This window comes from Paralichthys olivaceus, chromosome 12 (genome assembly GCF_024713975.1).
Source record: "Paralichthys olivaceus isolate ysfri-2021 chromosome 12, ASM2471397v2, whole genome shotgun sequence".
NCBI classification, from domain to species: Eukaryota; Metazoa; Chordata; class Actinopteri; order Pleuronectiformes; family Paralichthyidae; genus Paralichthys; species Paralichthys olivaceus.
The window spans coordinates 12,950,283-13,016,060 of record NC_091104.1 but is presented as its reverse complement, the minus strand read 5'-3'; the positions used below and the strand labels follow the sequence as shown (position 1 = coordinate 13,016,060).

Below are 65,778 nucleotides of genomic sequence, written 5' to 3'. Positions count from 1 at the left end.
GCTTCATCTCAGCTTGTAGCTATTTGAGAACTACACTCAGATTTATCGATAAAGCTGGACTGTGAGGAGCTGAAGATTAATATACCAGGTGGCTAACTACAAAATAATTTGAAATGTCACTTTAACTGAATTATGACATTTAGGGCTGGAGCACAAACCAGGCAGTGTTTGAATTACACAGGGGGAAACAGAGAGTGTGTCTCTCTCTCACTGGCTGTCCCATCACTTCCCAGACAGCATTCGGATGTGGGCCAGTTTAGGCAATTGTAAAATAGCAAATGTTGCCCAAATATCCCACACCAAATGTACTGTAGGCCTTTTTCTGTAGAACACGCAGTGCTCTAGGCAAAGTGTAATCTGGATGTGAAAGTGGCCCATGTGGTAAATGGTGAATATGGTCCAAATAGCACAAAACAAACCGGAGCCACCTTTGGCACCTTTGGTTGGCATGCAGTATTGCTGTGGCTTACTTGTGTCTAGCAAACACTAAAACTAGACAAACTAAAAAAATTACTTATTTAGTGTAGTTCATATTAAGGCCATTTCATGTTTTAATATTTTCTTAACATATGAACAGCTCACATTTAATCAGATTTCCTTTTGTCTTGACCAACATTGAAATCCATCATGTAAACCCTAGTGTATCATCAATGTATGTACAGTGCTCAGAGCAAATTCTGGCTTCTGTGTTTTTGTTTTGTTTTTTCCTTCATCGACTGAATTATTTATAAATGACTGCCACACGGGATGTAATTACTGTGGGACCATCTGGGACTCACAAACCAGATCTTATCAATTTCTTATCAAAACGTGACGTGTGAGCTGAGGGGGGGAAAGAGAAGAATAGGATAACCATCGTTCCCCACTCCACCTCCACCTGTACTGCACATCCATCCTTTTAAACAGCCTCATACCTGGTTTCTTATTGCTTTCTTTCTCTATTACCTTTTTTTGAATTAACCTATAATAAATAAAGCTGATTCTTTTTGATATTTCTCTTCTGAGGTAGCTGATGAATGCCTCTGTCAGATATGAGGAGCTGGCGGGCTAAAACAAGGCCGTGATGACGACTTGCTCCATTTAATGTTGTAAAATGATGAATTTGAACAAACCACAGACATGAGGGTGCTGCTCTGTCCTGATACCGATCCCATCAGCCTCATCTGCCTCCTCATTACGCATATTCCCCTCCTCCTTTTTCCCATGTACCACTTTTCTCCTACATGTAGCCTACGTTACTTTAAATACAATCAAAAGTATTTTCCAAAATGTCCAACGATAGACATTGTTAGGGTTGAACAAGACTGAAGAGTTTATTTTGTGTCTGATGCTGTAGCTGTTTGATTGAAACATTCAAACCCAACACTGAAACTGCAGCAACAGGTTTAGCTCCTTGTTACAGAGCGACGTCACCGCACTGACTACGTTTTAATTTGCATCACAAAGCAAGAGGGCAAGCACACAAACAAAATAGAAACACTACAAAGACCTAAAAATAGAAACAACAGACGGACTTCAATGGCCTCGCAGCCGCTCATCAGGAGCGGCTCCTGTTGTGACTCATAAGTGTTAGCTTTGTGTCTTGATGACGCGGGCGGATGCGTGGGTGACACTAGAGGGAGGGTGGGTGGATGGATGGGTGGGAGTTAGCCGCAGATGCAACGCTTGTGTTCTCAAAGACCTTTGTCATCAACTGCCGGTCGTTGCTACGATACGACATGCGAGATGACACTGGAAGTGAACACGCAGAAGCTGTTACACATTTCACACATTCCGGGAAACCTATGTTTTATTTCACAACACAACTGAAATGTCTCACCCACATCGAGTTGGTCTGAGGTCAAACTAAGGTTGTGATCACTTGACATATTCCATATCTGCAAAGGCCAAATGAATGTCTAGTTCTTATAGAAATATCGAAGAAAAAAGGAAATGGCCTGATCACATAAATTATTCATTTGTCATAAAACACTGTCCTCAATAGTAGACATTTAATCCAATGTATGTGCTGTGCATGAAGCATCTGAACTTATTCATGTTGTATATTCAAAAATGTCTGTACCTATAAAATGTCATTGTCAAAAAAATGTTGATGGGTGTGATCTTTCACAATAGCCGATGACTACAAGACTGCTTGATATACAATATGTCTACTCACATATTCTAGCATTACTGACAATAACTCCTCAATGCATGTGTCATTGCTGCTCCCTTCATCTCTAACAGACATTTTCTTATGTATAAATACTTGTTATAAACTTTTTTTTCTAATCAATGTTGTAAATACTGTTGTTATTTATTCGATTTTTGATTTGATTTGATTTGTTCAGTTGATACTAATCAATTTCACCAATATTGTCTCGATGCTTGATGCCGACTTTGCTTACATTTCATTTCAGGTCTGAGTCAGAACCAAAATGAGCACTTTCACTAAATGATGACGACGCAGCCATGAAACTTAGTCACGTACTTTTGTTTTGAATCAGGAATGATCATTTTGAGATATGAATAATGAATGAAATCATTACCTGTCCCTCCCCGAAGGCTGCAACTGTGCCGGTAAATAAAACCTAATGCAACATGTTTTCTGCAACACCTGCTCGATGAGAGCGATCATATCCGTCTTCTCTTGATTTTGCTTCAGCTCATCAGCCTCTCCCCGCTGCGGCAGTACTTGAATTAATCAAAACCAGAAACCCTGACAATGTTTCTGACCATGAGTCAAGCTCCATCCATCCATCCAGTTGGCCCAAGACGATTCTCGCTCCACGACAAGAAACCGAAATTCTTTTAATCATGTTTTTCATGTAACAAATGGGCTTGAAACCCGACATGGGAAAACATCTGGGACATTAGGGGGAAGTTTCTGTTTCCGAAGACAAGCCTCCATATGAAGAGCTCTCAGCCACGTAAAGAGACAGTGATGAAAGGCTCTGAGGTTCAGGGAGATGGAGGAGTCACACCAACCGGTCAGGATGACAGATCACCTACTTCTTGGCGTGTTTGCTGCTTCGCTGACACTTATCACACTGAGGGAGTCTGACTGGGGCTTGGTGCCCAACATGGGGGGATTGGAGTCGGCTAAACGACGTAGGCATTGCTCAAGTGACACATCCAGATAGTCATAGTCTTAAACCAACATGTCCCCAGTCTAGTCCAAGTCCTAAACTAGTCACGTCACCAAACGTGATCTAATTTAATAGAATGTGTAATAGTGGAACTGGAGTACAGTAATTTTAAAATGCTGTAAATGAATGTCTGTTACATTTTAAGCTAAGTTATTGAACGTAGCGGAGCATAATAATGGCTCCTGTTCCTCAGTGGTCCGAGGGGGTGAAAGTCAGGGGCTAAAAAATTATGAAAATTCACAAACTGGCTCGAGACACAACAACATCTATAACTGCTGGATGTCTAGGAGAGCCACTCAAGTTCGACTTAAAATGTGATGTTAGCGGCCCCTGGTGGCCAAACATATCTGTTCTTATAGGTTCAGCATTTCACCAACACCATCATTACATTTAGATTTATAAAATCTTTAAACACTTTGACTTAATGACCAAATAACTTAAAAAACAGTGACATTCTCTTAAGTCTCAGCTGCTAACACCGTGAATACAGTAAACATTAAAAATCAGCATTTTACTGTTGGCATTCTCAGCATGCTAATGTTAGCATTTGATACTAAATTGCAAATGTTGCTTAAAATTTGTAACACTATTGTTTTTGTATATAGATCACCACAAAGGCACTTTCAATTTGATGCCTTTAGTAAGTTAAAGTTTTTGGGATTCTGTCATCACATCACTCCAGTCTGAATGCATACAACCTGATTTTAATTTAATGTTACTTATTTTACTGAGACACAGAATTTTATTTCGCAGTCAACAGCCCGGTTCTGAGAAACCTGTTAACTGCTGCATGGAACGTCCAGCAACTGTTGATTGAAACGTGTATTAACCTGCTTTGAGATTCTTTTTTTAGTCTCATAGTAATGAAAACGTGTCAATGTCACTTTGAACTAAGTAACTGTATTTATAGTTTTAACAGAGCCTCATTTGACACTGAGCCCTATTAACTGAGCTCTCCACAGACGTCTCCCTGTATCTAAAATAGGCAGGAAGTCCATCACGGGGGTGAAGAGGGACAAAGTAGGCCAAGGACTCTCACAGAAAATAGACAGTGACTCACTGAGGGGCCACGTCGTCTTGGGAAAGAAAAGGAAATGACAGAGTTTTAACAGTAATGTAGAAATTAGGATTGTGATGTGAGGAGGCCTGTTATTCCAGGCACATAATGGCTGGATGCTGGATGTTAGCTATAGTTGCAGCACGTGGCTGAGCAGTTACTCCAGTACTGTAAGTACAATGTTGAGCTGTCAATCAATGATCTGTATATTCTCCTTTTATTGCACTTTAATCTTAATTTCCCTTAAACAAATCCCTGTTATTAGTTACTTTAATGATATTAGATGTAGAGAATGTGATCATGTAGAAAGGTAATAAAGTAATAAAACGAGATAAAAGTAATCACATTATAGATAAACTGTGTTACAAGAAGGATTCAAAACTGTACGGATCTAGAGAACAAATGATTATCAATAACATGTCACGTAAACGAACTTGATATTTTATTATTTGATTAGTGATTTACTAGTGATTGCTGAAGCATGTGTTGAACTATATTAAGAGAATTTAATCTCCTCCGGATCATACAATTTTTTTATGCTAAATATTCTGAAAAACAACAAGTTACTGTAGTTGTTTGATGAATGTAGTAAAGTAAAAAGTACAATATATGTATCTGAAACTGCAATATTAAGTGGCATGAAATTGAAATATTAAATAAACACAAATCTTAATATGACAGTGTATTCCATGTGTGTGATAGATGTTGTAGTTGAGAGGAATTAAAGGTGCTCAGTATTTCTTATGGCAAAATTAAATAGTTTAAACAAAGCCCAAGGTTTGTTTGCCTGCACTGCCCCACACTGGATATAAGTCTTACTGCATGCTGATCAGGAAAGCAACAGTCATAGTTTCAAAACCTCAGCTGATCTTTATTTACAAGTCCATACATGATAATAAAAAAATGAACATACAGGTGGTGGGCTCAACCCTACAGAGGTAAGATGGTGACAAATGCTCAAAGCAGCACACAGAAACAGTCAAATTCTCTTTAACTCAATTTTCCCTTCAGTTTTCTTTCTGAAATACTGAACAGGTAGTGTTTGTTGGGCAACTCTCACTTTGATGAGGAAATGAACTATTGAGAAAGTTGTTGAGGGTCGATTCCAGCAAGTCAAACCTTCACGGCATACAATGACACACAGATGGGCACCTTCTTGTTCAATGCAAACACATACATAAGTAATAGCTTTTCACACTGCAAAACTGAACTATACGATTCTCAGTCTCGTAGGAATACACACGACAAACGAAACGTAGGAGTGACATGGGTTGAAGTAAATCTGACAAAACAGCAAGTCATTTTTTTTTGTGAGTGTTAATTTTTAACAATAAACAAACACTCGCAGCTGATTCTTAACAAAGTCGTTCATTGTTTGGATGAAGACGTGGAACTTGTTGAGGTTGGAGGACACATTCAGGAAAAAAGAAAAAGAGGGCAGGCGTTGAAGGGTGGGCTGATTAAAACAAACCCTTGGCACTTGGAGCTAATAAAGGAATAAAACCAGGCATTGGAACAGGCAATAGATCTGTGGTAAGGCGTCAACAACAATAGTCATTGTGACACACACACTCTCACACACACACAAACACACTGATGTGAAAGCTTTGTAAAGCTGCTTTCACACATGCACTGAAATCCGGACATTTTCCTGACACTTTTGCGAGGGGGCTGCAGGTGAGAACACGTCGTCAAAGACAGTTGTTCCGGACTTTTTCTGGAACTTTTTCCTGCCATCCCCCCAGTAAAATGTCCGAGTGAGAGTGACACAAAAGATTTAACAATAGAATTATCTTATGATGAAAATTAGGTGACATACAAGTTGGACAGACAATGAGATTTGAGAACATCTGACCCACACAATCTCCTGCTGCGTTCTTCATTTGTGAAAGGCAAAGTCTGAAAAGGTCCGGGCACAATTCCCCAGACATTTCACAGAGTTCATTCTGAAAACTGCTTGTGGGCACAGTCACATATACGCTAAAGCAGAGAGAATATCATGGGACACCAAATTTGAACCCCACACGAAGTCACACTGCTGATTTACTTCGCCGTAGGAAGCAAATGTCGGTGCAGACTGGGAGTGAACGGGAGGCGAAGGTTCGTCACTACTACATTCGTGTATGTGTGATTGCACCTTTACACATAGCTCAGTTGTCTCTGCTCAAACTAAAACCACCTCTCTGATGTCACGTGAGAAACATCATAAAAGTGGTCTCATCTACAAATTAGCTTGTTTTAAACACAAGAGGAAGTTACTATATAAAAGACCTGCTGATGCTTGTATTGTTGCCTTTACTGGAAATACAAAAAGATGCAAACACAGGAGGGTTCACCGTTAAATCACACACATCCATTGATTTATACACAACAGAGTTCACACCTCAAACTATATCTTCTATGTATTTTAGTTTGGGATTAAAATAAATAAAAAATCAGTGCCCCGTAGTTTGAGTGTCACTCTATATGCTATTCACACAAAAGCAGACAGGCATAAGAGGTGCAGTGGAACAAGCAACGCACATGATGCTGTGCACATTTGGAAACTCAGCAAAGATACATATATATATATAACTTATTTTTCCTCACACACGCGGTCAATAAGATACACTACATCTCTGCATGTGCATGAGACTGGTTTCATCTGGAAAAATATGTTCAAGTATGTAAGAGGACTTCTGTACACAACTGAAAAACAAAGATTTTTGCATCTTTCAGTGCATCCTTCAGCGCCTTCTTATGACACAACCCCCCATATTACTGGACAGCACTGGCATCGGTCTGTTGAGTCGTTGTTGAAAATTAGCTTTTTTTTTCCATGGGGAATTACAATGAATGCCGTATGCGATGCAGTACTGAAATAGATTATTGTTATAAAGAGCGGACTGTTCCCCCTTGTACTGTGAAGTTCACATTTGGCTGTGAATGTCTGGGACAAAGTGTTTTTGTCTTATCTCTGGTGGACAGCTATTGCCTTGGGTTTGAGGAGCAAGGTCGTGGATCCATGGGTACATACTCCACAGGCAAGGGCCTAAAATTAATGAGGGAGAGGAGAAAAAAAAAAAAAAAGTAGAACGACAACTAAGAACCCACAAGTGAGCTTCAACAGTTTGGCACTGAAAACAGCAACCGTCAGTTACAAAGGTTTTATTAGAAAAGATATTTAAAAACGACTCAAAAGAAATAAAAAAACTCAACAATCCTGTCCTGACTTACATTAAACAGCAGGATCGGGTGGCGATGACAAACACGCAATCGAGCTACTTCCGATTCACAGCAGCGGAATCTTCGTCCTTCAAGACAAACTTTTTCCTCAAAGCCTCTGAAATCAGACTTGCAGAGTCCTCCTCTCTCAGGGACGTGCAGCCTCTGTTGTACCTGTCATGTCAAGCGACAGAAAATACAAGCCCACTTAAGAACTGTTGAGCATCAACAAAATGCTTTCACGATGATGAATAATAAGACAGTTAGATGTGAAAGTGTAAAATATAATTTTAATGTGACATTTAGGGAAATATTCCAATTAGTTTTCTTGCAACTTTTGTATTTGTCTGTTAATATGAAGCTGCAGCAGTTTGGCTCAGTGGCAACACTTACCTGTCTTTGCTCATCTTCATGCGGTTCATGTCCTTCAGAATGTCCATCACGTCGGCAAAGCTGGTGGACTTTGACAGTGACACTGTGTCCTCTTCAGCCTCCCGGAAGTCCATGCTTGGCCTGTCCAGGTCAAAGGTTGCTGATGCCGTCATGGAAACAGGTGGCAGAGGGTCAGGGACCAGCTCTGACACCACAGAGACCACATCTTTTTCATCTTCCTCCTCCTCCTCTTCTTCCTCCTCCTCCGTGACGTCACTGATGACAAAGGAGGCAGCAGCAGTGGCAGCCGGCTGGTAGGATGCCGCCTCGAAAGGCGCCATGGAGAAGCTCATACTCGTGTCGTCGGGGGAGAGCAGATCGGGAGTCAGGGGGTTGGAGCCTGAAATAAATCAGCAAAGCAGAGGAGGGAAATAAGTGGATCTGTAATTATTACATTGAGTTGGGATGGGACAGCGTTACGAGAAACTTAACTATCTAAAATGATAATTTCTTATGTCAATTCAAAGCAAGAGTATAGGCATGCTACTGTTTGGAGTACCTCCTACTCAAATAACATGATACCTACTCATTGCATCCCTGTGAATAACAGCCTCCACAGAACGAAAGATTACCTTAAGTCACTGACCTACAAACAGATGCCAAGGCATCTTAGTACAAAAGAGCTTAAGGAGAATCAAGGCAGCTGACTTGGCAACAAAAGAATCACACCGCCATTAAGTCAATAACTCGGTAAAACACACTCACCTAACCAGACTAAAGCAATCTGAAATCTGCATTACTCAAAGCAGCTTTTGAAGTAGGGAGAGTGTTAAGTTAGATAACTTACCAGAATCACTTGACACAATCTTGGCAATCTGTGCTCGGAGTCTGCTGAGCTCGTCCTGCAGAGCTGTTGTTCGATTTAGCGCCGTGACCCCGGGCTTCTTCAGTCCCTCCATCCTTTTGCCCTCACGGCGGAAGTTGGGCACAGATGAGTTCCTGTGGAGCACCAGCAGGGGCGTGGGCCGCCATTCATGCTTTAGAGGACGTGAGTCGCTCCTGGAACAGAAGGTTGGTGTCATCGAGCTGAATCAAAATAAATAAGTTCAGCATTTATTTTGTGCTGCATCTCCTCTGATGCTTCTAATTCTTAACCTGCTGCCCAGAAAAAGCCCCAGCACTCACTTTATTTGGTCTGTTTGTAAAGTCTGATGCAATCAAACATAACAGGGCTACAATAACTCCTGCAAATACGCACCTGATAGTCAGAAAAGGCTGGGATATTGCAGGTAGGGAGAAGTGAATTGGCGCTACAACAAGGTGTAGTGATTAACTATTTACACACCGTACTCGAGCATATGTCTCCTCTTCATCTGCAACAATCCAGGCAATGTCTGCCAAGGTAGGAACCATAGGGCCATCCATAGGCCGAAGAGAGGGTAGGCCTGGTAGTTCCTATTGCACAAAGACACAAGTTAATATACATGTCAAGATGTTTTTGGCAGTTTTATTGCCAGATAGAAATGGGTCACATTGGATCTGATGTGTACCTGGAAACATGCTCTTTGTGGAGGTTTGAGTGGGAGAGTAGAACCTATTCTTCTCACAACACTACGGGTGGATCCATGGGGCTTATTCTGCCAGATAGGAATTACTTCCTGTGAAACAAAACACTGTTACTACATATGATGAAAGAGTATAATTCATATCAATACTTACTTTAAATTGAATAATCGTGTAGGGGGAAAGTTTTTAATTTAAACAGTAGGAAATAAACGTACTGTTTCTGTGTCCATGGTGATGGGGGGGGTCAGTCTGACTCGCTGGGAAGTTGCACACCAATGTTTGGTGCTACCTGTGGCTTAAGATCGACCAGTTCAGCAAACAGATGTCATGTCTGTCTCTGCCAACTATTGGGATGTAAATTAGTGATGAGTTAGAGCATCTGTTGAAAGAAATGAGCAGCAACAACTTAAAAACTGTTAAAGTAGTTGATTGAATGCCAGAAGATAAGTGAATCATTTAAAAAAACGGACTAGTTTAGCTTCTAGTGTGTGTCATTTCCTTGATTAAAATGCATATAGTCAGTACAGCCTCTGAATTTGTAAAATGCTGTGTCATTAGAGAACATATACATTTTCTTTGTATGATTGGATAGGACTGGACATTGGGCAATTAAACATCAAATATCGATAATTGACTTTGACTGGTCAATAATATCAAAGTTCAATACATAACATAATAGATATATATTGTTTATGTATGATATCGACTAACATGAACATTTTTATCTCAATACATTTTTGGGCCATATTGACCAGCCTTGTTATACTGTAGATAGATATTTGAGATATTGGCACAACTTACATAATCTAACAAATATAACACAACTTTATTAAAGGTAATCCAATCTAGATCAAGCTCTTTCATTAGCTAGAGACCATGCATACAATAAACCAGAGGTAGCAGAAGTATCCACCACTACAAAGAAATATAAAATTCAAATATTCAAGTTAAAGGGACAGTGTGTAAGATTTAGGTGACAGGGATCTATTGGCAGATATTTAATGTAGAATAATTCTCATGATGTTTTCACTAGTTCATTTCATCTAAATTGTATGAATTGTAGTTTTCTTTACCTCAGCAAAGGCCCTTTATATTTAAATACTTTATATTTACATCGAGGGGGTCCTCACTACGGAGGCCATTACATTAGTCCTGGACAAACTAAACACCTTTTGAGTTTTTATGACAATTAAAGTCTACCACAGGTTCTTGTTCATGTTTGGAAGGAGAGGGTGAGGTGAGGGGTGTCCAGCTGCAACATGACATTTCAACACTAGATATCACTAAACTCTACACACTGAACCTTTAAGTTCAAGCACCTGAACCTTACATTTAGTACTTGAGTAATGAGTATTCCCCATCCATAACAAAAATATCACCAGCAATAAGATACAAAATGTGATTATCTTAACATAACTGTTGATAAACTAAAGCCAACAGAGTAACTTTAACTTCATGATCACCCTCTCACTGTGAGTAGTTAAACATAAACGCAATCATCAAGGCTAACACAGCTAACACGCTACATTTAGTATAGGACACCCGCTATGCTAACTGCACAGCAGCCGACATTATCGTCTATACGAGAAGATAAGAGAAGCCAGAAATGAGGAAGAAAAGCTTTTAGAGATGTGGTTTGTGATCCGTTGTTCTCTCCTCCATCTTTAGCCGGTTGCTCCGGGCATCGAACAAACACAGTCAGTTAGCTTTAGCAGCGGCCCCCGGTGTGACCCTCAGCCGTAGAGCGACATGTTCCTCTCTTCTTCGCTTATATTCACGAAGTGCCATTTAAAAAACACACAGGGGTGCAACTTACGGTAACTAACAGATGGACGTGTGGAAGCTGCGGCGGTGAACAGTTGGTGAATCTCCGCTTCTCCTCTTCGTCTTTCAGTCTGCTGCTGCTGTTTTCCTTCATCAGGCCGGAAACTGTGCCTCGCTCTCCCTGCGATCTGATTGGCTGGAGCCCCATGACCTCACTTTATCAGAACCGACCATTGAGCGCCCCCTAGAGGTGGAGGTAAGCGGTCAAGTTTATTTATAAAGCGTTTGGTCTCATAACAGAAACATGTTTTTATATTTCACAAACACATCTACGAAAGAATTGTCACTTTATTTAGATTCGTTGACACTGACAAAAACCCAAACGACCCCATCTATTACTTATCAAGTGTTAATCGGCTGTAATTTATTAATTCATCTTTGGTAACGAGTTCACAGTGGATCAGTTATCATCCAATAACAGGAAATCTTCTGTCCCCCTACACATATTGAATATGTTTGTATTTGCACCCTGTTTACAATTGAGCAAATAGTTGCTGTTAACGTGAGAGCACTCAATCTTTTGCCCAAGACTTTTAATAACTGCCAGTAGAGAAACTCCTTTGTGTGTGTGTTTTTTTTAATTCTTTTAAATCAGATTAACTCAGGCACTTGATTGCACTGTATGATTATTGCACTTGTCTATAAAACTGCTGCTTTTTTGAATTGTCTTTTAACTGTTTGTTTGTGCAGGTCCTCAGAAACACAATCCTGTGCCTTTGTATGTTACAGATATGGCTGGAGTGAAATAAAGAAACTTGTGACTTGAAAACATGAAACTTTTAGAGTGTGGAACCTCAAGAATGATTTGCAAATGTTCATAACTATATTATTGTTAAATAGAAACACAGCCATGCTCTTACCAGACCATTATATGTTAACAGAACATACTGGTGTAAGAGAGTCTTACATTGAAACATATAACAAATAAAGGATGAAACAATTGATATAAAGAAAATTCACATCCACCTTCAAAAAACAATTCAAAACCCATTTCAGAACTTCTTTTAATGTCTGATTAGAATGTAAGTCTGTATCTCCATATATATTTATAGATATCACTTCAAGTATCTTTGTATATTGAATGAAATATAGCTTTATTATTATTATTATCATGTATGTATGTGAGCAAAACAGCTCCATATATTTCTTTATCATAAAAAATATAAAAATACATAAGTAACTCAGAAATAATAAATAAACAGTAGACAATTTGCCATGAAATACTGTTTTTATGAAATCTTGCATGATGGAGTTGTCATGTCATTCACCAGTCTGCACGAATACAGCACAAAGATGGTTGTGCAAGAGAACAAGATGGTTCCCTCCCATCTACTTCCGCCTTTACTAAACGTCTCTCGTCCAATCCCTCGCCCGGGCAGGACGCATCTTGACAGTCGGTGCGTCAGGTCCCTCGGGCTCAGGGCTGGTGTCTGCAGTGATATCATAACACTGCAACATGAAGACACGCTCCTCTGACCGACAGACATCTCCATCGCAGGTCAGTGAAGAGTCACAGCTCCGTGTGTCTGCTCCTCTCACCTCTTCATCTCTGCTCAGCTGCTGATCGCATGTGGGTTTTTTTTTTTCTCTTCCTGCCATAGCCGCTATCTCCATTATTATTCTGTAATGTCGTCTGAAATGCACACTTCGTCCACGCAGATGCACTGACCCGCTGCATTTACAGGAAGCCGAGTGTTGTCGTTTTATTGGAATGGAGCGATGCGTGACTGAGTGGTGTGAGGAGCTGTTGCAGGGTGCAGGGCAAAGCTAAGCTAGTCCCGTTGTTGCTGTTCATTCAAAGATGAGCTGAGGTGCAGCAGTGAGGCTCCATGAACCTGATACATTCCTGTGTCATGATGTGAGCAAAGGCTGAGGTCATTACATTCTAAAACTCATTCAAACCGTCTCATCCATCACATCATATATTACAAATTAGAAACTACTCAAATTTGCAGTTTGATCTACAATAAACTATTCACATGGGTAGTTTGCTCTGCTAATGTGAAACTTCTCAAATTTGTAGTTTGTTCCTCAAATTAGAAACTACCCAAATTTGTAGTTTACTCTGCAATTATGAAACTGCTCAAATTTGTAATGTGGTCTCTAGATAAGAAAATTCCCAAATTTATAGTTTGGTACTACAGTTATGAAAGTACTTAAGTCTGTAGTTTAGTCTACAAATATAAATCTGTTCAAATTTGCGGTTTGATCTACAATAATTTACTAAAATGTGCAGCTTGCAATTGAAAATTGTTATTATTGTTATTATTGTAAAAACGATAATGAGCACTGATTGACAGTTTTATTGAATTTTTGAAAGCCGGCTCCATTATCCTGCTAAGTGTCTCGATCACTTCCTCATGGGGTCATGTTGCTGCAGGTACCATAGAGCTTTTACCCCCCCTTCCTTCTCCTTCCCTCAATCCCTCCCTCCTCCTGCCCAGCTGATGTTTGTAAAAATCCGCCCTGTGTAGGTGCTGTAAACTGGGCCAGGAGGCAGGCATGGGGAATAAAAGGAGGAGGAAGGATGCCAGCTGAGCCCCCTCGTCCTCTCTGCATCTGCCACTAAGTCTGCCAGCTTCACACTAAAGAACGGAGAGGAAAATGGCTCAGTCTGTGAGGAGGCCTGAGATTTTAGGATCCACCGACAACGAGCCCAAGAGGGACAAGAGCAGGAGCAGCTACTTCGGCAACGTCAAGAGCAGGTCAGTGCCTCTATAAATACCAAACACGGATTACTGGAAAGAAAACAGAGAAAGCTCCAAGCAGACATGTGACAAGTCTGGCTTCTCAGATTTTAGTAAGCCATTATTCATTCTTTTATTAGAGGGGGACAAGGTTCTTTGCAATTGACTACAAAACAAATATGAAGGCTTTTTTTAGCACAAAATACATATTGGTCATCAGCTGGTTTCCTCCACTGTCGCTGAAAGACGCCAGGCTCCATCACAGAGCCTCATGTGGGTGAAAGGTGCCGCATCTCGTCAGGAACACACAGCCATCGCACAAACAACTCCCACTCCTCTATAAATAACTCTGATCAGACTGTGAACGTTGCTCTGTACAGTTGTTCATAGCCCAAACATTAAATCCTTGAATCAAAAGGAAAACAATTCATATTGGAGCATGGAAGATCTATCTTGATCTGAAGGAGGTATGTCTGTGCAGAAATACTCTATAAACAACTATGTTCCCTAACCTCCTTAGCGGAGGTTTCTTTATAGACACCGAATAAAGGCATAAATCCATTGACACAATTTCCAGGTGATTTGTGTAAATATGACGTTTTATGATTTACAGCTGAAAAGTCAAAGTCAAACAAATGTTCTTTGATTCAGTCAATAATCCAGCATTTGTGAAAAAGTCACTTTATGACATTATTACTGGGAGTAAGGCTTGCCCCTGACAACTGCTGTAATTTTCAGTATTTTCATTCTTTTAAAATGATCAAATCATCACATGAAATGTGTCACTCATAGGTATAAACCTCAAGAGAATCTTCAGCGAACTTTCCTTCGGCTCTGCAGAGAGTTTTAACATCTTTCAAAACTGTTATTCTCAGCTAGCTGGGCGACAGGAGATAGAGAGGGTGGTCCACTAACCAGAAGCTGGGTGGTTCGATCCCCTGCATCTGTAGTCTGCATTCTAAAGTGTCCTGGGGTGTTTAAGAAAGTTCTGCATACAGAAGTGCTGTATGGGTGAATGTGCTTTAAGTGGTCGATAAAGACTGTGTAAATTCAGTCCATGTACTGTATTGTCACTCACCAGGAGTGTGTACTTATGACATGCTATGAACCAGGCTTGTCTTCATCTTTCAGGCTGGGTTCCAAGCTTCCTCCTGGCGTCTCTCAGCCCCCGCAGTTCGCTAAGCGGCCCTGGGAGAACCAGCCACAGGCCCGAGTCATGCAGGAAGCCATAGCCAGCGGCCAGCGGCTGCACCAGCCCATCGTCGGCAGGCCTCTCAACCACATCCCCCATATCAGAAACCCCAAGCTGCGGCAGTATTACCTGCAAGGTATCCTGGAACTGTTGGATATACATCTCCAGGCAGGGCCCAGGCTGAATGCATCAAACAGAGGGAAAGTAGCTGTGGCCTCATCTTGAATTCACATCTGATGAGCCTGTTGGCAGTTATTTTCATGCAGCTGGCAGTCACATGAGCTGTGGAGGCTTCTATTAATCCTGTTAGCAAGTGACGGTATTATGTTTTTGAGTTGTTTATCCCTTCGTATTTACATACATCCGTCTGTCCCCTTCAAGAATTGGCAATTGAGCCTTGAGTAAGTTTCTTTAAATTTGGTACAGTTTTTATCTTGGACTCACAGATTAACTGAATAGATTTTGGTAGTCAAAGGCCACGGTCACTGTGACCTCACAAATCCCATTTTGGGTCTTGTGAACGCAGCATCTCAAGAACACCTGGAGGGAATTTCATGACATCTGGCGCAAACATTCACTTGGACTCAAGGATGACCTCACAAAACCATTTTTTGGCTCATGAATGACGGACTCACAGATTAACTGATTAGATTCGGGTGGCCAATGGTTAAGAGTCAAGGTCACAGGGCTTCACAAAACATGTCTTTGGCCTCTTAAACTTGAACATGATGAAATTTTGTTTTGTGAAATCCTGAACCACATATGAAGGACCGCCCACCCAGCTGACGTCCTCAGACATGCCACAGTTACATAATGAATGTACTTTTACTCTTCTCAGTGTCAATACGTTGAGTTTACGTTTGAGGCGAACATATCAATTGATCATAATGATTATTACTTTTTTTTAAATTGGTAGAATTCATCAAGATTCATTCAGCCCCTCCTGACTCCTCACTGAGCTGTAGAGGCTTCTTTTATTCCTGTTAGCAAGTGATGCCGAGCCTTTTCATAGGGTGATGCCCTGTGGATGTTTTGTCAAAAGGTACGACAGAAATAGTCTTATTTTAATTTACAGGGACCTCATGGGATCTGAACAATCCTGCAGGGAAGCAACAACATATGGCCGAACTGTCAGATGACAGCAGGAGCAGAAGGGTGAGTCACATGCGTTTTGTTTTTTTGACTGGATTTGACTTCAGCTGTGGGAACCTGCAGGGAGAGGATTGGAGAAGTGGTAGATAACAGCTTCATCGCTGCACGTATATATCTGTCAGCTGATTAGTTATAGCAGAGCAACGCTGGTTTGGTTTTACAGTTTATGGTCTGGATAGGGAGATTGATAAAGAGCGTCCAAGGTTCAGAGCTGCGAGTCAGAGCTGTTACAGCTGTTCTGTGGCACCATGGGGAAGCAGGGGCTATTGCAGAGCCTCTTCCACAAATACAGCCGCAGGAATCTGCATTCAGATGTTAACTCAAAGGTATTTGTCAGCTTTTTGATTTTGCCGTCGAGCTGTTAATTATACATTGATTATAAAATGAAGAAGCAAGTGTTGTTTAGTGTTGTATTATCATCAATCTGGAAAGTGCGATAGTGATTATTACCACGTGCTCTATTTGGATTTGTCATTGTTATTATTATTATTATACATATTATTATGCCTCTTCTGTTCTTTTTCTTTTCTTTATTTCTCTTCTTCCTTCACGTCATTTGTTTCTTTTGAAAAAGTGGCTTTAATCGGTTTGTACACTTCATCCAGATTTTGAAGACAGACGTTAAATCATGTTAAATCTTGCTTTTACCCAATAATCATATTCTACATAACTTCAGGTGTAAACCAAGTTATTTTAATCCAAACCACAGACTGTAGACACCCCTTTCTCCTAATTTCTAAATAAGTGGATCTCTTAAATTATTGTTTACAATAAGTGACCAGTTTATTAGATGCACAAGTTTTAATTTTAATTCAATGCTCATGCAGTTTGGGCTGTATATTGTTGCTGCTGTTGAATGATATTGTGTTATAATGAGAGGTGTTTATTAAAATCTAATGGTAGTTAAGTATCTCTCAGAAATAGGTTGAGATTCAAAGAAGATTTTCTTCTGCACATGAACCTTTTTTCATATTTTTTTCAATAGATGTTTATCCAAAAATACAGTTTATCTGTTAAAGCACACAATTGTGCCCACACAAACACACATAGATCCAAAGACACATCTACATGCTTACACCCACACTAAAAGCACACAATTTATTCAGTGGTCACACAATGTATCAGGCGCCTGGAGTCTAATTTAGGTCAATGGATCCATCTGTCAGCAAACAACAGTTGCGGAGCTGATCCTTCACTTCAGCTATTTCAAATATTCAGCTCGACGATGATGCTGCCAAACAATAGTATATCTTATTCACTGGTGAACATCCAGCCTGATGAAGCAAGTTTTGATTTAGGGTGGAATGAGATTGGAGTCTGTGATTACATCAAATCAGAAGCTACAGTTCCTCAGTTTTGAAAGAAACCCTCCTCCTCCTCCTCCATGAACATTATACACCATTAATCAAGAGATTTCCTCCATCGTTGATTCAGTGACTACATTTACATGAAAAGCAAATTTCCCTGCAGTCACGCCAGCCGCACTTTGAAAATGTATGCACGTCTTTTCGGGGACTTAGCCGGGTAAAGAAAAACGACTCATGACTGAGTCATAATGAAACATTTTCTCAAGAATTCAATAGTAAAATCTTCTGAAACATACAGACAGTGGGTGTCACCATGAACAAGGGTGAGGTGAAATATCTGTGTGGGGCTCTAATAGAAAAAGCTTGATCTGCCTTCGTCACAATACTCCACGTGTCTTAATGTTAATCTTGATTATTGCTTATTCAGTATGACCTTATTTGGATTAAGGTAATCAGACAATACTGTGTACATGGCAGTGTCTTATTCAGACTATTGTTTTAATCTGGTTAATATTAGAATATCGGTGTCCATGTGTCATTGAACTCCTTCCCTGATTCACACAGAAGTAAAACATTATCCTCTCTGGTCCTGGCGTAAGTTGAGATCTGATCATCTACTGAAAAACATCGTTCATTGATTTTTATATTTGTGTTTTAGGGTCTCCATGGCGATACAGTGTTCAGCCTCTCATCTCATTTCTGCAGCAACGGTTCATCCTCAGCAGATTCTAATGTATCCTCTGCATCTGCTGCCCTCATCGCTAGAGAGGTAAGAGTCAACTGTAGGCACATGATGGCAGCCGACATGTGACTCACAGTGTGCACATTAGGTCTTGTGTGTGTTTTTGCCTGTGTTTGTTTATTTTGTTTGAAATGCAAATTAGGAGCTTCCCCACTTTAACCGCTTCTATTTAGCTTGAGGCAGCAAATCTTTTGCTCCACCCTAATTTCATTGAAGCATTCACCCAAATATATATGAGCGAACTTGGACTGGTAATGCAGTACATGATATATGATTTTTGCTCACTATCATCTTAAGGTCATGAATTGTTATATTGTTGTGGTAAACGGATCGAAGCCTCCAGCTCATCAAGCACAGCCCTCATTTCAAGCTCTAATGTGACGACAAACAAAGAGGAGAGGGGAGGTGCAATCCTGTAGAAAGAGGAAGTGGTCAGTCCTGTCATCAGCTAGTATCTATTTCAATGTCAGAGCTATTCTTATCATGGCTTCCATTCTGAAGCAGCTGGTGGCAGTGAAGGGGAGAAACACCAACTCCACCAAGGACCGAGGATCGTCCACACCAGAGCTGGAATCAGGCTCCGGTCCTAAAGAGACGCCACAGGGAGAGACGGACGGAGACTGCTTGGATCCACTCCCTGCTCCACCACTCTCCCCCTCCCCAGAGGCAGAATATGACAAACTGCTGGTAAGAAAAAAAGTTTATATACATTCAATAAGTACTGTATTGAAGTACAGTTGTGTACTCTCTTTCCATTTCCATTTTTTATATTTCTATTCCATTACATTTCATTGGGAAATATTGTGCTTTTTAGTTTTAGCTACTAGTTGCTTTTCAGATTAAAACACAAAAACACCCAAAAAATAATTTTGTTTAATTTTAATCAACATTCAAACCGGTCAAGTAAATCCATTATTTCACAGTAAAATCAAAGATTAGAGAAATATTTGTTTGTGTAGCTTGTCTTCCCGTCAGATTGATGTTGTGGCTCTGTTGAGGGCCCTGGACCTGAGGTTAGGAACTGCTAAACTATATAAATGATATGGTCAAAACTAGCTCCACCAATAAAATCCTGCCTACACATTGAAGTATTGGTTTTAATAACCTAATGATGAAATATGTAATAATACATCAATCAGTGAGACCATTTTACAGCACAATAAAAACATTTGACTTAAGAGGGATTTTTCACTCAGGACTTTGTGATGGAGTATTTTGGAACTGTGGTATTGATACTTTTACTTAAGTTAAGGATCATCCAAACGTTCCTGCTTTACTGCTCCACCTGTTTCTGTAACAAACCAGAGAGAACTAACACATATAATCCACACTGCTGCTGCCAAAATGAAAGGTCTCAAACCCTCTGAGCTTCTAAGGCCATTACTCACATCACAACGTCAACAGCACGCTCAGGCAAAATCCTGGTACCTGCATCCACGTGATCCTGCTGTTAACCCAGCTCTTTACTAACAGTCAGTGTTTCATGATAATATCCTTGTTGTTACAGTTGTTTTTGTCTAATGATGAGTACTGTGATGCTGTTGTTTTTGCCATAGGATTTGGTGTTTAGGGTTGAATGTGACTATTCATTTCTGTGAAACTGAATTTCCCCCATCTGTGATGACTGACTACTCTCTTATTAAGGTTCAATAATATATTGACCTCTTACTGTAACAGATCCAATTATAACCAATGAGTGTTCTCCAAACTATGTAACTGGATAGAAAGCTAAGTAAGGCAGGAATACTAGCAGCTGTATTTACCTTAGTTACATAAAATGACATGAGAATAACAATTTGACGCTTCAGTTCAAAAACATTATTCTTTTTAAGTGAAAATAAAGGTGAAATTCTGTAAGTTCTCTTTAATAAAACAATTTTGAATATGAAACAATATGAATCAGGCACCACTAAAGAATAAAAGATTAATTAACCGTGTAATTAAACTGATTTGATCACAGTAGTGGCTGTTCATCTTCTTAGCATCACTGCATCATAGCATTCCAATTACTCTCTGCTGCGGTGAGAAAGAATCACAGGAGAAATTTTAATAATGGGTTAGATGAACAGAGCATTACCATAGAAACATGCAACAAAACAAGACTTAGTAATCCAAACATTGCAACACTAACCTCAGACGGAGCGTCGTCACTCTGAACATCATTCTGTGCTCTGTGGAGGTAGAAATTATTTCTGTGATGATGTAGAGGGTGAATAAGCAGAAAACACTAGAGGGGAAAAAAGGGATTGTTTTGTGTAGCAAGTTAATTTAATTGAGATATCCCTTAAATAAATGTCAAGCCAAATCATCGTGATCGCCCCCTGTTGGCTGGCTGCAGGAAAGGTCATAAACCCCTGATTGGGGCTGGAGGAGGTTGATTTTGATTTCATTTTTGCATGACGACAGGAGATAAAGAGAAGAGTCTATAGTTAACTATTGTCCAAAAAACGCTTCGCTTTAAAATCACTACAAATAAATAAATATGCACGTAATTGATTATCAGTGTTGCTCACTTATTGTTTTGTTGCTAATTTAAACATAATGTCTATTTATTTGTTGACACTGACAGGATGTGGAGGCGGTACCGCTGCCTGATGGACAGCTCTGCCTATTGGCTCTCCCGCCAGAGTGCTGTCAGGGGGAGGGACCAGGGGCCACGCCCTACCTAAAACTTTTCTGCCGCTACATCACTGACCGCAAGGTGGGTGGTAAAAACTTTTGTCGTAACAACAAATGAAAAGACGTTTGTCAGCGAACACATTTCCTGTCTCTGTCAGGGTGTCGTTTCTGGGATCCTGCTGGTGACTTCTAATAAGATCTTCTTTGACCCGTGTAAGACTCTCCCTCTGGTGAAGGAGCACGGCTGTGAGGAGTACCTCCTGTCGTGTTCTATCGACAATCTGGCATCAGTCTCCTTTTTCTCCGACATCTCACACGTTCACTTCAACACCTCCCAGCAGAGGTCAGCAACGGTCCACTGCTCATAAACAACACACACACACACACACACACACACACACACACACACACACACACACACACACACACACATACACACATACACATATTTGTACTTCTTAGTGAGGACACTCATAAGCATAATGCATGAGTGCCCCTTACCCTAACTTTAAAAAAACGAAATGCCTCGCTCTAACCAAACCTAATTCTAACCTTCATGCTAAAACCAATTCTTAACCCTCAAGCAGCCCATAGAAGAAGTGAGGACCAGCCAAAATGTCCTCACTTAACAAAAGTGTCCTGACTCTGTAGGGTCTATGCTTAAAATGGTCCTCACAAAGGTATAAGTACAGTAACAAACACACACACACTCAGGTTACATGAAAAGTCAATACCAATGTTTTTATTATTCTCTTTTTAAGGAGAAAAGGAAAGACATTTTTCCAGAAATTGAAATCAACCAATAGCCGAGCAGGCAGCGTCCCAAACCACAAGGGGGAGTCGGTTCCAGCACTGGTCTCTGCCGTCTCCTCAGACTTGTCCAGTCTGGCTCTGAGCCTGACCAAAGAGGTTTCTGGAGATGAGGAGTCAGAGAGCAGAGACATGGCAGAGGAGCTTGAGAGCTGCCCGCTGGAGCTGCTGTCTGAGGTGGCGGTCGGTGGCCTGGGAGAGGCTGTCCTGAGCAGCGCCACCTCCTTCTGCTGTGGAGGTCAAGAGGTGGCGAGTACAAACCTGCTGCAGGCCGATGACACGGAGAAGAGTCAGAACACAGGTACGAACAGGATTTATGATCTGCGTGTATTATTTCTATTAATTCCCAACAGCCTAAGTCCACCTTTGTTTTTATTTTCCAGGGCCTCATAGGTCATCAGCAGTTAGTGCTGGCAGTCTGATGTTTGTGCGCCTGCGGGTTCAGACGTCTGCGGGAAAGAAACGCGGTGTAGGAGATCTTCCCCTGGGGTCAGCAAAAACCTTACCCAGAAGAGACGCCTGGCTCGCCCTGTCACAAGAAAGGTACAGTAATGGAGTGGCTCTGCTGTCCAATCATCAGAGATTATAAACGTTCTGTGCAGCAGAAGCTGAGATTTGTATTTACTTTCAGTCATTTGTGTTGATCAAGCTCTAAAAACACTGGATCCTACGTACATTCCCTATAATACGAATCAGTAGCAGTGTACTTACCACAGGCTGTATATAAAAATGGATGTTGGAAAATGAAATCTGTGTTCTCTCAAACAACCAGCAGAGGGTAAGACCAATGGTTGCAAAAAGAAGTCAGTTTATATGGAGAATGACTCTTGAATACAACACGATGTTCATTTAGTAAATTAAGGTCCCATTGCGAGTGAAACAGACAATAAAGCATCATATGAATTGGGGGATGGAATGATTGCTATAGTGCCATCCAATGGGTGTAGGGGGGCGGGTTGTGTCCTTGAGCTTTCAGTCTGGCTTAAATCCCGGCTTCTCTGAATAAGGTTACTTCTGATCTCAATAAACTAAAATGTTAAACTAAAGGCTTTAAATCGTCTGTTCACAAACCAAAGGGTGATGTATCAGTGGGATGCTATTAGAGTGAGGATACTGGACCTGAGCCCGTTGGGACCCGTCCGGCCAGGTTCAGACATACATTTCGAAATGGTTTTTGGTTTGTCTCAGGTCCGATCATGTTGGCTGGATTACCTACTTCCTTTTTTACAATGCATGTGCCTTTAATCATTGAAAACGCTGGGCTCGGGTTTGGACATAAACATCCATTCATTACTTTATTCACCTGTGAGGCTTAAACTCGTCACTGTTGTATATTAACCCACTCCACCCATTCTTTTCTCAACTTTATAAAAACACTTACATTACTGTGAACAAACAAAGGTGGCTTATGGGAAATGAATGTGTCAACAGTTATTTAGGTAAGACCACAGTGAAAGGCCCCCACACAGTAACTATTTAACAGGGTTGGGAGAGGTAACTAGATGTATTTAGAGTATTGTACTACTTGTACGTTTTATCACAGGATCTAAGTTTTTCAATTTAAAGCAAAATTCTGTACTTATCTCTGCTTTATACATTTATTTTACAACTATTAGCTATAGTTACATTATCAATAATCTTACAAGATAAAAGACTCATTTACTCACTTATTGACAAAAAAACAGCACTTTCTCACCACGATGACTCACTGACCGTGCGTGTTTGTTTTTAAACTTCTCTGAGCAACTGCATTCCTCTCCCCCTCCTGCAGCTCAGACGAGCTGTATGCCTACCTGACACGCTGCCGGCCAGACTTGTGTGTACTTGAGGGAGAGGGGGTTGAGGAGGAGGGGGAAGCAGACCGTGACGAAGAGGAGTTTGTACTAATCGAGGACAAAGAGGAAGAGGAGGAGGTGTTCCAGAGGCACCACGGCTCGGGGGACGACTGGGAGGTAAGTGGGTTCACTTCGGTCTCACGAGAGAGGGGTGGTCTCACCGGAGTTAGATGGTCATGTGTGAATATTCTGGAGGATAACAAATATGTTTGTGTGTGAAAGATGAAAGTCACTAAAGTCTGAAAAACTTGACGTTCTCTTGATGTTCCAGAACAGACTAAATTAACAGGGTTTTTTTTAGATGGTGTTGATGGAGGAGAACGGGGACAAGCCGACCCTGGTCATTGACAGGGAACCTGAAGGACTCAGTAATATTGTGGAGAGCAGCCACATTTTGGAAGCATCACACGTTCGAGAGGTGAGTGACACTTCCCGTGCTGCTTCACAACTTCATCAAGCTATGTCTTTTTATTGTTTTGGTTGAAAGACTCCTCCTAGTGGCCAAAGTTACTTACTGTACATCTAATCTAGCACTAAGTAAATCTCTAATTCATAAACATTTACTCTGCAACGTCTGGTACAACTGGATCCAGAACCAGAGCAGAAGAGGAGGCAGATTGTTGTGTGGATCAAAATGATGTTAATTATTCTTTGGATCATGAAAACACACCTCTACATGTACACACATGTTATCCACTGTATCTGTTCAGCATTTTAATGTCAGGATGTGGCTCTACTTTTATTTTCAATCCATCCTTTACTTTTTCGTTTTTATTCTTGCAGTTATGTAAGGAACTTCCCCCTCGGACAGTGAGCCGCACCTGGCAGCTGGCGTACAGTACGTCCCGTCACGGTTCCAGCCTCAAGTCCCTCTACAGAAAACTCAGTGCCACAGACTCACCTGTGCTTGTTGTCATCAAGGACGCACTTGATGAGGTAAAAAAACCAACACACATTTCCAGTATCAGTGTCTTCAAAGATGTCTTCATTTTCCCTTCTATCTTCCTGTAAAGCACTTTATAACTCTGTGCTTAAATAAAGTTTCCTTCTCTGCTTTTTACTTATTATAACACCTCTTGTTACCTTTCCTCGTCAGATATTCGGGGCCTTCCTCTCTCATCCTTTGAGGCCCAGCGAGAAGTTCTACGGCACAGGAGAAACGTTTCTCTACATGCTGCACCCTCGCTTCAAGGTAAAACCGTCAACAACTACACTGAAGCATCTGTCTTTGGTTTGGTAAATGACGAGAGGGTGAGGATGTAGAGAGCAGCAGGTTTTGAACTTCACACACCTTCAGTATTTGTGAGACTCCTGGTACTGTGACTCTGCAGTGCTTCAGATGGACGGGAGAAAACTCTTTCTTCATCAAAGGAGACTTGGACTCATTTGCCATTGGTGGTGGAAGGTAATGTCTCTTCCTTTTACTCTCTCACTTGCAATCATCTTATATCTCAATGAGGAATTGAAAAATTAATACGAGAAGAAAGTGATATGATAGAAATAAGAGTCCGTCCCTCGGGATGTCATCAGGGTTGCAAGGGGGGGATTGGTGAGTGGTCAGGTGTTGGTTGAAGGGATCCAGAGAATACTTAAGACCTGAATGAGGTGAGGGGGACACTGGATATGGAGGCTGGAGGTGATCAGGGAGGAGGAGTGCTCGCAGCAAATCACTGAAATGACAGCTGACGGCGAGAGAGAGGAGAACAGATTCTAAATCTGGCTGCAACAACAGGATTGGCTGTTTGAGATCATGGCAAAATCTGATTGGATGAATACAGATAGTCTTCCTGATCGAATTTACGCTGTGTTTGATTTGTATGTTAAGCAGGAGCGTTTCAAGGGACTTTGAGGGCCTCAGGCATCAGGGACTGAAATTAAAAAGCTTTTAGCAGAAAGCTAATGGTATGAGACCTCAATGGGGAGTTTCTGACTATAGTGTCATAATAGTCTCCTGTAGGTAACCGATCATAGAATTAACTTAATCGGCCATTCTCTGGGGCTCCTCTCAGCTCGTGTCCCCAGTCAGTTAGCCTGCTTTGCCAAACTAGTTGCAACGCCTCTGATGTAATGTAAAGATTATTTCAATATTAAGTCCAATCAAGCTGTAAAAGAGAAGTCTCTTTTCTTTCACTACCGCCTCTGTCTCCTCCGCAGTGGTCACTTTGGTCTGTGGGTGGATGAGAACTTGTACCTGGGCCGCAGCAGCCCCTGCTACACCTTCAATAACTGCTGCCTCTCAGAGACGGACGACTTCCGCGTCATGGAGCTGGAGGTGTGGACGTTCAACTAAGCGAGACGCGCGAAGGCGAAGATTTCTCCTCGACTCACCACGTCGCTGCTGATCGGCTTCATCGACGCAGCATTTATCACCGAGCATAAAACACAAGCAGCCGCCCGCTCATTTCAAGGTGACGTCCATTTCAAACACAAAAAAAACGAACCACAGACTGCTGGATGTGTCCGTGTGATTGAGTGCTGTGGCTTCTCATGAAGTGGAACTGAACAAGGCTGAGTGGGATCTCATGCTTTCAGGACTGTTTTAATGGTTGACTCATTCCTTTGGGTTCGGAAACCAACCGGAGTTCTGCAGCCGTGAGTCGAGCTTGACTGTTAATGAAACTGGATTAGTTGAATCCTCAATTTTTGAATGGAGCGAGTCAGAAGCTGCACTTTGCTCTTAGTGAGAATCAGTAACTTCATTATCTCGTTGTGAAGGTACACCTGTCATATGCATGTCCCCACATTCATACAGCTGCATTTAGTTAATGCTGAACCTCCGAAACACTTGAGTCCTTTTCAATTTCTAAACTGCATGTGTACAGTTCAACAGCCACATTATAACAATCATTCTCTCAGTCACTGTTCATTTCTCTGGGTTTTCATCATTGACGTCATAAAAATAATTACTAGAACTGAGAAATATTTTCCGGTTTTATAAACATCTGTACTTACAATCTTATAATCCTCATTAACGACTATTCTGAACTCTTTTCATTTCGACTGATGACTCACACTCTGTTGTGGTGTATTATTACTGCAGATTAATGCAATTTTGTCATTCAGCTCTTTCTGTCACTTCCGTACCGCTACTTTGCTTACATTGTACAGTATTGTAGATTAGTTAATAAAAATCAGCACAATGTCAACAATGATAGAGAGAACACAATTCAATGTGTAAAAAACACTTTTATTTCACCTTGTGAAAAAATGCCACTGGTAGAATAACAGGTTTCAAACAGTCAGATATTTCACGCTGACAGGACCTTGTAGGTCTGTATTTTACTCTTACAACGTTATTCTCATTATCAAAATCCACTGGTACTAATCAGATGAGTTTTTTTAAATTACTGGGTTCTCCTGTTTCACACAAAATTAGACATGCTGTGATAAACAGCTCATTTTGTGTCCATGTTGCCATGTTTTTTTAGGCCTCTGTAGCTGCAACAGCCAGTGCTAGGAGGCATTCTGTTTTCAGGTTGTCTGCCCATCTGTCCCATTCTTGTGAACACCATATCTCAAGAACACATCAAGAACTTTCACTTGGAAACAAGGATGAACTGATAAGAATTTGGTGGCCAAAGGTTAAGGTGACTGTGACCTCACAAGACACATGATAAATCAGGGACATCTCGAGGGAATCTTTTAGGATTTGGCACAAACATTCACTTGGGCTTCGTCTAATGTCAAAGGAGACCTCACCATACACTTGTGAACGTGTAATCTTAAGAATGCCTTGAAAGAATCCTTTCAAGTTTAGCACAAATGTTCACTTAGACTCACTAATTAACAGATTTGAATGGTCACAGTGGAATCACAAAAAATGTTTGGCCACTTGATAATGATATCTGCCTTTAGGGAATTACTTCATATTTTGACCAGTTGTCACTTGGACTGAAAGATTAACAGATTTGATTTCTGTGGTGAAAGGTCACAATGAGTCCAGAAAAAAATTATGTTGACTGAATTTCACTTATTGGTGGATTATTAAACCACAGGGCAGTAATTTGTGTTTCCCCTTAAAATATTAAGTGTTTCCTCTTTGACAAAAGACACAAGCAAACATAGTAGTTTGACTGGAGTGTCATTGAGAGTAACGACAGAACTTTCAGTTAAGGGATCAAACAATTCTGCAAAACAAATGACCATTTGGTTCCACTGAGTTACATAAATATGAAGTAAGTGGACAAATGCCCAAGCAAAAAAGTTCTTTGGTGTGGTTACATCTTCCTCTGAACAGAAAACCTGCCAAATATCTCAACATTTGGTTTCAAACTCAAAGAAAACAACAATCATAATCATCATCAATAAATCACGTGGCGCTACCCTGTTTAATTTTTCCAGCTGTGTTTGTCCCCAGAGACAGCGACGGTTGTTTCCTCCAGCAGCCTCAGCAACAACATCAGGCGTCACCCGGCCCAGAGAGAGCTTTCAGGCAAAGTCTTCACAAACTGCTGAGACACAACTGGAGGCGGCACCGGTGCCATCTGTGGGTAGAATCATCAGCAGGAAAAACTCATTCAGTCGTTAAATATTGCACATGCAGCACCGGGATATAAAGAAGAATGATCAAAAAATACGTTGATGCACTTATGATTTGTCTTTAAGATGACATAAGCACTTGCACTGAAGAATGACTTGGCAGGCCTCTGCCTACATTTTGTATCCACATTCATCAGCTGCTTCAAGCAGAGAGAGCAGATCTAAATGTGTTTGGTTGTTACTGCTCAGTGCCAGGCCTTTATCTTTCATTAAAATGTATTACATTAACAGTATACACAGTAGCAGTATATGTACTTTTTCTCTCAATGTAAATACTGTATATAAAACCATTTTTAACCAGGAGAGACATTCAAATAAATGGTAACAAACAGGATTGAAGGCATAAAACGTTTCTCAGCTGCCAACACTGAGGAGACGGCTTCTCTCTTCTCTACACGACTGAGGGTTTTCCCAGAGGAATGTTTATCATATCCTCCCGTTTAAATTCTCAGCCTCTGTCACACACATTACTGTGCCAGGTACTCCTTGGCTTTCTCCAGCCCCTCTTTCAGGAAGCTGATATAAGTGGATGTGGACGGGTCCTCGAACCCCGAAGAGAAGCTGAATGTTGCTCCTTCCTCCTCTGGCTTCATGGCCGTCTGGTCCAGGAAGAAGTTGGCGTTGATGTGGTGGACCTAAAGCCAGACACAGAACATGGTGAAAGCTTTCATGAAACTTATTTCACAACATTAGTTGTTTGGCTTATTATTATGAACAAATAAATATATAGAGACGTCCACAGTTACAGTGGGTGTAAGCCAAAGTTAGTAGGCAATTTTAAACTTGTGATGCATCTCAAACAGCCATTAATGTATTTACAGAATCTGATTTTATATCTATAGAATAGTTTTTGTTAGAGATAAGATAAACTATTCCTGCACCAGTTTATAACTTCAGATCTATACACTTGGCGTTCATAGGAAACGATGCATGCATGTACTCCACTGTTACTTCATTGATATCAACCTAACTCTTCATTATCCATGGAGTGTTATCTTCCAACTAATGCAAACCCAACATTTAATATTTATATTTCTTGAAATTAACAGGATACATGATATTACAAAAACGCTTACAATGGTTCCATTGGGCAGCGCCACCATCATCTCCACAGGGAAGTTGTACTTCTCCAGATGTAATCGAGCCTTTTCACCCAGCACAGTGTTCTGCTCATCAGCCTGATAAAAGAGGAAACGTCACTGCAGCAACAGTAGCAGCATGAAACCGCTGCACTTAATAAAGGTAAGTCTCTTCTCAGGGCGTTGTTCTCTTGCTCACCTGCATGTTCTCCAGCTCTTTGACCAGAGACCAGCTGCTGACGAAGCTCTGGTTGAGCAGGGCCAGGACGGGCGAACTTTCCAGGACTGTCTCCCGGAGAGTTCGCCCCGAACCTAAATACGTAGGAGAGGAGAGAGAGAGAGAGATGTTCAATTAAAAATTCTTTATTTCAATGACTTCTTGGCTTTGCTTTTAAAGTGAGACTACTTGACTTTTGCTGAAATTCAGATTAGGAGATGAATCGTGAAGCCAGTGAAGCAGCTCAGTTATGTGAGCTATGCAGCAATATTTGCTCACGTAACATACCACATCATATTAAGATCAAAAAGTAAAACACCTGAATGTATAAAACAGTGTGTTGTTTCTTATGAATTCAACTTTAACTTTGTAAGAGGAAGATTATCTTTTAAAAGAAGGTTACATATCTTGTTTTAAAAGTGTCCTGAAACATATTTTCATTGACTGTTCCTTCTCTTTTGAAGCAAAATTAAATCTTTCTTGCAGAAATATCCAATATTTAAGTTAAGTTGTTTTTATAGAGCTTATTTTCTGATGCTTTTAATGACTACATTTTTTAAGTAACTCTATCAGGCTTCCAGACTGTGCAACACTCTGCATGAGAAACTGAACTTTGGTGGTGAATCTGATTTTATCTCGTTATTCTTTTGCCTTTTTCTTCCATTTATAGCCTTGTACCTCAAATCTTACTCCTCTAGGATCACTAACTTTGTAAAATGCTGTGAAATCAACTACTTGTGAATGATCTGACCTCAGCAGGACTGGTCGTCTAAAGCTCCCCAAAGCAGAATGGAATGCACCAGCTTCCTCTCTGCTTGGGCTCGCTCGAAGGCCTCGGAAAAAGGCAGGTAGGACACCTGGAAAAGAGAATAATGAGAAACAACTGAGTGAGTGCTACACACACTTCATGTCAAACAAAGAGGGGAAATGTGTGATGTGGACACTTACCCTTTTAAAGGGGTAGAGAGTGACCTCCAGACGCCGAGTGGCTTCTTGCTGACTGATCTCTGATGTCCAGAGGATGTCCTCAAAGACAAACTGGATGGGCTCCGAGGCGTCATCCCGTCTGTCTATGACGTTGCCCTCCTCGTCCATGATGATGGAGGGAGTGGAGGGGCCTGTGGACTGCAGCTCTAACTGTAAACACATGACACAACTGTATTCATTGAGAGCATTAATAGTCTTTGAAGGTGACTATTTATATTTATAAATGAATGATGTGCACAACAGGCGTGTGGTAACAAGTGGATATACACCATATACCTGCGTATACCCCGCACTTCACTACTGCCAAGGGCACTCCATCATGTGGCTGCATAGTATAAGGTGGAATATGATCTGCATAAAGTCATAGTGGCCTAAGTGCATCACTGCAGCTGTACCTGTGGCAGGTATCCAATGTCCACCTCCATGTTGCTGCTCTCACTGGCCCCATACAGCCACTCCATGTCCACATTCAGAGACCTGAGACACAACAGGACACTTCACACAGGCTCTACAGGAGCTTACAACAGCACTGGGACACTGAGTCCAGAGGTCTTACCTGTCGTTAGGGACGTAGAGGTGGAAGTGTCGGACATGAGATGCGTCTTTAGAGAGGATGATGTTACCAGTGAACTGGCCCGGGGTGAACCAGAAGGGAAAGTCAGGAACATCGTTGAGCTGGAACTCTGCATGAATCCTGCAGAAGAAAACAGGTCTCTGGTGAATATTCTCATATTTTCATTTACTGAGAGGCTCAGTCTCTGAATGCTGATTTTAAAGAACAACCAATGGCTGCCTTCCAGACATTAATCTAATAATCTGTGATTTACTGTACATAAGTGAGCACTAATGTAAAGTATAATTTCTAAGTTGATAAGCATATAAAAAGCACTACTGGAGTCGCTCCTCACCTGATGACAATGTCATAGTAATAGTCGTTGCTGGCACGGATGCAGGCGACTGCGCCCTGAGGAGCGAAACGTGATTTAATGAAGGGCCGAGGGTGGAACATACTCAGCAGGGAGTGGATGAGAACCTGCGGCAGGAGAAGAGCAGCTGTCAATATACAACACAGGGTACGACCTCAACATTACTAGATAGGAGTGTTTATTGGGATACCTCTTTCCCTTTTGGTATGGGAGGGTGGTAGCGATTGTTGGGCAGGTATCCAGTAAAGATGTTGAGCTCACTGGGCATCACCCACCACGTGTCTCCCACTTCAGCCTTGTTCTTTGGGGGCAGGAAGACCCGGAACTGGCTGGCGGAGTAAGAAGAAGAAGGCACCGCTGGGCTTTTCCAAGAGCGCAGCCCACTCAGAGAGCTGTGAGAAACCTGAAAGAGACGGTGGCAGAAAACCAGGTATTAAAATTTAATTCTTAAACCAGATCGTATGCGTCCAACAACCTGTGCAGTTTCAGGCTACATACATTTTTTTACAGATTTATGATTTATGATGACTCGTATAACCAAATCAAATCAGTTAATCAGTGAGTCTAAGTGAACATTTGTGCCAAATCTGGAAGGACTGTCTCAAGTTATTCTTAAGATAACATGTTCACAAGGCAAAAGGGGGTTTTGTGAGGTCGGAGTGACCGTTGAGTTTTGTCCACCAAATTCTAATCCGTTTATCTTTGAGTCCAAGTGAACCTTTGTACCGAATTTAAAGAGATAAGAAGAAACAATTTATCATGCCATAATTTATTCAGACACAGATCTGTGCTTTTCAAATCACTGCTATTTCATTATTGATTCATTTCTTGGTGGTTTGCAAATTTTGAATGAACTGTGTTCACAGAGAGCTGAATTTAAAATGGAAATTTACTGCAATATTTATGAAAAATAACTGAATTTCTTCTAATAATCTCAACTATCTTGGGGTGGTGCCTCTTTACTGACGTCCGAGCAACCTCTTCGAAATCACTGAATATGTTTCTGTATTACCAAACTTGGTGCAGCTTCTTCTGTGATTTTATTTGTGAGGCTAATCCGTGACTTTCATCAAAGCAGTTCTATATATAGTCTGTAAAGTAGAAGAGAGGAAGAAAAAAATAAAGCTCCTGTGTGAAAAAAGCCTTGAGAACTTGGTAATCTCACCCCGAGAAAACCATCTTTGCTTTTCGTCATAGAGTCGAGCAGCAGAGGCTGCATTTTGGCCTCCAACGTCAAAGTCTCTCCGCTGGGATCATGGATCACTTCCTCCTCAAAATCCACAGGGGCTGTGATCCCTGTGTTTGAGAGTAGGAATAGATTTGTAGATAAAAGGTACATGATCAGTGATACTGAGGTTTTGTTAGTGAGTAAGGAGAATGTGAGATGGGAGATAATATGATGTACCTGTGAGTTTCTCAGCAATAGGTTTAAACTCCTCAGGGCTGAGATAGAGGTCGTGGTCGGTGTCCAGCGAAGCGAAGAGAAACAGCCCCTCGGCACCTAGAACTCGAACACTCTCCTCCTATCAGAGAGACACAAAAGCATTGGACAGATCATTATTGTCGTTGCACACGCTTCAGAGATTTTCAATGCAGCACCGAAATTGGGCCAGCGAGCAATCGTATCACATAAAACAGAAAGATTCAGGGATGAAGACAAACTGACAAGAGATGGATGACATAAAACACAGCTGCAAAAAGTCAGAAAAGTTGGCTAATTGAAAGAAAGTGGGAGTCGTAGATACTGGCTTAGTCATGCTGTTTTTAGTCAAATCTTTAGTTTCAACACTACTGACAGGACAGGAGCACTTCAGGGGCCAGTCAGATTTCAGCTTGCTTCGCCTCTGCATCCGCCCCTGATTTATGAGAATTTTTTTTTTGCTAATCAGAATGGAAACACTAAATCTTTTTGAGCTATAAGTTGAGTGGAAGGTCTGGCCAATCCATCTGGCCCTGCAGAGTTTCAGACACTGCCTCTGTGAGACTTTTTCAATTTATGTAGGTGGTTCAATACTTTAGTCCTTTTTTCAGAAGATCTGATTCCTCTTCTATTCCAAGGTGTTATACTCAGTGCCAGTGTCATAGTGCTGTTGATGATGAGAAGGTAAATACTACACTATGTCGTTGTTTGAACAGATGTTTCTTGTAATCCTCTCAAAACCCAAGAGATGCAAACACACAAAATACAGAACAGAACAGGAGCAAAAGACCCTGCTGCAGATGTGCGCGCCACTTTTAAGTCCAGGTAGGATTATCTACTTTAAGCACATTGCAGGACTTGTAGTGTTTAGTCTGAGCGTCCGTTCGACCTCAGCAGTCCTGTCCGGATAGAGATCAGCCCAGAGGCCACAGATTCCTGGCATGTGTTTTAGAGTCAGACCTCCCTCTCTCTGACGGACAGATGCGTGCCTACAAGCGTATGCACAATGGAGGGAGAGAGAGGGGGAAGGAACAATTTGGAGACCCTCTGTAGGCAAACAAGCGTGGGTTTACAGAGTTTTAACAGCTGGGACACAGAGCCACAGCCCTCTCATAAAACACTATGAGGTGGAAAGTCTGCACATGGGCTGTTTTAAGGCAACTGGTGTCTGGCAAATAATAAATCTGAAGGCAAGCTTAAGTGAAATGTAACAAATAAATATTACATTAAGGCAAATGCAAACTTTATAGTAATACAAGTAGGGATTGATTTGGACAGATGAAAAATTATATCAATAAACCATCAGTTGCAATACCCTAACCCTTAGGATGGCTCAATATATATAAATAATGAAGGTATAACATGGAACTGATCTTCCTCAGATTTGTAAAATGTTTGAAAGAGTTTTAAAGAGTTTAAAAAAGCACAACTTTCAGTCAGGAGCAGAAATCAGTCTACAAACTTAAAATAAATAATAATGTGACATTTATCGCGATAATTATGGATATGGAAAAATCTTGATATAATTATGGCCACATAGTCAAAACCCTATAATTGATAGTACTCTGGCACATATCTGACAGTAGACTAGCAGATATTTTCTGACTTAACGTGCCTTCATACGTGTTGATGTCTCTTACAAGGTGAAACAATGAAAGCCCAGATGTTATGAGACGTGTAGAAGAAGTGTTTCAGATGATCTCTCACATGACGTCTGACGAGCTGAGCGTCCTGATAGCACTTGATCCCCAAAGCGAGCAGAGGAACAGCACCGACCACCAGCAGCGTCCACATCACCCGGGGCACCCACGATCCTGAGCCCGCACTCCGGCGCCTGTTCTGCGGCGGACCGTCTCCCTCATCCTCGGGGGTTCTGTTATCCACGTCCGCCGCCATCCTTCCACCCCGCACCGAGGCTATTTAGAGGAGGAGGGCATGGTCGTCGGGCTGTAAAGCGACGGTAACGCCTCAGTCTAAAACTTTCTCCTTAAAAAAAAAAAGTGTGTGGAAATCTACCGACAGCTCTTGGGTCCTGTAGCCGGCGACCGCGCGTCCTTTTCCGGCCGTTACAAGCTCAGCAGGCGTCTCGCTCCCACATCCAGCCACAGACATATGGATGTGCAGAAAATGCGTCAGGTTAGCAAGTGATAGCCACGTGAAAACCGGATATCAGCCTTTAGCTAGCTCAAAATAAAACCACTGTATCATCAATCAGCGCTCCAAGTTAAATGCTAACAGGAAGTGTACACTAATAATATCTTCTAAACAGTTTGTCGCTATTTCATGTGTTGTTTTTTATCTTACAGTGATTAAATCATTATTATCTGTAATCTTTCCGGATAAACAGAGGAAATGGAAACTGCTTCCTCTTTGGTTTCCCCTGTGCGCATAGTTGTTTTCATCTTTCGTCTTGGGATTTATTTTTGAAAGGGATGACCGGATGTCTCTGGTTGACATTCTGTAAAGCTTGACAGGAGTGGTCATTTAAAGGGGCAGTGTCTCATTGTTCGTCACAGGAATGTGAATGTAACAAGCCTCAATTACACGTTTCTCTGCCAGAGGGTCTGTGGTGTCTGTAGCTCTGTGGTCCTACCACAGGAAGTCAAGACAGACTCTGCTGGATTGTAGCATGTCCCCAATGTTAAAACTGTCCTAATGTTAAAATCACAGCATAGTTTGATATGTTTCATTAAAATTCACATATCTGTAAATCATCAATCTGTATCTTTGCAAGTCTGATTTCACCGACTGTGAGATGAAGACGTGTAAGGCTGACAACGGTCTCTGAAATGTTTCCAGAGTCATCCATTGAAATCACATGTTGAAAATATTTCTAACACGTTTGAGGTTTTCCTGCCACATAAATAAGTAGAAGTCTTATAAAAATGTGCAATGTGAAATGATTCAAAGGGACAATATTTTACTTTACTCGCTCTCTATTACTAAAATATAGTTTCTCTCTTTAAATGAAACTAAATCTGTTTGATGCCTCACTTTAGGTTTCGACAGAAGGGCGGACATGAGTTGCATATATTTCCTAAACACAATAATCAGTCTTTTTCAGTTGTTTAACATGCCTGATTGTTCAAGGCCCGTTTAAGTAAAACATGTCCTTGTGGCAGATATCTGACACACAGACACACCTTCAATTCAAATGAATGATAGTGAAAACTAGAATGGTCCTCCGTAGACTGCATACCAACACTAAGGCCACACAGTCCCCTGATAAAACCACATTTAAATTCACCAGATCTAGATTATTTGCATCTGCACAAAGTACACACACTCATAAATCTCAGTCCCCTCAACTTGCCTGATTTTTAAAGTCACGATCCGTTAATTATTCCCTGAATATTTTAAATGTAACAATGTTAAAGGTGAAAGAAAAATCTTGGATTCAAACCCTGATCTGAATCTGCATAAAAATGTAATGGATTGAGTTTTGTCGTAATATGTCTATTAGTTTTTGCTTAATCTTTCTTACAAACAAACAAACAAACCAACAAACAAACCAACTGACAGGGGTGAAACATAACAAATGACAGTTCAGTTTTTCTAAGGACATGTGTTGTAAAGTGTTAAATAAATAAATGCACATAATTCTTTGTGATGGAAATGTCTTTTATATCTCTGAGCTACATCAGTTTGAGAATCATTGCTCCAACTCCACTGTATAAATGAAAATTGAGTGAATGCACTCTGTTGTATGGTTTATTATCATTTCCCACAGATAGGCCCAGTCTGTATTTACATAGGTGCATGTTGCATTTAAGTACCCAGTGCCGGGTGAGGCCTCCCTGATTCCGGAGATACGCAGACATTTAACAGCCACTTGTATCACAGCTGACTGAAAAACAAGTACGAGTCGTCACAGACAAAAAGCATTTCACAATGCATCTGGAATTTGTGACAGCAGGAACAAACAGGAGCATCATTCATTCTGTCAATGCTACTGTTGCTGAGTTCATCAGTCCATGGGTTTAATGTGGGCGGTTCTCAGTTCATGTCCTCCTCCACCGGCTGTGTCTTCACTTCCACTGTTTTTGGAGGGATATATGACCCCATACCTGCCGCTCTATCCGCCTCAGCCTGGGTGTAGGGCTCCTCTCTGAGCTGCTTCAACCTGGATGAAGAGGAGAAACCATTGAAGCCATTATTGTCCTGTATGATGTGGGACCGAACCCGATTAGAACAGGAAATGATCTTGGTTTTAATAACATGCACATAAGAGACACTGCTGTCTTACCTTCTTTTGTGCACTTTAGTTCTGAAGTGCTCTTTCAAAGATCTCATATCCACAAAATATCTCCTGCAAGACATAAAAGTGCAACTGTGTTAAAGTGGGACTGAGCATCATGAACACACAATTTAGCCCCAGTGTTGACAGAAGAGCTGAAACAACTCATTGATTAGTCCACTGGACCTGAAACGCAAGATTCTTTAAATGGTTCCTAAAAAGTTTTAAAGGTACAGTGTGTAGAATTTTGTGATATCTAGTGTTGAAATGTCATGTTGCAGCTGAACACCCTTCACCTCACCCTCTCCTTCCAAACATGAAAGAGAAACTGTGGAAACCTTAAAATGTCATAAAAAATCAAAAGGTGTTTAGTTTGTCCAGTCTGGACTACTGTAAAAAAAAAGATGGCTGCCTCCGTAGAGAGGACCCCATCAATGTAAATATTTAAGCATTTAAATATAAAGGGCTTTTTCTGGGGTAAAGAAAACAACAATTCATACAATTTAGATGAAACATCATGAGGATTATTCTACATCAAATTTCTGCCAATAGATCCCTTTCATCTAAATCTTACACACTGGACCTTTAAAGGTGATTAAATCGAATTAAGATCATTTCTGATGCACAGGTATGTGTCTTTTAAAGTAATTTATTTGGTTAAATCTGCAATATTCACAAAGTAAGAACTCATAAAACTTTCAGTTGCTTACACAGAATTTCATCATTGTTTTTAGAAAGAAAACAAAAGGAATATTGCCTATATTCCATCTTCTTATATCTTTCTATGTGATCAAGTTGTTCAGTACTTTTATACTGATGCTTGTCAGTCGTTCTCTCCACTTCGCTGCTGTAACACGACTGATTCCTCTGCTGTGTGTATGGACATGGGCTGAACTTACGCGCAGTGCAGACAGTAGTGTTGCGCACACCCTGTCACATCGAAGTCCACCTCCTGCTTCAGCAGCTGGGCTGCGGTCTCCGGCTTCATGTCCGAGTGGATCTGGTCCAGGTCTTTGGTCCTGCGCTTCGTCTTCCACGTCTTTGCGATGTTCTTCTTCTTGTCGCTCTTGTGGTTTCCCGTCTGTTTGGACTTGCCCATGTTGGATGCTACAATCACGCGGTGTTTACAGAGGAGGATCTGGAGGAGGCAGAGTTTTGCTTTACTGATTCTGTTCAGGAGAAGTTATACCAAACATGGAAGATGTTTTTACCTTCCACACGCGTGGCCGAGAGAGATGAATGTACTTCCGGGTCACACAGAGAGTTAGACACACCTGCTCACCGGTAGAGGGCGCTAAATACCAGTGTTTACAAAGAGAGACACATTAACCCATAAATCAGCTTCACTCAGATATTTTTAATTACATACAATTTGAAAGAATCATTCATTAGTTAAGTTAAAATAATAAAACTACATTTTGAAACAATTAAAAGTCAAGCATTAAACATATTAGTCAAAATAATTTGTAAATAAAATCTGTATGAATGCCCATTTTGTCTATCATCTGTCTTTTTGTACAACATACATATACATGTACGTAGCAGGATATATCATTATCATATAATTATATATAATTCAGTAGCATTCTGAAGGCTGACTTAACTATATTCAATTATACTATAAGTATGTTATGCTGTTTCATTATGTTGTAGATTTATTTTATTGTAACCAAACTAATTGCTTGAACGCATTTACATTATTGCTTAATTATGTATAAAAATAATGTATTGTACTTATTTATATAATTACTAACTTTTTTATACTTGCTGGCTTGTACAAAACATATACATGTACCTAGTAAGATATATAATTATAATATATATTTAATTAAGTAGCATTCTGAAGGCTTAATTAATTATGTATAATTATATTATAATAATTTATACTGCTGCTTTATTATGTGGTAAATATGTTTTATAGCAACCAAACTAATTTGCTGTGCTTATTTATAGTATTACTAACTTATATTATTACTATATCTACTACTACTATTACTAACTTATCATATGATGTATAATGATAATATAATCATATATAATTCAGAAACTTTTTGAGGGCTGACTCAATCATATATAAGTATATATACCGCTGTTTTGTTGTACAGTATATTTATTGTATAGTTACCAACCTAATTTAGTATGATCATTTATTATACTTTATTATACTTATATTATATTATTGCATACTACTTTATCATTCTTGCTGGCTTGTACATAACATATACATGTATATAGCAGGATATATAATTATTGTATAATTATGGAATGATTGAGTCGTATTTCGTACCAATTTCAGACCAATAATATGATATAATATAGTGTAGTATAATATGACATAATATGATATAATATAGTGTAGTATAGTATAGTATGATATAATATAATATAATATAATATAATATAATATAATATAATATAGTGTAGTATAGTATAGTGTGATATAATATAATATAATATAATATAATATAGTGTAGTATAGTATAGTGTGATATAATATAATATAATATAATATAGTGTAGTATAGTATAGTGTGATATAATATAATATAATATAATATAATATAATATAATATAATATTACTACAGTCACCTACTCTCCCTCTGTGTTGACGGGTCACTCAGGTGAAGTTCAGCTGACACAGTTAAATATTCCGACGGCACTTGAAGGCAGCATCAGTCTGCACTGCATACGCGCCGTGGCGGAGAGCGAAGATGGCGGCGAGTAACGTCGAGCCAGAGCAGGAATGGAGCGACCGGGCCCTGGACACGGCAGAGGACACCCTGGTCGCAATGGAGACCCTGCTGGCCACACTGAGGGCCTTCGAGGACGTCCTCAGGCAACAAGAGACATCCACAGCGTCCTCCACGGAGTACTGCGACAACTTCTGCCAGGTAATGTGTACATGCAGCATCGCCGCTAGCGTTAGCCCAGCGTTAGCTTCCTCCCCGGGATTGTTTTTCTCGCAGCCTGCGAGCTCATCTGCGACGGCTGCTGGCCCGCTACGTGCCCGGCCAGGACCGGGGTGTGGGTGGTTAACCACGGGGCAGCAGCGCGGTGTGGATTGTGTCCGCACATTGTTGCCGCATGCACGCGATTTCACCTCAATTACATGGAATTCACCACCATTAGACTAATCACGTCGGGTTGGCTGTCATGTTCCCCGTCCACTGCTGCAAGTTGCACAGAATGCTCGCCTTACTTTCATGCACACAGCTCGTTTATCGTGAGATTATTTGTAACAGTAGGAAACAGGAAACGTATCGCAGGTGTTTGCATGCACATGACATGTCCACAGTTTGCAAATTACGCACAGATGCGTGTGTGTGGGGTGGGGCGGCATCGCAGTGTGTTTATCCAAATGTTCCAACCACCTCGGATCCACTGACGAGAAGAAGAGTTCTGCTTTAGTCTCACTATGGAATTCACTAAGGGGAAATGTACCGAGTTAAAGCAGCAGTAGCATTTTGTTTTTGCAATCAGAATTATTATTATTTAGTCTCGATGACAGCTGTCAAAGGTTGTGCATCCAAGTTTGTCTCATGTTCAAATGCTCTGGTCGTGGCTTTGATCTGCCATGTTGTATTTAATCTCTATTCAGTGCAGATGCATTTTCTATTTTAGCATTTTTTGAATACCATATAAAAACACATGCTCCGTTTTAGTTGGAGAAACAAAACGGGGAAAGGTCCATTTGAATTTCCACCTTTCACTTTTATTTCTCTATCTCTGAAGTCATGTAACATCACTGACAGTGGATCGCTCTGTGGGATTTGGTTACCAGCCTAAATGGATTACAGCTGAGAGTAATTCATTAATGAGATTAACCTAATTTACAATTTTGTTTGTTTGCTGTCAAAGCAGAAATTCAGGATTTAAAAAAAAAAAAAAAAATGTTTAAACTATGCTCATATATACACACTGATCTCTGTGATTGTTCCTTTATTTTTACCTATGACAAGGAAGTCATCTGAGCTGGATTATGCAAAAACTGCCTGACTGATTGCCACAAAACTTGGTAGAAGGATAGGATTGTCAGAGTCAGCTGCTCCAGATATTTTATGGAACTTTTCCAGCCATCCTTGAGTAAAATGTCCAAGTAAACCCATGTAAGAATGAAGCAGGAAAATATCTGGAAATTCACAGTGAGGGAGTGTGTTAACATGCCACAGATGCAAAACTGGAATAAACTAAAATAAATCAAATATCTCAGGATCAAACAGGTGTCATACACATAGAACATTTTGACAAAGTTGTCAACTGGGAAACATGAGAGCTTTTAATTTGAGTTTTTGGTGATGAGGGCCAACACGATGTCCTGCCATCACGCTCTACCCACACGACACCCCTCGTCTGAATGTTTCGGATATTTTCCTGTTTTAGTGAGCACGTCTGACCCAGAGAATCAGAACTGTATGTCTGAAAACGTCTACAGTGGGAAGGTTACCAACATGAGGTAGTTTTGTACTGAAAACTCGCTAACTTTAGTAACTAAGATACCAACTTCATTTGTGAATGTTTCAAACGGAATGAGCACTTGTGATTTTGTCCCTTATCTAATGCGGCCATTTTGGAGAATACAAGCGATGACAGAATCCAGTAACTACTTTATTGCACGGATGAGCATTCAACTGCTCTTGCTGAATGTAAACAAACACTTCCTTTAATTTCTACTCTGGGTAAATAATGTTTTTGGGAAGTTGATATGAAAAAAAATTTGACTATTTTGTGGTGATGTGGACTTTCTGTTCCAATCCGAAGTAGTCCAGATGTAATTAGTGCACTGATAGGAGTCTCCAGGGTTAAGAGTTTAATCTTGGCTCCCTCTGAGAGTGTACCTTATTTTTAGGGCTGAGGGGAATTAATTTAGTTCCTCTGTAGACACAAGCACAAAACAGCAAGGTTCCTTCTGTCTGACAAATGGGACTCCTGGGATGTTGATAGTACTAACCCGTGATTAAATGTGTATGCCCTCCAGCAACATGCAGGTGACACTAACATGTTGACTCCTCTGTAGCAGGGAATAGACAGTATTACATTGAATAACATTTTGAAGATCAAACACTGTTCTCTTTAATTTCTTGCATTAGGAAAAAAAAGGTCATAGTCTTTCAATTCGGTTTAAATGAGAGAAAAGAGCTAGGTTGCCTTCGTGAGATCCTATATAGGAGACAGAGGAGTGTTCACAGGTGCCACTCTGTGCTTTGTGTTCCTCCTGGAGTGTGGCCCCTGGCTCACCATTAAAGGTTGTCAAATGCTGTACAATGAAGTCCCCTCAGGCCCAATCAGGAGTACCTCACACCAGACAGTGTCAACTGGGATCAGTCATGTATAGACTGTTATGTCCCCCAGGTGGAAACCCCCTGTTCTTCCCCACATATGTTGTCTCTCGTCTGATCTTCTCTGACCAGTTTTAGTTTTTAAAGTCATATCTGTTTTTTTCTTCAATGTGAATGTTTTTATCATTTGTATGCATGTTTTTCTATAGGCACTAATTCACTATGCTGGGAGCAGGAACTCTATGGAGCATGGTCTCCCTCTCCTGGAAGTTTACTGTCTGTCCATCAACTGCTTTGCTGCAGCCCGATCCCACCTCACAGCAGAGTCTGACAAAGTGGCCCTTGTTTTGAAGAGACTAGCCTTGTGAGTACTGAACATCTTCTGGTAAATAAACATGAGAGTGAGAGATAAGACACAGTCCCACCATTCATAAACACAATAACATGAGAATCTACATCTGTTGAAGAACAAAAAAAACTATTTTCACTTTTGTTTGCTTCATGCACTTGTTGTTTATCTTATCTGCACCCAACACTTGTGTTGGTCACTTTATGGACTTCAGTTGAAAAGGTCAGCGTCGTCTGTTATTGTGACCTTAACAACGATGTATGCAGCAACTCTTTGTCAGCCATTGCGGGATGTCTCTGATTCCCTGACCTTTCAGCAGAGGCTCTTTCACAATAAAATATTGAAAGACAAACATTGTTTCTATGATCTTTATTTGTTTCTGAATTTAAAATATGCCAGGCACTTGGAAGGTTACCCAGTTTTTTTAAATTGACTGTGTCTGCAGTTGTTTGGTTGTTGTGCAAAAAACTGCAGAAACAATCTCCATTTTGTGGAGGGGGGAGGATTGCTGAAAGAGGAACTCATTGCATTTTGATGCAGATTTGAAAAAAAAAACGTTATCACTTCGTTTAACATGGCGAGATAGGCTGTTAGCCTTGACGGAGGAATGCAGCCTCCAAAAGCCCTTCTAGTGTATTTATCACCTTTTGAAATATGCTTGTGCACAATAGTCCATTATAATAATACGTTATCTAAGTGAACCACCTATAAAATGGTGTATAAATATTAGAGAGTCCTGTTTAATAACTTCTGCTTGCTAAAATAGAAAATCTTCAGTAAAAAACGGTCTGTGTCCCAGCTTTTATTTTTAGCAAAGAAACTATGAAAGAGACAACTGTGGCTGTTTCCTGACCCAAAACTTCCAATGTGTGTTTAGTGTGTTTTTCTGTCCATGCTCTTTCTATACATGATGTGGATGAGATACAAGTCCTAGAACAAATTACCTTTCCATACAAACAAATTATTTAAGAATGGAATCAATGATAACAATTTCAAGTTGTCAAACTCTGCTCTGTATGAACCCGCATAAAGACACGGCCCCTGTCTACCAGTGAGTGGTCGTTACTTTGGATTCAAGCAGATTCTTGATGCACTTTCAGGTACAGTTCAGGCTTAAGACGGCCTGTCTGAAGACATTTACTGTTCTAACTGACGTGACTTAAATTAGGTCAGTTCGACTCATCATGTCTCTCTCAGTTAATAGCTGAATTTATGCACTACCGCTCCATAGAGACACCTCCTATCTGCAAATGATCCTTTACGAGAGATGGGGGTCGTTTCAGACTTTTCAGCTTAATAGAAAATCTTACACAAGAGATCTATTCATAGTTAGATTGTAATAGTTAAATTTAATAATGTGAGATGTGGTAGAGCTTTTCTAAAAAAAAAAAAACATTTCTCCACTTCTCAATCTATTTTCAAATGAGTATTTTTGACATGTTTAGTGTATCTAGGTGTAAAGCTGATTCTTCTAAAACATTAATGCAGAGCTGCTGTAAGCTTTTTTTTTTTCTTAACAATTACTGACATGTTTTGAAGTTTGGGTCGTATCACAATCTGTTCAAAGTTTTTATACGTAGTATGGATGAAACAGTTTATACTCAAAAATAGACCTGTCCAGTATCATCATTGTTTACTGAAGCAGCGTTGTGTTGGTTTCTTTCAGGAGCTGTTTTGAATTGTTGCTGTCAGTGCCTGAGAATGAAATCCCATACGAAGCCTGGGTTCAGTTTCACCACTCTGTTCAGGTAAGACGACCTTGTTTCAGAACGCAGAAGCCGTCTTCCAGGAAGTTACACATTAACTCTGCTGCGTAGATCACGTGATCATGCTAACTGCACACTGACAGTCTGGGTTCCAATTCTTTTGAACGCAATACCTCAAGAACACTTTGAATGAATTTCTTCAGACTTCGTACAAATATTCAGTTGGACTCAAGGTTGAACCTATTTCACTTATCAATCTACAAAGACTTTATAACTCTATAGAATTTTTAGTAATTCTTAGTAAGCCAAATTCTCAAAACACATCGTGAGATTGCGTGTGGAGATGGCAGAAACTCTCAGTACTACGACCATCACTGCAGCACTTTACTTTCATGGTAGTGTCCAGACTGAAGTCTCTCCTCAGTGAGAGACACTCAAAATCAAGACATATCTGAAAGACTCAGATTGTGAGAAAAAAGGGTCCTCTAGTCTGATCTGATGAAATCAAGATTGAACTGTTCGGCCTCATGTCTGATTTCCTCCAGACATGACACTGAATTGTTTTCTCCCATCTCCACACAGGAAAAGGAAAATTAAATTCATTAGTGTAGTATGTGAATTAATGACCTTTTTTGAGTTGGTCTCTTGTAAAATACACCATCATGTGACATTATCACATGGCAGTAGAGGCACCACAACTGAGTCTGAAAAGTATTTATTTTTATATTTCAATCTTTTTTGTGTTTTTATTGCAGAATGCCCATGATACCTTATTACGGTACGGCAGTACAGACCTCCAAGCTTTACTCCAGATCACAGGAGAGGGAGGAGCATGGAGCAACCCCGTTCTCAACTCACTTCTCAGCGGCCAGCTCACCAACCCAGAAGAAGGTTGGGAGTCCAGTGACTTTATTAAGTTATTTAGAGACAGGTGTATTTTAGTGCACATTACACTTGTTGTGGTACTCTGCTCCAACAGGATTTGTTTGTATACTGTCTCTAGTTGATGCATATATCACCTTGGAGGGCGAGGGCTTCATGGAGATGCGAGTGAAACATCTGGAAAAGATGGGTGAAGTTGCCAAGGCTGTGGTTCTGGCTAAAGCCTGCACCGAATGCAGCTTCATCTCCAACCAGGCTACTTTTCGCCAAACATACGTCTCCCTGCTCTGTCACCTGCTGCCCAGTGAAGAAGCCATCATGGAGGTATTACTACATGTTCAGTTGTTGGCACGATGCTGTTTTGTTCAGTGATGTGTTTGTATTTGTGCCCCTCGTGTCAGTTGCACAGTCCTGTCAACATGTGGAAGGACTCATTTTCCACAGTCACCAGTGTTTGAGGGAGTAGTTTAAAGTTTAGAGTGTGTGACTCAGACAATGGTATGCATAGTTTTTTTCCTTCTTGAACAGAGCTACACAAATTAGGAATTGCTGTGCATACTCACTGACATGTGTCCTCATTGTTTGCTTCTGGCTCAACCTCATTCCCCCATCTGTTCTTGGTATGCTGTCTGTTGAAAAACTTGTATTTGGGGTTTTGAATACCCAGGCCTTCAGAGCTGCTGACTGTAGGTCTAGACAGTAAACTCTTAGGGTCATAAAGCTCTTCCAAAGACACACAAAATCAAAAGATCCTCACTTCAGATTTGTCTGCTGTTTCTTTGTGAGAGACTCAGGTGTCTGGTGTGACATGAGATAAAGTTCCTTCACTACTGTTACATAATGTGTCATGAATGCTGGCTGCTGAGGTTTAAATACATTTTGATGACAAAACTTTGATCCTGATTTTCCTTTGAGATCATTGTCAGTCATGTTTCAACCAATTTCAATTGCCCTGGATTCACATTGTTTACTCTCCTCACAGATTTCTAGACTTGACTGCAAGGATGTCCTGGAGATCACATGCAACTTGGAGACAGAGGGGGAGGAGAATACTGCCTTCATCTTGTGCACAACTTTCCTGACTCAGCAGCTTCAGCAGCAGAGTCATTACTGCTCCTGGTGAGTAGTTCCTGCTAAGGGCCAAGGGTTGGGTGGATTACATGTGTAAGGGTTAAATTATTGATGTTTTGAAAGTATTGGCAGCAGTCAGACAAGATGTCACAGGTGATTAATAAATATTATAATTGACCCTTTTTTTTCTCAAAAAGGGAGTTGACTCAGTTGTGGAGTAAACTTCAGAAAAGGATTGACCCCTCGTTGCTGTCTCTTCTGGAACGATGCCTTCAGCTTGGTGCCATTGCCAAAACAGTCCACCACTTGCTTTACCTAGTCCGTGTGATTCAGGCTGAGGTGAGCGTGAACGGCCAAATTGTTCATATCATGAAACCTTTCATAGTTCAGTTGTTCCAGGTACTAAGGAGCCACAGGAACAAAAAAGCCTGTTAAGTTTGTGTGTTTTTATTAATTGTCTAAAAGAGTTCAACTAAGATAAGATTCATTCATGCATTTGTGTGACGATGGTTTTTGGCTCACATCTGCTAAACTGTAATTGTTGTCTCTTAACAACTAAATTGCTGAAGTTATGGTTAGCAGACAGCTTCAAGTCCATTACCACCTCCATCTGCAGGAGGGCTGGCTAGTTTTTGAACTAATACTGGGGACCCAATTCAGATTTATTGATCTGGCTGACAGAAATGCATATACAGGATTTTATCAAGTGTTACTTATTCTGGGATTTACCCATATATTAGTTATTTGGAATAATAATTGTAAATATAAATAGATATTTGCTCAATGCTAATGATATATCCCTCTATTTTCAGGCAGAGGACGTGGGGGTACCTGCTTCAGTCGAACTTTGTGTCAAAGCCCTGCAACTTCCAAAGCAGAAAGACTCAGATACAAGGATATCTGTTTGCAAAACAATGTCCTGTCTTCTTCCAGACGACCTTGAGGTGTTGCGTGCCTGCCAACTCACAGAGTTCCTGCTTGGCCCCAGTCAGGAGGTATTCAGCTGTCTTGAGGAGCTGCATTTACGGCCAGACCAAAAGTTTGACCAGGAAAATGAAGTCATTCCCAACTCCCTACGCTGCGAGTTGCTGCTAGCTCTGAAAGCTTACTGGCCTTTCGACCCTGAATTCTGGGACTGGAAGACTCTGAAGTATCACTGCGTCTCACTTCTCGGGATAATCCCAGAGTCAGAAGGGGAAGAGGATGAGTTGGTGGACAAACATGAGCAGTTTAAACAGGAGCCACAGGAAGTCGCAGTGAAAGTAGAAACTGAGCATCAGTGGAGGTCAAATGGAAGTCTTGATGGTCATGAGCGACAGGATACAAAGCCTGTGTCTAACTTAGAAGCCCAAGGGGAATCGGAGGCAAAGAAACGCAAGTTCTGCTGTAAGATTTGTAAGAGGTCGGTCACTGAAACCCAACTGGTTCACCACTCCATTAGACACACAGAGGACAACAGCCACCCGTGCCCTGTGTGCCTGGAAAGGTTTGAGAGCAGAAAGGAACTCGTTCCTCACATGAAACAACACATTCTGAGTGAAACACATCTTAACAATAACAACGTAAAGAAAGAGGACAAGGAGAAACCGGTAGAGGAGGAGGATGATGACATTGAACCAGGTGAGATCACCATTGACCCTTCTTTAATGCTCTATTACAAATCCACACACGATCCAGATGTGCTGGAGCACATTGTGCAGCAAGCAAAGACTGTAAAAGAGAAGTATGTGGACGACGACGAGCATGTAACCTTCGATTATATCGACCAACACTTCAAACTGCAGAACCGGGATGAGTATCCGTGCCCAGGAACTGGGTGTACTCGAATATTTAAGCATTCCAAGTACTTATATGTCCACTTAAAGTCAGAACATAAAGGCGACGAGAACGTGAAATATTTTCATCAGATGAAAGACAAGCGGGAGAAGTGTGTCTTCTGTAGGCGCCATTTTGTCTCTGCTTACCACCACCGCAAACATCGAAGGGTTCACTATGGTGAGTTGCCTTACATGTGTGTGGTTATAGGCTGTGGTGCTCAGTTCAGAACTTCCAACGAACTTGTCACACACAAACAGACCCATGGATTTCAGCTCAACTTCCAGTGCGAGCTCAAAGGTTGTTACGTCACTTGCTCTGACTTGGGACAAATCTATCACCATGAAGCACAGCATTTCAGAGACGCAGCATTTACCTGCTCCAGCGCTGAATGTAGTAATTATTATTTATCCAAAAAGGAATTTATAAAGCATTTATCCACACACAACATTACCTTCTCTGAAGACGACTTCGAGGCTCAGAGGAAGGCAAAGCGGAAACTTTTCAAGACTGTTAGTGAACCACTAGTCCGCCTTAATAAGTTGCTTGATTCAGAAGAGATTGTAAGTGGAGATATCCTGAGCTCTCCCTCTGTGAGTTGTGCCTCCCCTTTGCAAGAGTCTGACCACAAAGAATCAAAACCAACAATGACCTTGGTGGCTGTGTGTTTTGATGGAAGCAAGTTCACCTGCGGCTTTGAGAAGTGCGGCATGACTTTCTCCAGAGCTAGAGACGTTCAGAGACATCTGAAATGTGCCCACCCAGAGCATCTTAAACTGGAGAACAAAGAATACAAACATGAAAAAGAGCAGGGCTCAAAGTCCAAAGGGGCAAGGGCTGAAACTGAGCCAGACGATGAGGAGAAAGGGAATCATGAGCTATCAACACCGTTTCAACCTGTGGAAGATGGAAAAGAAAGAAATCATCCCAAAAACAATGAAACAAACTCTTCAAGCCTCCAAATAAATAATGATGCTTTAAAAGAGATTCTCATTGGCCTCAGTAAATTGAACCTGAATTCCTCATCCCCTCAAAGTGTGTCAGGTGAGTCCACTCAGACCGACCCAGAATCTAATACATCACAAATGTCTCTTCATCAGGCGATCATGGCGAAGCCTCCTGTTGTACTGCTCCAGAAGAGACCTCCACACCTGCCTGAGGAAAAAGTCAAAATCAAAACTGAACAAACGTCGATAGCCAATGAAGAAGGTGGTATTGAATCATTAGCTAATGCTAAGCCGTATATCTGTCAGATAGAATATTGCGACTTCAGGACTGCTCAGAGTTACAGCTTACAGCGACACTATAACACCAAACACGGTCGAACCGTTGAACAGGCGAGAACGTTGACTTCTTTGAAAACCACATGTTTTAAGCCCTACGTCTGCCATCTTTGTTCCAAGAGTCACAGACAAAAAAGTGTTTTGCGGGCCCACTACCTTCAGATACATAAGATAAGTTCGGCACAGGTGGACAAAGTAAGCTGTGGATCTGTGTCTGAAAAGCAGGTGACGAATCGAGGTCTAAAAGTGAAGAAGAAAGAGAAGTTGCAGCTTCAACCCGGGAAAAAAAACTCAACCGCGACAAGTGAAAATGGAAAAAAAATTGACAATCATTCTCCATCTGAAGAGGAAGGTGAGGACGAAGCAGATAGTCGAGAGGAAGAAACTGAGGAGAAGAATACAAAGCAGGTCAGAAGTACAAGACGTTTGGTATCTAAAAGTAATCTCTGCTATATATTAGATAAATTCAGTAAGCCCTTTCATTGTGTAGCAAAAAACTGTGATGCAGCTTTTTCCACCCAGGGAGGCCTTGTGCGCCACCTACAGTTGGTGCATCATTACAATCGCTCTCAGCTCTTGTTGGAAAAAGACTTTGACGTGCACCACAGTCCAGAAGTCAAAAAAGAGCCGGCCAAGAAAAGGCCTCCTCCAAACTCAGATGAGCCTCAGCCCCAATACAAATGTCACTTTGCCAATTGTAGAGCCTCGTACCACCTGAAAAGCAGCCTGGTGCGTCACACTCGGGACTGCCACTCTCAGCCACCTGAGCTGATAAAGTGCAAGTTCGAAGGCTGCACAAAAGTATTCTGCAACAATGAAGCACTGAAAAAACACACACTATATAGTCACTGTGAGTACTACGATTCACTGGTGGTACGTCTTCAGAGCACTCACAAAAAGTCTGTTACTGGATGCCAAAAGAAACTCATCGTCACACCACAGAGTTCTGAGAAAGAAGCTCCTGGTTCACCGACGGCGCAGGCTTCCAGTCCCGAATCTGAAGTAACCACAAAGTCAGAAGAAGTGGCAGAGCAGAGTCTTGAGGAGAGAAAAACGTCTGGAGAAAAAAAGAAAGAGGGGACGAAACCTCTGGTCTATAGGTCTTATGAAGAAGCGCTACAGATGTGCCAAGACCGCTGCATGCGTGAGGCGTACCCTTGTATGGTTCAGAACTGCGATTCTGTCGTCACGTACGTCAAGAGTTTGCACCGCCACTACCTGCGGGTTCACCGCATGGGACGAGAGCATCTTGTTAAGAATCAAGACAAGCTTGTTTTTAACGCTGAAAAGCTGGAGGCACTGATTCAGAGGAAGTCGGCCAGGCCAACTGTGAAGATTGAGTGTAAGGCAGAGGCAGAAAATACAGGGGGGCAGGCTGCAACCATGAGCCTGCTGTCCATCAAGGAAGAAACACTGGATGAAGATAATCACCATCCACTGGGAATTCCAGAGGATGGGGAGGAGGAGGAGGAGGAGGTGCTGCCACCTGTTGAGAGAAATGGCGTCCTTGTTGTTGCAGATGAGGTGCTGTATGGTGAACCAAGCACCGGGGGGCACACTGAAGACTCGGCTGCAGCTGCACACATCATTCCGAAACAGGATGAGAGATTAAGCTGGGATAAGATCAAACCTCTGCTTCGTCCCGTCACTGTCGACCTCTCACCACCATGCTCCTTGCGCTTCACTACTGAAGAGAGCTTCCAAGATGCATTGAGCAACAAGGATGGCGGTAAAATGGTAAACGGCTCAGCAACAGCGGCCACTTTTGCTGTTCGCCAGCCACTTAAAAGGAAAAATGAGCTGTCTGAGCAGCCGTCGAACGTGATAGACCCTCAGCCTCGTAGCCCTTCTCCACGCCCTTTTGACATTGCTGCTTATAAGCCTATTGGCTTTGAGTCCTCATTCCTCAAGTTCATACAAGACTCCTCCCCGAAAGACAAAAACCCAGGAGCAGTGAAACGGCGAGACGCTTTCAGACGCAGCTGCTCTGTTAAAGAGAACAACCAGCTGGGAATCTCTCACACCCGCAGCAGACGCACACATTCCCCTCTGCTGAAGCCCCACGCCATGACTGGGGACTTCACGTCAGTCCAAAACTTGAAGTCCATCCTGGACAAAGCTCTGGCTGGGTGTGGGGACCTGGCCATTAAGCAGCTTCAGTACCTCAGACCTGTGGTGGTCCTGGGGAGACCTGTGTGCACCACCACCCTGCCTGACCTCTTCCCATCAGACCCCAACAACAGCAAACTGCTTCTTGGAAGTTAGTTGAACTGAGCACCTATTTCTCATGGCTATTGCAAATTACTCTGTCTTATAACAAACTGTCTAACAGTATTTTTTTTCCCACAATGATAGTATTATGGGTTTTTTTGCTCTTTGTTTTTCAAGGTGCCAAATTGAAGCATTGTAGAAATTAGCATAAGATAAATCAAGCTTAAACAGTGCACATCAAACCTGAGATTTTTTTTTTTTTTTTTTGAAGACATGTTAGGAAGGCATTCAGATAACACATATGTTAACTCATCATTACAAGTGTATATACTATAGCTCTCTGAGATAAATGTACATATTTTCAGATTGTTAGAAATGGTCAGTAGCGTAATGCAAAGCCTTTTTACTCATGTGAAAATGTGACTGAAAAAAACATTTCCCGACTACAACGATCTTGAGGAATATGTTTGGTTATTTTTCACCTCAGTTTGTATTAAACCAGTGTTGGGAAGCAGTGGACAGATGTTGGCAGACATGTATGTAACACTTTCTAATAAAATAAATGTGGATATGAAATTAAGCCATTAGCTTTTTGGTTTCTGGAAATGAACCTTTATTAAACCAAGTTTGTAAAGTCACAGTAGACATTTTGGATACGTTTGCTGTGCTGGGTGTATTCTAAAAACAATATTGAGGCAGATCATAATGCAAAGAAGACTCAATAAAAATGAACATACAGCAATATATGTGTAACATACTATGCTGGCTGAAATGTGTATTGAAGGTTTTAGGTATGAACATATCAGTTATTTCAGAAACATTTGGAAGATTAACACTATTTCAATATTTATAAGCTGTATGTAGATTGTTTTTTCATTTTAACATATTTCATTGTTACAATTTGTTCTCTTTTAAAAGATATATATAAGCAATTCAATTTACAGTCTTGTAAATTTAGTAATTTGGGTTAGGGCCCAGACCCCAAAATCCCCAGGTTCACTGTGTTGCATGTAAGTTTGGGGAAATTTGAGTACTTGTTAGTTTGTTGAACAGTATGTTAATATGTTCCATATAATGAATAGGGTCCCTTTGCTGAAATGTAGTCTTAAAATGAATGATAACAAAGGTTGTAACGAAGGTACAGTTGTGTAATTGTCATGTTTAATCAATTTCAGACTGGTTGTAATTAAATTATATATTAATTATTAAAAATTATAAGAACAGTAATAAAGGTTTATTTCTGTAGCACATATCTAAACAAGTGCCTAATATCGATACATAGATGTCACAGTGTTATTCATTTTACCAGCATTAGTTAATGGAAGACAGGATGCTGCTAATAATTCATAATTAAATAGTAATTATAATAATAATCATGATTAGCTGCAAACTGATAGACACAGAGGTTCAACACATGCTCATATAGATTAGACTTGATTCCTATGAGCACACAAGGGCATTCTATGTAAATACTACATGTGTGACACGTGTTCTTCATAGACTGGGTGTTCTTTCTGCAGAGGTGTGAGTGTGGTACACTTGTATTTGACTTAAAGCTTCTGTTCTTTACGCTTTCCGTTCAATGATCATGCTTTAAAGTAGTTAATCATTCACAGCATCTGGAAACTGAAAACCCCAAAGATAATGAGGAACTTTTTTTTAACACCCTGTCTACAGTTCTCCATCAGTTGGCTGGTTTATTCACTAGAGTAGTTAGAGACACCGGTAGTGACCATGAAGCTGTGAATTCAATCTGAAAACACAAAGTGTTGTTTCGCCTCTGTAGCGGAACTCCTGTTATAGTCGTTGTTTCAGCGGGGTCACAATTCGTCGCCGCACTTTGCCGACAGGCTCTCATCTTCTCATGAATGGAAAGATATTAGCGGTAGAAGCCTCGACCCCAGGAATGGAAATCTGATGCGGACATTTCCCGAGTTAACGTCGGCCCGTGTCTGTGACTCTAACGTGGAGACGCTTCTCTTTGTTTTCAGCCTGCCTGTGTTTCTGTGTAGAGCGGGAGCTAAGTAGCTGCTAGCCTCAAGCTAACAGTCAGTCAGGCTAGGTAGCGTTAGCCTGTCGAGCTAGTCAGCCCTGTTCCATCAACACAGACCAACAACAGAGCGAACATGGTGGAGACTATACTCGACCTCCCGGTGGAAAAGCAGATCTTTTATGCTGTTCTGGGCTTTTCATGGACCGTGTATCTGTGGGAGGCGTATCTGTCTTACAGACAGGTGAGTCCATCGCCAGTGTTGGGGACATATGTGTGTGTTTCAGTTCTAATTGAACATTAAACCAGTAGACAGTAGCAGTAAAATGAACCAGTGACACAGGTAGACGATGGTTACGTGTGATATCTGATGTGAAAGGCAGTTCTTGCAAACAGGAAGGAGATAGTTCGAAACATTTCCATAACAGCTGTGAAGTTTATCGAGGTCCTTGTCAGAAATCTACAGTGGAGGATATTTTAGTGTTGTATCATGGTTAGAAAAGGCCTCTCTGTTGTGCATTATCTTCTCACTACAAACTTTTGATGAGTGTGTTCCGTTATTTAACTCAATTTATAGTACATCTTGAATGCAGTCAGAAGAAGCTGGCAGATAGACTATGATTATATCGTCTCGATTTATAAAATGAAGGAACTAATCGAGATTCAAGAAGATTTATTGTCATTCCAAAACATGAGGTGCACGAGAGGGAACTAAATACTGAGGTCCCTGTAAGCATCAATGAAATGAATCACTAGAATCTAAAAAGCGAATACAATGAAATAAAACAATAGAATCTCAAACTAAACTAGGATTCAAAACAATGCTAATAAATAAAGATGCAAAAGAGTATTGATAAATATGAGTATTTATTATTAGCATTTTGTAATTATACAGTATGTTCAGCTCTTCAGTATCTGAATTGCACAACTGACTTCTCTTTGGTTTTGGTTGGGGAAGTCAGTGAAATGGAGCTGAGGAAGAACATGATGCAGACAAAGCTCAATGACAAGACAGAATCAGTAGCAACTTTATTTGTCAATCAGGTCAACACAAAAAGATCTAGTCTAGTTTTCAGTAGCTCTCAATGTAGATGAGACGATGCAGACAACAGTTTGCTGGAGAGGAAAAGCACAGCTACACACAGCTGCCACAAAAAGCTAATACACACACAGATATATGTGAATGATTGTTGTATCCCAGTAGTGTGGAGTTTATTGAATTTCTATTTTGACATTTTACAGAAAACAAATTTACCTGAGAACTAATTTATATGTGACAGGAAGTTGAGTGACTAAAACATCTCATTTGATTTGATGGGCATCGTTGTCTTACAATACAAGAAACATTATGTATGTTAGTGTCAATGTAATCATTCTTGAGGGCATTTTATCAGTTAGTTATCATGTTGCCTGACACCTGAGAAAGTTTCAATTCAACAAAGGACTTGTGATGTGTCTGAAATACTTTACATGAATTAGTCTGGTTCCCCTTGTTATCTGTGATAACCCCGGATCGGATTTATCTGCTCTACAGAGGAGGATATACAGATCAACAACACATGTACCGCAGGAGCTCGGGAAGATCATGGATTCTGCAACGTTTGAGAAGTCACGTCTTTATCAGCTGGATAAAAGCAACTTCAGCTTTTGGTCTGGACTCTACTCTGAGACTGAGGGGACGGTACGAACATGCAGTGGATTGAATTACAGAGATATTTGTGATGTATAGTTTCAGAAGAGTTTGATTTTTATTTTATTTCTTTATTTTAGTTGATCCTGCTCCTTGGTGGAATCCCATTTCTGTGGGGCGTTGCTTGCTCAGTGACAAGCCGCTTTGGATTTGGTTCAGATTACGAGATCACCCAGTCCCTCATGTTCCTGACGCTTGCCACCCTGTTCAGCGCCATAACTGGACTTCCCTGGAGTTTGTACAATACATTTGTCATTGAGGAGAAGCACGGCTTTAATCAGCAGGTACAGTGGCTGAACAGCACTCACCCTCTGTACAACTCAAGTGGGTCAGTTTGTGGTTTCCTGCCTCTGGAAGATCTGCAGACACATTCTCATCCTCTTACACTCTTCAAATCTGCAGTGGAAATAGTTAATCTAGCCCTGTTTAGATTTTGGCAAAAATAGACAGTTTGAAACAAGATAAATCTGCAGATGGATACAAAAGAATGAATATATTAATCCAAAATAATTCAATATTTTCCACAGTGAAAACTTGTCATTTTTAGAATCTGTCATAAATTATATGAAATCAAACTGACAATGGCAGCTTGAAACTGCAAACTTAAAATGTAACCCCCTGTAAAACCCAGGCTGCCATCACTGATAACTACAGACACACACGTCCTCTCTTTCTGTTTTTATTTATCTTAATGCCTGCTCTTCTTCTCAGACATTGGGGTTCTTCCTCAGAGATGCTGTGAAGAAGTTCGCTGTGACTCAGTGTATCCTGCTGCCTGTGACCTCACTGCTCTTGTACATCATCAAGATTGGGGGCGACTACTTTTTCATCTATGCCTGGCTCTTCACCCTGGCTGTCTCTCTGGTTAGTGCTACGTTTTCTTTGCCAGCATGTTATACAATGTCTGAACGTGTAGGAAAAAAATATCTTTGTGTAATCACCACTCATTCATGATGGTACATCTCCTCTTCTCTTTCGATCTTAGGTACTTGTCACCATCTATGCGGATTACATTGCTCCGCTGTTTGACAAGTTCACTCTGCTGCCAGAGGGAGAGTTAAAGACGGACATTGAGGTTATGGCCAAGAGTATAAGCTTCCCCCTCACTAAGGTTTATGTTGTAGAAGGTAAAGTAATAAGTTGCATATGATTTTAGGTTTTAAAGATATGTCGACCCTCTCTACAAGATGGTTCATGGTGCAGCACTTCTTAATTGTTTTCGAATGTCATATTTTCAGGTTCGAAGCGGTCATCGCACAGCAATGCATACTTCTATGGGTTCTTCAAGAACAAACGCATCGTGCTGTTTGACACTCTTCTGGAGGACTACTCCCCTCTTAACAAGACTGGAGAGACACAGCCTGAGCAGCCAGATACTGATGAGTCATCTGGTGAAGCCAAAGCCAAGCCCAAGGTGACACAGCCATGATCTCAGTTCAGAAAATATCACATGGCTCTAATATTAACCAGGATTCATCAGGGGTCTTGAAATGCTTTTTAAAGTTTGAGACAAACTATATAAATGGTTGACACAACCTGATAGTTATTTGTCAGCCACACTTTTCTCTAAGTTAAATTTGATCAGCCCAGGCTGTGAATTTATAGTCTTAAATGTGAGAACCTGGATGGAATAAGATGCATAATTGGTAGTGATAACTCTGATAATGAGTTATTATATATATTGTTATCTTTCAGTGGAATACAGGTTTGTCTTTCTTATTTAAATATTTTCACAGAACAAGAAACAAGGCTGCAACAACCCAGAGATCCTTGCCGTGCTGGGTCATGAGCTCGGTCACTGGAAGCTTGGTCATACTGTAAAGAATATGGTCATCAGTCAGGTCGGGATCTAATGGATTTCCATATTTATTTTTACTGAACAAGAGCTTGAAGTTGATCTCTATACAAATTGAATAAATGTAGACACAAACAAATACAACCATTAAGTCAATAACATCTGCTGACTCTTGTTTCTGCAGATGAATTCCTTCCTGTGCTTCTCCCTATTCGCTGTTCTGATTGGACGTAAGGAGCTGTTTGTAGCTTTTGGCTTCAATGACAGCCAACCCACATTAATAGGCTTGATGATTATCTTCCAGTTCATCTTCTCCCCATATAATGAGGTGACTATGAGATTCTGTAAACATGGCATTAGTAAAATTACATTGTTTTTTGAGCTGTTGACACATTTCATTATTTACATATCTACTTCGTCACACAAATGTATTTTTGTCTTCTGTCTTTGCAGCTCCTGTCCTTCTGTCTTACGGTTTTGAGTCGCAGGTTTGAGTTCCAGGCAGATGCCTTTGCACAGAGCATGGGCAAAGCCTCCGAGCTCTACTCTGCCCTCATCAAGCTCAACAAGGACAACCTGGGTTTCCCTGTGGCTGACTGGTTGTTCTCCATGTGGCACTACTCCCACCCTCCCCTCCTGGAGCGCCTCAGAGCTCTGGGCAACGCCAAGCAGGACTGACGGGGCTGGAAGGGGGAGCTGCGTCCGCTGCCTCCTCCAAAGGGCCTCCGCAGACCGCTCCTGGCCCTGTGATGCATCCCGGTCTTTCTTTACCCACCTGCAGACCCTCTTGTTTTATCTTCTTTCTAATTTTTTTCCATTTTGCTCCCTTTAACCTTTTTTTTAAACAAAACCAAAACATATCAGCACAAGGCAGCCTAAAAAAATCAAAAGCCTGTACTGAAGTCTCTACTCTTTTCTCTAGAGACACTATGCGCTTGTCGAGAAATACTTCTGGGCAATGTGTGTTTTACAAAAATATTGTCAGAGCACAATTTGCAGATAGTTCAGTTTTTGAAATAATACCTATAACTATTTTTTTTAATCAAAAAAGAAGACAAAAACTTGGATTTTCACTTGCAAAACTGTGTTTCTGAAAGTATAAAGAAGGTTATCACACAGTATTACATAAATAAAACAGGGAACATGTGGCGATGGTAGGTTTGCAGCCAGACTTCTTATAAACCTCATGACAATACTTTTTGCAAACACACAGGCCAGAATTTGATTTGTCAAAGTGCAACTATTAATTTTATTTAATTTAATTTTAATACATTATCCCCAAGCAAGCTCAAGAGAACACATGTTAATTCAGTCTTCAAATCCCCAGTTTTGTAAGAGGAATAATGTTGATACTTTATTACAGTAAACAATGTGAGTGCCTCTAATTATTGCTGTTTGTTCAGATAGTGGAAATATTATGAACAGCAGTGCAGAAGAAAATTTCATTTGAAATTCAGTTAGACTTGTGATTTTTATTTTCTACATGCATTGGGGAGAGTAATTTTACTTTTTTCTAAAGCACTTGCTCACCAACAAAGGGTGCAACCATACCTGTATATATGTAACTTTGATGAGTAGAGTATTGACGTATGAAGTGAATTGTGAAACATTTTGAATGTGGATTGAAATTTTAAGTTGATAACTAGTGTTTTTTATTTTCTTCTCTTGGATTTCGGGCCGGAGTGAGCGCAGTGTTGTCTGGAAAGTAAAGTATTTATAGGCAACTTCAGGGACGGTGTCTGTGAGGTTCCTTTCACGAATAAGCCAGTGCTTGGTTTGTTCAAAGAGGGGGCTGTATACTTCCTTTGCAGCATTGAATAAAGTTCTTCAAAGCATTTGTTATCCTGGGTGTTTCTTAGTAGTAACAGAAATTATAATGCAACACAATGTCAAATACACCATAATACGTTAGGTACTATTTTTATCATTGACTTACTCATTCTGATTGTGTGTGTTCATGGTTTTAATGGCTGGAGACTTTATTTACATAAAATAAACAAAGGCATGTTCCATACTTAAATGTATTAGTGTTCCAATATTCTGTTATATTAAGTTTGACTTGAAAAATAAAATGATATAATACCATAAAATAAGTCTGTATGTTTATGGTATGTGCAGAATACCTACATTTGCAAGGTAAGATTTCTTTCATATTTAAATATATTTCCTTTCCAATACCTTAAACATTGCACATGTTCCTTATTTGTTATATAGAATCTTAATTTTAAAAAGTGTAAATAGTTTTTTTTAAACAACGTAATGGTTCAGTCCCAAAAAACGTGCGAGGTGCGATATACCCAATCTTTGAGACCATACCATTACAAAAAAAGGGGGCGGGTAATATAATATAATATCCTCACGCAATATAACATTACTTTTCAACTTCATACTAAGTCAAACGAAGCAGTGTATGTGTATTTAAAAAAAACTCTTCCAGATTAGTTCTGTGGTTATAGTTATTTAACGAACATAAGTTTGTTTTAAGGATCAACGTGCAGCTCGTGTCGTCGTCGTCACACCCCTGGTCTGTGTGAGTAATGGCGCCGCCCTGTGGAGCTGTGTGAGGACAAGGACACCGTCACTGTCAGTGTTGTTGTCATATGTGACTCTAACATGGCGAGATTTCTGAGGCCCAGCGTCAGGACTTTCATCAGCTCTCAGCTCCGGATGTCATCAGACCAGGTAAACACACACGGAACACACGAACAAACCACAAACTGCTGCTTCGTGTGACTCAACAAACCTGAGCTTCACCTTCACGGAGGCAGTTAGACAACTGTTGAGGTGATAACATGTCAGAGGAGTGTGGTGGTAATGTGGTTTCAATGGATCCAGTGAAACAGGGTCGATCATACATCAGCAAGGTTTCATTTCAATCACGTGAAGTGTCTGTCTAAATAAAAATACCAGTGTTTGCCTGTGAGGCCATTTTGATCAAAGTAAATCAGCCTCATATTATGAAGCTGTCTCTGTTTTCACCTCTTTGTTTTTGCACAAAACAGTTTCCAGTCTGTTCCAAATACCTCTGTCTCTATCAGCACCTCCCAAACAAAGAAGCCTCCATTTTGAAATAAACACAATCTTGACCTTCACAGGGGAGTTCTCTCAACATCCTGGTCCAGCTACTCTAATATCACAGAAACACGTATTAATTACAAAACCTATGCAAGAAACTGACTTTAAAACTTTGTAATTTGATGCCCATGTCCTCTGGAGAGATGTCCATGGAGTAAAGTCATAACCAGGCTTCCATTTGTTGCTGATCATTTGACACTAAACATTTTGTCTTTGGATTTCTCAGCTGGGTGAGCTGGGTAAAGGAGCAGGAAAAGGTGGTGGAGGTGGAGGGTCCATCAGAGAGGCAGGTGGAGCCATGGGGAAGAAACAGGCCGCTGAGGAGGAGATGTACTTCAAGTGTGTACTTCTGTGGCAATCGAACGTTGGCAGAGAGTCTGGGCTCTAGTTAACTCTCAAGTCACCACATTTTCTTTTTACTGTGATCGTCTCTTGCTGTCCTAATTTCTCCCCCTTCCCTCCTGTTGTTAACGTTTTCTCTTCTGTGTTGTCGCTTGCTGTCGTATCTATCCACACAAGGCGTAAAGAGAGGGAGCAGCTGGCTGCACTGAAGCAGCACCACCAGGAAGAAATTGACCACCACAAAAAGGAGATTGAACGTCTGCAGTGCGAGATCGACCGCCACAAGGGGAAGATCAGGAAGCTGAAGCATGATGACTAACTTCCCTTTTGCCGTCAGACACCTTAAGAAATAACTCGGTTTGCTGCATGCGCCGTCTCACCGGGCTGGATATGAATGTGTGGATGACTGTTCTGTAAATGCTTGAAAGTTATTGAAGCTGTTCATTAAATGATTATTGTTTCAATTGCATGCTGGGATTTGAGTTGTATTCCTTGGAACAACCTTAAAACACTTCAAATGGCAAGATCAAAGGATCTTCTTGTGTGCTGTATGAATAAATTTGTAATGTAAACAGCTTTGGAAGTTATTTTTTTATCATTCTTTCAAAAAGGTCAGTCGTTTTGATTCATTGTGTATTATTTTAGACAAATTACTAAATCTTCCCTTAAGTCAACTTAGCAGATGTGAGGATTTGCTCCTTAGTGTTTTATGTCAACACAAATTTAATATCTATGTTTTTGACTTGGCCATCTGAAGACAGCACCTTGGACTCAAATCAACATTTTTCACAATTTTATGGTATTTTACAAAAATAATTAATCATAAGAATAATGGACATATTGTTGACTGCTGAAACAAGTCGTTCTGCAGCCCTGCATATTTGACAAATCTAAGGTTACAAGACCTGAGTGTCTGGGGCCTTGAGGAAGTTGTTTTTTCCCCTGTGATCCATCATTGAAGCAGAGAAATCACATTCAATGAATTCCTACTCAGAATCATTAGTTTTATCTTCTCAGGTAGAGTTTGTGAACCACAACATGCTGCTATGATATTACTAGTATGACATAACTATATATATTGATATTAATATTAGCCTAATGTTGGCAAACAGGAGACTATGCATCAATAATAAAATGTACAGTGTATCATATAATATCCTGAAGTTAAAGGTTTCAATCTGACAGCAGAAATGATAGTGGGGGCAAGTCTACATTTCTCATCAATTTATTACAAATAAAAATGTGCTATAGTTTTTTTATCGACATTTAACCAAACTCCTTTCATCCAACAGCAACTTTATTTATCAAGGTGAATTTACATTTCATTAATTAATAAACATTGTAAATGGAAATAAGTTTTATGAGAGAAAAAGCAATGAGTACAAAGACAGCAAACATAAAATACAGAGAATTAGTGGCTAAAATGAAGGCAAATCGCAAATACAATTCTAAATATAGCAAAACTAATGAGTCGTTTATTCATATTTATGTTTTGTTGATGTAAAATCATATTTTACTGTATGTAAATGTGAATAAATAAACTATGTTTAGAATCAGGAAGGAGAAAAAAAATTGCAATTTGCTTGACAAAGAATATTTGTGAACCGAAGATTTTCCCGTTATTATCATTACATAACATTTAAAATATTTCGTGAAATCTTTAACACATAAAGTAAAAAAAAAAAAACACGTTTCTGCACCACGTCTCGCGAGAAAGAATTCATATGTCGTCACTTCCGTCTGCCCCTGCTTTTTCTGCGGGGCAGCCCCGTGTCTCTTTCTTTTCGCTCATCATGGCGGACCGGTTCAATAAGGTGCGTAAAGGCTGCGGATCATTATTCCTCCTTTTTGCCTTTAACGGGGAGTCTAGTCTTCTCCTTCACATGTAAACTGCGGGGGATAATCTCAGGTACATTTTGGTGTAATCTCTGTTTAGTTTGATGTTTGTTTTAATGCGAAATTTGAACACGTTTGAGGCAGCTAGGCTCCAGCCCAGTGGACATGCCTCCATCATGGCAGCTTCCCTGACGAGCCAGTGCTGTTAGCTTGTTGGCTTTAGCTCGTGCCCTCGTTAAATTAAAATCCTAATGACGTATGTGCGATTTTACCGATGTTGACTCGTGATAATCGTGCTTTAATTTCCATCCGCCTTATTTGAAGGTAAAATCACAGTAACCGCGCTGGCGTGCTTTGATGGTGATGCTAAGCTAACGACGTAGCTCAAGCGGTAGTTGGTGTCCATGCGGCCGTCAGAGCTCATGGGGGAAAAACGTGCATCTTCATGGATTTATCCTGAACAACTTTGAGAAGTTATTATTTACAAATCTCGATTATGAGGAGTTCACTCAAACTTGATTAGGATCGAGTAGTTGTTAAAGACGTAGCATTCTTCATGTGGTTAACTATATCTTGTAAAGTGACGCTGAAGCTTACGTTAGAATTAAAATGTCTGTCCCTCTGTCTTTTAAACCTGCAGGTTCTGCTACTTGATGGCAGGGGCCATCTACTTGGTCGGCTCGCTGCCCTCGTGGCTAAACAGGTTCTGCTGGGTGAGTTTTATAAAGTAAGAATTGAGATCTAACTTGTGAATGTTGCTTATCTGTTAAAGTTTGTTTAGAATGTACCTGAACACAACTTACTTAATACTAAGTGGCACATTTGAGTAATCTTCCATTCTGTCGGTGATGAGCTACCTGTTTTGAGTTTAACGACCTTGAGAAAACTCACATGCACTACCATCTGAGACAGCATACAGCTGCAAGGTATTTTAATGGCTTTGTTCATTTCAAATGTTTAACTTATGTTCTCATCTGTGTTCAGGTCACAAAGTTGTGGTTGTGAGATGTGAGGGAATCCAAATCTCTGGCAACTTCTACCGCAACAAGCGTAAGTGACACCTTTATTTCCATTTAGGCTTTTGAACATGCTTGTCAATGATGATGATTTTTCACTGTAATTCGAGTTTAAATGACCATGAGAATACCTCACATGCACTACCATCTGAGACATCAGCATTACCATACTGAAGTAATGGTTTCCACAACTTGGAGTTAAGTATTTGTCACCTGTACTAAAGTATATTTGTGCCCTCTTCAGTGAAGTACCTCGCTTTCCTGCGTAAGAGGATGAACACCAACCCCTCTCGTGGCCCATACCACTTCAGAGCTCCCAGCAGGATCTTCTGGAGGACAGTCAGAGGTGAGAATGTGGCAAGAATCTAGATAATGAAACTTAAATACTGTTAATTCAGTGCAGATTATATTCTTAGCCTGATTTTATCAATTTAAATGGACATTAACATTAAGGAAATTGACATGCATTGTAAACACACCTGGGAAATTTGAAACCCATTGACCTAAGATGGTGGCCAGTTTGCCAAAAACCTTCACTTAACCTCTGAAACAGATTGAGAAACCTGAAATAACACTTGAAGATCTTAAACATTTGGCTTTTTTAATCTGTGCACTAAAAGCAAGACCTGGCTGGAAACCTATGCTGTCAAGTAGTTACATTGTTTCTTCATATTCTGAGAAACAAGGTTTAGCAGGCAAGTCAAAGTCTGTTGAAATCTTAGGTTGTCTGCAAATGACTGAACTGGGACCACAAATTTGTCTAGAGGACCAGGACTGCAGAAAAACTGACTAACAAAGGTGTGAAATTTAGCTAATAAAGATGTTTTTATTAACCACGATAAAGAAGCATTTCATGAAATGTAATCAGGCTTCAAAGGGAGAAACAGACACTTAGTCTTAAACTGGCAAATCAGAATTGTTTTTGTTCATTTGCTCCAGCACAACTTGTTCCTCATTTGACATTGATGAGCTCTTTATCCCGAAGCTGATCATCTTCTGATGAGACAAACTTTATCGGATCTGATTTCTGAGTTCAGTGGGGTGTACATTTGTGCTTGGACAAATTTACGATTTGTAATGGCTGCATTCGACACTATTTGACATTTTATTGAACTTAAAATTTTCTTTTTGCTTTCAGGCATGTTGCCCCACAAGACCAAGAGAGGTCAGGCTGCTCTGGAGAGGCTGAAGGTGTTTGACGGCATCCCCCCGCCCTATGACAAGGTGATGAGCTGCAACAAAGAACTGCACATCCATATTCCCTATGGGCCACACATGGCTTCATCTCTGCTGTCTGTGATGTCAATCTAAATACCTTACCTACCTTGTTTGAGTGACCTTTGAAAACAAACAAATGTCTGAGACATGCTGCCTGAGCAGTGTGTAGTCATGCCCCTTTCTTCTTTTATCTGACTTGTGAATTTTGTCCCACAGAGGAAGCGTATGGTCGTCCCAGCTGCTCTTAAGATTGTGCGTCTGAAGCCCACTCGCAAGGTAAGCCTTTAATAAATGTAAAATTGGAACACATCAGAAAGCCTAAGTTCACCTGCCACAACAGTTCTTGCTTGACATTGATGAAATCTATATTCCTAAACTGATCATCCATTGATGAGACAAACGGATCTGATTACTGAGTTGAGTCTAGAACAAGTTGTGTCCTTTGATCATATAATCAAGTGGTTAAATGCAGTATGGAAAATGTTTCTTATGGAATTCAGTGTTCTTTAGCATTTGTAGTAGTTTTAGTTGCTGCTGGTCGTATAAACCTAGTTTGGTAGAATGGTTTTTTTGCAGATGTTAACTGTGAATCACTCCCTTTCCCCCTCATAGTACGCCCTCCTCGGCCGTCTGGCACATGAGGTCGGCTGGAAGTACCAGGCCATCACAGCCACCCTGGAGGAGAAGAGAAAGGAGAAGGCCAAGCTCCGCTACACCAAGAAAAAGACAATGGTCAAGCTGACCAAGCAGGCGGAAAAGAACGTTGAGGGCAAGATCGCAGCATACACACAAGTTCTGAAACAATATGGAGTCCTTGTCTGAGCTGGTTCCCTCTGGCCAATAAAGATAAATAAATGTTTATAAATGGTGTCTTGACTTTCGTTTGTTCATGATCCTGAATTGCACCTAGGTTGAAATGGTTATTTGCAGTAACATGCTAGTAAACTGAGTATTTTGTTTGCAGCACTTCAGCAGCTAATGGAGAAGAAACTATACTGAAGCACTAATCTTGCAGAAAGTTTTTTAATATTTGTATTCCAGTACATCCTGCTGTGAGTGTAAAAACTGCTGAACAGTCTTTCTGCTCTCCTGGCAAGTTATGTTTTACATTGTGTGAGCTGAAGGAAGACTTCCACCTCAGAAGCTTGACTGACTCCTAAATTAAGAGAAGTGTGGATGAAGTTTTTGAGGTGTTAAACTTTAAATTCATGCTCATCAAAAATATAGTGTGGTTTCTTAAGATTACAACCTGCTTTTAAATGTGTGTTACTTTCAACTGAAATAAACCTTTTAAGACATTTGACACCTGTGCTATAAATTACA

The 65,778-nt window shown here is 40.6% G+C and overlaps 8 protein-coding genes, 1 long non-coding RNA gene and 4 other non-coding genes across 25 annotated transcripts; 9 read left to right on the top strand and 4 right to left on the bottom strand.

Annotated features, from left to right (window-relative positions):
* Positions 1-5,035: 5,035 nt before the first annotated feature.
* mtfr1l (mitochondrial fission regulator 1-like) lies at positions 5,036-11,281 on the bottom strand. Of its 3 annotated transcripts, none has more exons than XM_020085111.2 (8): positions 11,144-11,281; positions 9,543-9,671; positions 9,312-9,419; positions 9,107-9,216; positions 8,609-8,820; positions 7,783-8,161; positions 7,402-7,563; positions 5,036-7,216 (listed from the first exon to the last, which is right to left on the bottom strand). In XM_020085111.2, exons 2-7 carry the CDS (start codon positions 9,555-9,557, stop codon positions 7,446-7,448), a joined length of 942 nt encoding a protein of 313 aa, XP_019940670.1. In that variant the 5' UTR covers positions 9,558-9,671; positions 11,144-11,281; the 3' UTR covers positions 5,036-7,216; positions 7,402-7,445. The 3 variants fall into 3 exon arrangements, with proteins under 3 accessions (XP_019940670.1, XP_019940671.1, XP_069391921.1); XM_020085112.2 differs by having other exon boundaries at positions 9,543-9,706; positions 11,144-11,273; XM_069535820.1 differs by having other exon boundaries at positions 5,036-7,563; positions 9,543-9,706; positions 11,144-11,273.
* Positions 11,282-12,510: 1,229 nt separating this feature from the next.
* LOC109628083 (oxidation resistance protein 1) lies at positions 12,511-26,647 on the top strand. 5 transcript variants are annotated; one of them, XM_020084977.2, is made up of 16 exons: positions 12,511-12,649; positions 13,626-13,856; positions 14,970-15,166; positions 16,106-16,185; positions 18,148-18,258; positions 18,736-18,918; positions 20,801-20,932; positions 21,009-21,193; positions 21,612-21,961; positions 22,044-22,203; positions 23,432-23,612; positions 23,797-23,913; positions 24,279-24,431; positions 24,592-24,687; positions 24,827-24,900; positions 25,650-26,647. In XM_020084977.2, exons 2-16 carry the CDS (start codon positions 13,756-13,758, stop codon positions 25,783-25,785), a joined length of 2,256 nt encoding a protein of 751 aa, XP_019940536.2. In that variant the 5' UTR covers positions 12,511-12,649; positions 13,626-13,755; the 3' UTR covers positions 25,786-26,647. The 5 variants fall into 5 exon arrangements, with proteins under 5 accessions (XP_019940536.2, XP_019940534.2, XP_069391449.1 ...); XM_020084975.2 differs by having other exon boundaries at positions 18,733-18,918; XM_069535348.1 differs by having other exon boundaries at positions 12,534-12,721; positions 18,733-18,918.
* A 14-nt stretch (positions 26,648-26,661) lies between these two features.
* Positions 26,662-34,807, bottom strand: selenon (selenoprotein N). Of its 3 annotated transcripts, none has more exons than XM_020084980.2 (13): positions 34,680-34,807; positions 34,371-34,579; positions 32,649-32,766; positions 32,409-32,539; positions 31,434-31,646; positions 31,226-31,350; positions 30,874-31,011; positions 30,713-30,794; positions 30,279-30,467; positions 30,082-30,187; positions 29,313-29,425; positions 29,111-29,212; positions 26,662-28,669 (listed from the first exon to the last, which is right to left on the bottom strand). In XM_020084980.2, the coding sequence occupies exons 2-13, from the start codon at positions 34,557-34,559 to the stop codon at positions 28,502-28,504; spliced, it is 1,674 nt and encodes a 557-aa protein (XP_019940539.2). In that variant the 5' UTR covers positions 34,560-34,579; positions 34,680-34,807; the 3' UTR covers positions 26,662-28,501. The 3 variants fall into 3 exon arrangements, with proteins under 3 accessions (XP_019940539.2, XP_019940540.2, XP_069391452.1); XM_020084981.2 differs by having other exon boundaries at positions 34,684-34,802; XM_069535351.1 differs by having other exon boundaries at positions 34,371-34,783.
* A 1,553-nt stretch (positions 34,808-36,360) lies between these two features.
* znf593 (zinc finger protein 593) lies at positions 36,361-39,633 on the bottom strand. Its single transcript, XM_020084996.2, has 5 exons — positions 39,494-39,633; positions 38,112-38,194; positions 37,800-38,038; positions 36,910-36,972; positions 36,361-36,786 (listed from the first exon to the last, which is right to left on the bottom strand). The coding sequence occupies exons 3-5, from the start codon at positions 37,997-37,999 to the stop codon at positions 36,660-36,662; spliced, it is 390 nt and encodes a 129-aa protein (XP_019940555.1). The 5' UTR covers positions 38,000-38,038; positions 38,112-38,194; positions 39,494-39,633; the 3' UTR covers positions 36,361-36,659.
* Positions 39,612-52,073, top strand: rlf (RLF zinc finger). Its single transcript, XM_020084995.2, has 8 exons — positions 39,612-39,791; positions 42,386-42,540; positions 44,192-44,273; positions 44,987-45,122; positions 45,235-45,437; positions 46,096-46,232; positions 46,382-46,523; positions 46,997-52,073. Exons 1-8 carry the CDS (start codon positions 39,612-39,614, stop codon positions 51,545-51,547), a joined length of 5,586 nt encoding a protein of 1,861 aa, XP_019940554.2. The 3' UTR covers positions 51,548-52,073.
* LOC138412187 (uncharacterized) lies at positions 42,362-42,806 on the bottom strand. Its single transcript, XR_011244670.1, has 2 exons — positions 42,665-42,806; positions 42,362-42,558 (listed from the first exon to the last, which is right to left on the bottom strand). It is a non-coding gene; the product is annotated as an uncharacterized lncRNA (long non-coding RNA).
* A 1,219-nt stretch (positions 52,074-53,292) lies between the features above and the next one.
* zmpste24 (zinc metallopeptidase, STE24 homolog) lies at positions 53,293-58,803 on the top strand. The gene is made up of 9 exons (XM_069535352.1): positions 53,293-53,727; positions 55,018-55,164; positions 55,254-55,457; positions 55,885-56,037; positions 56,159-56,300; positions 56,412-56,587; positions 56,910-57,014; positions 57,153-57,296; positions 57,422-58,803. Exons 1-9 carry the CDS (start codon positions 53,620-53,622, stop codon positions 57,644-57,646), a joined length of 1,404 nt encoding a protein of 467 aa, XP_069391453.1. The 5' UTR covers positions 53,293-53,619; the 3' UTR covers positions 57,647-58,803.
* A 682-nt stretch (positions 58,804-59,485) lies between these two features.
* Positions 59,486-60,961, top strand: atp5if1b (ATP synthase inhibitory factor subunit 1b). The gene is made up of 3 exons (XM_020084796.2): positions 59,486-59,650; positions 60,270-60,382; positions 60,563-60,961. The coding sequence occupies exons 1-3, from the start codon at positions 59,582-59,584 to the stop codon at positions 60,702-60,704; spliced, it is 324 nt and encodes a 107-aa protein (XP_019940355.1). The 5' UTR covers positions 59,486-59,581; the 3' UTR covers positions 60,705-60,961.
* Positions 60,962-62,094: 1,133 nt separating this feature from the next.
* On the top strand, positions 62,095-65,320 carry rpl13a (ribosomal protein L13a). Of its 5 annotated transcripts, none has more exons than XM_020085245.2 (7): positions 62,095-62,199; positions 62,862-62,934; positions 63,206-63,271; positions 63,482-63,583; positions 64,376-64,461; positions 64,672-64,731; positions 65,068-65,320. In XM_020085245.2, exons 1-7 carry the CDS (start codon positions 62,110-62,112, stop codon positions 65,275-65,277), a joined length of 687 nt encoding a protein of 228 aa, XP_019940804.2. In that variant the 5' UTR covers positions 62,095-62,109; the 3' UTR covers positions 65,278-65,320. The 5 variants fall into 5 exon arrangements, with proteins under 5 accessions (XP_019940804.2, XP_019940805.1, XP_069391455.1 ...); XM_020085246.2 differs by having other exon boundaries at positions 62,134-62,294; XM_069535354.1 differs by having other exon boundaries at positions 62,163-62,199; positions 62,862-62,948.
* On the top strand, positions 63,060-63,134 carry LOC138412995 (small nucleolar RNA Z195/SNORD33/SNORD32 family). The gene has a single exon (XR_011245331.1). It is a non-coding gene; the product is annotated as a small nucleolar RNA Z195/SNORD33/SNORD32 family (small nucleolar RNA).
* LOC138412994 (small nucleolar RNA Z195/SNORD33/SNORD32 family) lies at positions 63,312-63,395 on the top strand. Its single transcript, XR_011245330.1, has one exon. It is a non-coding gene; the product is annotated as a small nucleolar RNA Z195/SNORD33/SNORD32 family (small nucleolar RNA).
* On the top strand, positions 64,195-64,271 carry LOC138412999 (small nucleolar RNA SNORD50). Its single transcript, XR_011245335.1, has one exon. It is a non-coding gene; the product is annotated as a small nucleolar RNA SNORD50 (small nucleolar RNA).
* Positions 64,527-64,606, top strand: LOC138412998 (small nucleolar RNA SNORD34). The gene has a single exon (XR_011245334.1). It is a non-coding gene; the product is annotated as a small nucleolar RNA SNORD34 (small nucleolar RNA).
* Positions 65,321-65,778: the final 458 nt, after the last annotated feature.

Excerpts from the sequence above, each read along its gene's own strand:
- znf593 (XM_020084996.2), bottom strand. The coding sequence starts at position 37,999 with ATGGGCAAGTCCAAACAGACGGGAAACCACAAGAGCGACAAGAAGAAG. Across the intron at positions 36,973-37,799 it reads CACTACTGTCTGCACTGCGC|GAGATATTTTGTGGATATGA; the intron begins GTAAGTTCAGCC and ends TATGTCTTGCAG. Across the intron at positions 36,787-36,909 it reads ACTAAAGTGCACAAAAGAAG|GTTGAAGCAGCTCAGAGAGG; the intron begins GTAAGACAGCAG and ends CTCTTCATCCAG.
- LOC109628083 (XM_020084975.2), top strand. The coding sequence starts at position 13,756 with ATGGCTCAGTCTGTGAGGAGGCCTGAGATTTTAGGATCCACCGACAAC. Across the intron at positions 15,167-16,105 it reads GCGGCAGTATTACCTGCAAG|GGACCTCATGGGATCTGAAC; the intron begins GTATCCTGGAAC and ends TTTAATTTACAG. Across the intron at positions 24,901-25,649 it reads TTTGCCATTGGTGGTGGAAG|TGGTCACTTTGGTCTGTGGG; the intron begins GTAATGTCTCTT and ends TCTCCTCCGCAG.
- rlf (XM_020084995.2), top strand. The coding sequence starts at position 39,612 with ATGGCGGCGAGTAACGTCGAGCCAGAGCAGGAATGGAGCGACCGGGCC. Across the intron at positions 45,123-45,234 it reads GCTCACCAACCCAGAAGAAG|TTGATGCATATATCACCTTG; the intron begins GTTGGGAGTCCA and ends TACTGTCTCTAG. Across the intron at positions 46,524-46,996 it reads TCCGTGTGATTCAGGCTGAG|GCAGAGGACGTGGGGGTACC; the intron begins GTGAGCGTGAAC and ends CTCTATTTTCAG.
- mtfr1l (XM_020085111.2), bottom strand. Across the intron at positions 8,162-8,608 it reads GATTGTGTCAAGTGATTCTG|GCTCCAACCCCCTGACTCCC; the intron begins GTAAGTTATCTA and ends GATTTATTTCAG. Across the intron at positions 7,564-7,782 it reads ATGAAGATGAGCAAAGACAG|GTACAACAGAGGCTGCACGT; the intron begins GTAAGTGTTGCC and ends TTGACATGACAG.
- zmpste24 (XM_069535352.1), top strand. The coding sequence starts at position 53,620 with ATGGTGGAGACTATACTCGACCTCCCGGTGGAAAAGCAGATCTTTTAT. Across the intron at positions 56,301-56,411 it reads TAAGGTTTATGTTGTAGAAG|GTTCGAAGCGGTCATCGCAC; the intron begins GTAAAGTAATAA and ends TCATATTTTCAG. Across the intron at positions 56,588-56,909 it reads AAGCCAAAGCCAAGCCCAAG|AACAAGAAACAAGGCTGCAA; the intron begins GTGACACAGCCA and ends ATATTTTCACAG.
- rpl13a (XM_020085245.2), top strand. The coding sequence starts at position 62,110 with ATGTCGTCACTTCCGTCTGCCCCTGCTTTTTCTGCGGGGCAGCCCCGT. Across the intron at positions 63,272-63,481 it reads CAACTTCTACCGCAACAAGC|TGAAGTACCTCGCTTTCCTG; the intron begins GTAAGTGACACC and ends TGCCCTCTTCAG. Across the intron at positions 64,462-64,671 it reads TCCCCCCGCCCTATGACAAG|AGGAAGCGTATGGTCGTCCC; the intron begins GTGATGAGCTGC and ends TTTGTCCCACAG.
- atp5if1b (XM_020084796.2), top strand. The coding sequence starts at position 59,582 with ATGGCGAGATTTCTGAGGCCCAGCGTCAGGACTTTCATCAGCTCTCAG. Across the intron at positions 59,651-60,269 it reads TCCGGATGTCATCAGACCAG|CTGGGTGAGCTGGGTAAAGG; the intron begins GTAAACACACAC and ends TGGATTTCTCAG. Across the intron at positions 60,383-60,562 it reads GAGGAGGAGATGTACTTCAA|GCGTAAAGAGAGGGAGCAGC; the intron begins GTGTGTACTTCT and ends TATCCACACAAG.